This window comes from Patagioenas fasciata, chromosome 1 (genome assembly GCF_037038585.1).
Source record: "Patagioenas fasciata isolate bPatFas1 chromosome 1, bPatFas1.hap1, whole genome shotgun sequence".
Classification (NCBI taxonomy): Eukaryota; Metazoa; Chordata; class Aves; order Columbiformes; family Columbidae; genus Patagioenas; species Patagioenas fasciata.
Genome location: NC_092520.1, coordinates 163,767,866 through 163,828,813, shown reverse-complemented (window position 1 = coordinate 163,828,813; position 60,948 = coordinate 163,767,866). Strand labels below are relative to the sequence as shown.

At 40.4% G+C, this 60,948-nt stretch overlaps 1 protein-coding gene across 2 annotated transcripts; it reads left to right on the top strand.

Moving 5' to 3' along the window:
• The first annotated feature begins 1,214 nt into the window (after nucleotides 1–1,214).
• LIN7A (lin-7 homolog A, crumbs cell polarity complex component) lies at nucleotides 1,215–52,667 on the top strand. 2 transcript variants are annotated; one of them, XM_065845849.2, is made up of 6 exons: nucleotides 1,215–1,639; nucleotides 21,379–21,497; nucleotides 38,311–38,382; nucleotides 40,748–40,957; nucleotides 48,807–49,015; nucleotides 50,546–52,667. In XM_065845849.2, exons 1-6 carry the CDS (start codon nucleotides 1,360–1,362, stop codon nucleotides 50,586–50,588), a joined length of 933 nt encoding a protein of 310 aa, XP_065701921.1. In that variant the 5' UTR covers nucleotides 1,215–1,359; the 3' UTR covers nucleotides 50,589–52,667. The 2 variants fall into 2 exon arrangements, with proteins under 2 accessions (XP_065701921.1, XP_065701930.1); XM_065845858.2 differs by having other exon boundaries at nucleotides 1,223–1,639; nucleotides 48,807–49,019.
• Nucleotides 52,668–60,948: the final 8,281 nt, after the last annotated feature.

Here is a 60,948-nt window from a genome sequence, read left to right as displayed (position 1 = left end):
TCTGCGTAATAAAAATCCTTATGTTAATTTTTGTTTTAAAAACTGACTGCTTGCCAGGAACTGTTTTCTTGAATGGTATTTTAGCCAACTGAAACATTTTCTTGTCAAGATACCCAAATGGCTTACTGTTTATTGTTTATTAATTAGAGAAATTTGTGCTGAAGTCAGTTTACCAGAAATGGGTAGTTCATACATATTATTTAAACTTCCCTAATTTTAAAGGGGCCAAATGTATTTTTAATCTGCTCTGAAAACTTTTAATGGCAAAATTTCCACAGCTTCCCTAATTGTCTGCCCTAGTACTTAAATACCGCTGCAGCTGAAAGCTTTTATTGACATGCAATCTCAAACTGTTGTACTTTCAAGTCCCCTGTGGTTTGTCAGATCCTTCCAGGTAAGGAGAATGCTACTTTCCCCTTCAGAGTGATGCTCCACCCTGTCCCAGCGCTCCTTGAGCAAACACAAGACCACAGGTACCACACAGGGCAACAGTTGAAGTGGACACCATTCCTTGCTCAGCCATTCTTTACATCGTCGTCCCTGGTAGGGAAGGCAGCAGAAACCCCCTGAGACTCTTCCGTGGTGCCAAACCTTTCTCGGATGGCAGCTGACCAGGCTCTTTTTGCTTCATGGGAAGGACAAAAATAAACAACCGGAGTGCTGCTGGCAAACCTCACAGAGCTCTAGTGCCAAACTCTACCTTCACAGTCTCCTGTGAAGGCCTCCAAGCTCACACAAGCTGTAGCTGATCTACACGAGGTGGACACATGTCCACAACCAACCTCTTCCCCTGTAACTTGAGGACTCAACCCCACGCTGCAGGGTGAGCTTTACAAGAGGACGTTGGGTCTCCTGAGGATGCGCGGTTTCTTCGGAAAGAGGTGACGACCGGATTGAAGGCGAGTTTGATCCGTCCAAAAGGGCCACTTCAGGACACGGCCTCTCGGCCGAGGACCTGCCCGGGGCCAGGTGCCCCCTCTCCCGGCTCGGCACGCTGATTTCCATCTCTTGCCGCCAGCCCTCAAAGCTGCGCCTCACCCAGGCTCACCATCCCCCCCTGCCGCAGACCAGACCCCCAGCCCCGGGACGGGGCGGTACGTCCCGCCCCACCGCCCCCGGCCCAAGCGAGGACGGGCCGCCAGATCCGGCCCCCGCGCGTCCTCCCCGCCCCGCGGCGCTGCGGAGCTCCCCGCCTTCAGCCGCTGCGGCACCCCGGGGCGGCGGGACCGGCGGCGAACCGCCCCCCACCCCCGCGCACGGCCCGGGCCGCCTCGTCCCTTGCGGGTCCCGGATCTCCGCTCTGAGGCGAGTGCGGTGAGACGGAGGCCTCCTGCCAGGCCCGGCTCCAGTACCGCAGCGATGCCGGCAGCCCGCTGCGGGCCCCGCCGGGCCGCCCTGCGCCCGCTGCATCGCGGCGCCCCGTCTGCGATGAGCCGCCCTCTCCTGGGCACCTTCTCCGCCCCGCTCGCCTCCTCCTCCCACGGAGCCACCCTCCTCCTCCGCCCCCACTCCCTGCCAGCCTCCTCCCCGCCCTTCCCCGCACTCCACGCCGGTGCCGAAGCCGCGCGTCACTCGGGCTCCAGCCCCGCCGCAGACATGGCGACACTGACGGCGGTCCAGCCGCTCACGCTGGACAGAGGTAAGCGCAGCTCCCGCCCCGCCGCCGCTCCCCGCCCCGTCGCCCCGGCTGCCCCAGCGCCCTGCACCCTGCCTGGGGGCCGCCGCGGCAGAATGCGGGGTCTTCCCCCGCAGCCCCAGCTCGGCGACCGCTGCCGCGGCGGCTCTCCCGGCTCCGCGGTGCGTGGGGCTGGCGCCACCGGCTGTGGCGGACGGCTGTGGGGAGGCGCTTCCCGGCGGGGCTCAGGTGGGAGGGAGGCAGGAGAGGGATGAGAAGGAGGAAATCAAACTTTGTGCGGGCAGCGGGGTTGCGCGGGGGTACAGCCGGCATCTCTCCGGCGGGAGCGCGGCGGTGCCGGGGGCGCGGGATGTGGCTCCGCGGCCAGCGCTGCGCTCCGCCGGGGACGCTCCTCGGTGTTCCCGCCGCCCCCGCCCTGCGAGGCTCCCCCTTGGGCGCCCGTCCCTGTGGCTCGGAGCCGGATCCCCCGCGCCGCCGCCCCCGCAGGTATCTCGGCGGGACTTGCTCCCTAGTGGGGGCAGCGGCTCCGGCGGCGGGTTGGGAGCTCGCACCTCCCGAGGAGACTGTCGTTTGTTGGCAAAATGTAGCGTTTTGTGGGGCTGGCGGCCGGGGGGGTGTGTACGGGAAAGGGCGCAGAGACTGCAATTTGTGTGCTCGCTGACGTTAATGATGTTACCCTACAAAACAGCACGTCTGCGTATTGCTGGAGACAACTACTCGGTCCGGGTGGAGAGAGTGGTTGCTGTTCTACTAGCCTGGAGTCTCTGTCAGTAGCCTTACCGAAGCAGTGTAAGAGGGTGCTGAAATCTTGAAGTTATGTTAAAATTCAGCTTTTGCCTCCACGCTGTAAAAATTGGACCTTTCCCTCACAGTGCATTTGTGTCCGTTATAAGGCTCCACAGAAAAGGTATTATATTTCTGTGACTTATAGAGGAGAATAACTTAACAGTTCTGATTTGTTTTGCTCTTTTGGCTTCACCAGTTAAGAGAGGTCCAGCAGCTCCTGATAGAGCATCCCGAATTGCCAGGGTGTCCTTCTTCCTAATTCACATCCAGAGGCTCCAAGAGGCTCCCAGCACATATAAATTGTGTACTTTTAAAAGCACGATTGAGGCCAGTGCCTTCGTTTTTTAAATGTGTTTGGGTTTGGTTTTTGTTTTTTTGGTTCTTGTGTTCTTTTGGTTTCTGGGGTTTCATTTGTTTGTTTGTTTGTTTGTTTTGTTTCATTTTCCTGAGGATTAAGTAGGGAGCTTCTTGCTGTAAATCCTAGGCAAAAGAAACCTGATGAACAGAGTTTCAAAATGATAAGGCTGATACTTCTTGGTACTTCTACTGGAAGCCACTTGAGAGCTAAACAGCCCACAGAGTACTCGAAATACAGTTTGCTGGATGGCTTAAACTCTGACATTGGTAGAAAAGGAGAATCTAAAGTTATTCTTACAGAAATAGCAAAATGCTGGCATGCACTTTAAATTAAACTGCTCAGAAATCCACTGTGTAATCTACAGTTTCACCCTAATACTGTTTTCAGTAAGCAGGACAAATCTATTTCCTGGCAAAGCGTTGAACAGATGGCAATCCATTAGTAAACCTGGCTTTTCAAAGGAAAGTATTACTATTTCAGAATTACACTTTCCTTTTCATTACTAAAACTATGCTTTAAAAATCCACAATGCGCAAAAATGCAAATTAGTCCCAATTTAAATATAAGCATCTGTTGTCTGGGTCCAGGATATGCCTAACCATTTGGCAGTGATGCCAACATTACAGTCTCCTTGTTTGTTGGCCAGGGCTTCTGCTACTAGTGCGAGGGAGATAAAACATCGCAGAATGGTAGGACGTGACATGCAAAAGCAAAATACAGACAAGAAGAAATAATTTTAAATACTGCACCTGGCCTGCAGAAAGCCTTTTAGTTAGAGGGATACACTTTATCACCTATAACGTGTTGCTGCTACTTGAACTGAAGAGGGTAGGCTGAAGCAACTCCAGAAATAACTAGACCAAGCCCCGTGCTTCCAAATATTTCCCCTGTAGTCTTTCTTTCATAGCCATGGAAGAGGGAAAGCGCTATGTGGTGAGATTTTCCAGATTTCTGTTGCTTTTATTAAAGCAGACACAGCTATGTTGACTGTCGTTGTGCTTTGCACAGCTCTGCTGTGATCTAGGCACAGCCCTGAAAAGTCTTGTACACTCATATCCACTTTGCCATGTCCCACGGAGAGCTCAGCGCAACAAGAAAATAGCAAGTGTTTCAGGAAAGGCAGCATTAATAACATTGCACTGCTGAGGGAATTGCTGCTTGATCTCAGGCCAGGAAGTGTTCTGCATTTCTCCCTGCTAAGGATCACCGAAATGGTAAAACATCGTATAGCTACATACATCAGAAATCTGAATTACACTCTGATGTGGCCTCTTTCTGGACAAAACATATACACTGTATTCTAGTGCAGTGGTGGGAGCTTTCTTAAAGCTTGACATAAATGGACTTCAAAAGCTGTATGGTAAAATGAATTACCATTTAAAGGTGAAGGGCATGTTGTGTGTGAATGATTGAAAGCCAATTACATTCTGGAAGATTACTTCAGTCCAAAGCACAAGAATTAATTTCCTTAATTCCTGTCATCATTTGCCTTTCTACCTGCACAAATGTGTGCAAGTGCCATTAGGGCTCTTTAATATGTAGAACAAGTTCACAAAATAATGGAAATTTTAATCACTTACAATTTAATCTCAAAGATTTTTGTCTGACCTTTGCATGGTTGCTCTGCTGGGAGGGGGTGAGGGAATCAGCAAATGTTTCAGGGAGGAAATGTAAAGCAGTGGAGCTACATGTGGTTACCACTTCAGGAGCATAAGTAGGATGGCCCCAGTGTTTGGGAGCTTCGTGAAGGGCAAGAACCTGCCTGTCAGGCACTTTCCAACAGCCAAGTCTTCTCTGTAGAAAAGTGCACCCTTCCTGTCTTTATTGAGAATTTCCTACATCTTGAATCAATACCACACCGTCAGTAATCCCCAGTGTCCATCAGAACTAACTGGGGAAATTTTCTGGGCAGATTCAAAGCTTAAACCCTGAAGGTGTAGGGAACTATACCTTGTTCTAGGTTGGGATGGAATGTTACAGTGCTGTCTTTCATGAAATGACAAGCAAAAAAAGTAAGGTTGGGCTTTTTTTTCTTTTTTTCATCTTATGTTGAAGGCTAGGAATTTTCAAGCATGTTCCCAGCTTAATTTACCTCTGTTAAAATAAACAAAGCAGTCACTCCAAACCAAAAGGGAAATGTTTCAAAACACTTATCCAATTATTTTTTTTCTTCTTCCATAGGTATGTCTTTAGTAAGAACTTGGTTGAAACTGATATTGATTACAGAGAGCTCTGGTTGCAGTTAGTTGGCATTTTCCAACAGTATTTATTTGGATTGGCATACCACTTGTCATCCTTCTCTACGTGGCGGCGGGCAGGTCTGCCTTCGCCTCTCAATGTCCTTTGTCTTCCACAGAGGCGTTGCCTCAGCCTACCCCGTGACCAGCAGTTGCTGCCTTCCCTTTTATTATCCAGAGCCCAAATCTCCCTTGCGTGCTGTCTTCTGTTGCCTTGCTCTTCTCAAAGCCTTACTGTGGTTGACTCCATCACTCTGTGCATTGCTTGTCACCCTTACCCATTTTTACTGTTCAGCAACCCAGTTTCCTCCTCTAATCCTCAGATCTTGTGCTGTCCCATAACCGTCAGCACCTCACCAGCTTGATGTTGTCTCAAATGCTGCATGCACATCCAGTGGCAACATTCTGTTCTTCTCCAAGCGTCTCTCTGAGCCAGCTGAGCCTCCTCATGGTTCTCCGAGGACCTGCCATGAGTTCCTGTGTGCTGCAGATAAACATCATAAGCAAACAGAAATTAAAGGAAACTGCTTGTGGGTGAAATTGCTTGAAGAGTGTGTTAGCACACTCTGATGGAAGCGTTTTCTGCAAGTACCATTATACTCCCAGAAATATGTTGGGAGGGAATAGATTTCTGTGCTTCCCTTGGCACTCAGTTTAGGAGTGGTCATATGGAGGCTGCAAATTGAAGCAGACATCCTTCTAGCTATGCATAATAGATGTTCCACTCTTATCTGAACTTCTTTATTTTGCCAAGTGTCTGGAAAACTTTTCATAAAGCTTATCTTACTTTGAATTTTACTTGTTCTCTTCCTTCCAAGATGAAAATCTGTTCTGAAAGAAAACTGACCATGCATTGGCTCAGATTGTTGTAAAACCTCAGTCCCTGTTCCTCTCTGCACAGGACCATGAAAGTGGAAGCTTTAAAAGGACACTTTTCAAAAGTTCTTCTTGTTTTTGAAGAAATTATCCAATTAGCCTGTACATCTCATGATTAAGAACAAGGGAATATATTTTCATGTGAAGGGGGGCTTTCAGCTGTCTTTTTTTAATAATCCATGTCCTGTTATGTTTTTCCTTATATAGTTACTATTCATGTCACTGATGGCTTCAGTTATTCATGTGACTGAGGATAAAAGAAGAAATTTGAATAGACTGAATATACAGTGCTGATATTTTAATCCCTGTGAAGTTTCATAACAAGGTCATAGCTATTGGCTATTGACAACCAAATTTCTCTTGCTTTCAAATATATCCTTGGAAACTGGAAAGGCTTCTTGCTGTTTGGCTGTAATGTGTAACTGAGCGCTGCTGTTTTTTATGAATTCAAACAAATATTTTTCCAGTAGAGCGGGTGTCTCAGCACTTCCTGAATATCCTTTATAAAGTACCATGTTCTGTGATGATAAATAAGAGAACGAATGGGCTTGGAGTCACCATCAGCTGTTAGAGGTGGTAAACAAACTTTACCAGATGTGGTACTGGATGGCACCTGACCATTAATATACATTGATACTTCTTAGAGTACTCCTGCTCCTTTCCTCCTCTCTTCCTGTCATTTTTCTTCCCATTGCATCCTCATAGCCTACATATATGGGGATTTTTTTTTCCCCATCTGTGCCCATACATATATGTATATAACAGAAACTGTACTGAACATCAGTTGTGGTAGACTATGTGTATGTCAGTATAATGTATATTATCTTGCAAAAAAAAAAAAAAATATATATATATAATGTACTCATCAGGAAGAGAAAATCAGATTCATACAGTGTGAAATACAGGACTTGACAGAAAGGCAGCATAAGGCCAGGTGTCTCTTGCTGGGGTGAAGCCCTGTGGAGCAGTGCTAAGCGATGTGCCGCTCCTCGCCTGGCTCCCTGTCTGTTATAGGGATGTCTTCTCTTGCTTTTCAGCCTAGTGTGCTAAAATTGAAAATATTTCTGCAAGTGCCACACACTTTAAGTCTAACATTTCTCTGTTTGGTGTGCCAACTAAGGATGTATAACTAATCAAATTTATTCTTCCAAGAAAAAAAAAAAAAAAGACCTGTTGTTTGTAGGAACAGGATAAAAGTGACAATTCTGGTCACAGACGAAATGTTTGGGGTGTTTTTTAAAACCATTGCATCAACACTTACTAGTGTTTGTTTTGGTTTTGTTTATTTGGTTTTGTTTTAAAGTATTTTTATGAAGGGATGGATTAAGGGAAGTGAATCGAGCCACTGGTTTATGGGTAGATGAATGGGGATGTTTTGTGAGGAGCCGTGCGGTTGAAGTGTTGGTTTGGTAAGAGTGCGGTTCAGCCATGCCTCCTGGAGCTCTGGAGCTGGAGTAGGAGCAAGCGCCAACCTACATGACATCTTTGGTTTTCATGAGTGGTGTAAAAATACATGGTCTGAGAAGTTAAATGCCCATGTCCAGCTTAAATGTCTTCAGCGGTAGGGGCCTGACCTGAAGAGGTGCTGGGGCACATTGTCGCACAGGAGCTCTGAATGCCTCTGAAGTGGGACCACGGTAGTATACCCCTTCCCAGAGACGGCCCTGTTCTCCAGCCCAGAGCAGCTCATGGTGGTCTGGAAATCGAGTTTGTCAGGGCACAGTGGGTGGAGATGAATGAAAGTTCATTGTATCATCTTCAGTGTGCAGCAGATACTGCAGGATCCTGGCACTGCTGGTTGTCAGAGAGCTCTGCCTGTGCACAGAGACATGGAAACATCTTCCACAAAACTCGTGACATCTTTTAACATTGTCACCATTGTGGAGGTAAAAGGGGAATATCTTAGATTTCCAGTCATGTTTCCTTCAGAAACATGTAACTGACAGTATAGCGTATCTCTGCAGAAGCTGGATGGGCCAACAGGAAAAGTTTGCGAGACACCTTTGAAAGAGTAACCAGGCTTATGGCCAACAGATAGCTGTGCAGAGACCTTGTCTTCCTCCTGCTCTGTCAGGCTGAAAATATTCCTTAGACATGGTAGCAGTGACGTCTATCTGAATTCATCCTGTGTGGAGCAAAGTGAGCTTGCCTGTGTGTGTCCTGCTGCTGATCCTTCTGAGGAGATGCACTCCTGCAGCTGAGTGAAGTGGATGGAGGCTTTCACAAGCCCCTGTACAGGTGTGGGGTTCACCATTTGCAGCAAGTTGCAAGGGTGTTAATGATCAGAAAGCACAAGGGATGCTATTTTTTATGTAGTAAATGCATACGATCTATCTACAAATAATGTTGAAAAAGAAGGATTTGTTTCATAAATAACATCCCTATGCTGGATCCTACAAACTTCACTTTCACACCGATGTCTGAGAGGCATTTGTGTAATTACAGGAAAAAAGGATTTACCTCTTAATGTAATTGTAAGTAAATAATTTGCTTAGTTCCATCCTATCACTTGAGTTGGACCCCACCAATGATGTTATCAGACAGAAGCTTTTTTTAAAAATGTGACAAAGTACTGAAGTCATCAGCTTTGTGCAGAGGATAATTTGTCCTTCGAGTTCTCTGTTACAGGACACATGCATGCACATCTCTTCTTAACATAGATGACACTCATGCAAGTGCAAAAAGATACAAATACAAGTTTTTGACTGACCTGTGGTATTCAGATACAAAATAATGTTCTTGTAGGTGATGTAATGAAATTAGAAATATGAGTTATGTAAAACTATTGGGTTTAGTTACTTATTAGAAGCACAAAAAATGAGAAGTTGAGGATTTAAGAGGAGACCAAGTAAATACAGATAGGTAGTGTTTTGAGAAGCACATAACTGTAAATTTGTAAGTCTGCCTCCCATCATACGCAGTTAATTTGTTCACACAATCCATTTTTTACATTTAAAAGAATAATACTAATGTGCTGTAAACTGTAGATGTATGTATAAATACAGGCGTTTTCAAAGTTAATCTCAGTCAGCTTAATCTTCTTTGGAGACATTTGCTGGAGACTCAGCCTCTGAACGAGAAACATTCAACTGTTAATTCTCTATTCAGATGAGAAGATTTGATTCAGAAATGCACATTTACATAGTAACAATGTTTTCCTGAGTAGTTAAATCACAGGCTTGAATCTTAGATATGCTAAATACAGAGGGAGATATATGTACATTTTGAGAACTTGTTTCATCAGAGTCCAAAACAGAGTATTTAAATAAACCCCCAATTTTTCAAATGCATCTCAACTGAGTTACCAGGGAATGCGTACAGCTTCTCATAATGTGTGTTTACCCTAGTCCTACTTTACTAACAATCCTAAGAAAAAGAGAGAAAAAAATCTTGATTAGAAAACTGTGTCTTGAGAAGAGATTGTAGGAGGATTGTTCTTTATTATTTAAAAGATGGAACAATGTTCCGTGAATACAGAGACCATCAAATAATTGATTTTAATTGTTTCTGTATAAACATGGATAATTGCATAAGGAAGAGTGTTGCCCAAAATAGCCTCTTAATTTATTTCTTCTGAACCAAAATCACATTTTTACTGGTTCTTTTCAATAAAAACCTATGTTTAATCACTAATCCTTCACATCCACTAACTCTTTAATTTTCTTTTTCAACTATGTTTCCTGAAAAAGAGTAAATCTCCTAGACCTCAAGGTATCAATCCCTCTACAATCAGTTAAACAGAGAAGAATGTACTTGAAATAGATTAAGTGGATGACCACGGCCATGAGCAGCACTCTGAGCCCTCAGAAATTTATTTACCATCATCTCTTCACTTTTCAATAGATTTGGCAGCTCTGATTTTGTCAAATGGTATTTACTGAATCAGCACGGGAACAAAAGGTTAATAAAGCTGTTCTTTGTTATACGGAGCCAGACCAGAGAAACTTGAAGAGGGCATGATGGCTTCGACATCTATGAAGCATTCTATGTAAAAAGAGATGGTTGTATGTTTGATCCCCTCTGTAGCCTGATAGTTTTGTAACCCAATAGTAGTAGCTCTGGAGTTGCTACTCGTTTATACAGCACCTTTTGCGTCCTGAAAGTCCGACCATGTCAAAGTATGCCAGGTGTGTCCCTTATATGTTACATAGATACCTTCAACCCGAGATGAGTTCCAGTTCTGTTCTCGTTCTCAGCATTGTTCAACGCGTAGGACACCAAGCAACAGCACAGCAAAGGTGACAGTGATCTGTCTGTTTCTTACATGGGTTTTCTGTTGCAATGTTTTGTTTGTAACTTGCAGCAGCAATTCGACAAAGTCAGGGATTTCTTCTAAGATAATATTTGTCTCAAAGTTGAAAATTAACAGTGATCACTTGTTGACATCTACCAGCAGCATAACTGTACTGCCTAGTTTTGCAGGGATTTATTAACAAAGGATTTTATTTATATTGCTTTCTTCTTGCTGTTGTAGCTTTTTGCATACACGCTTCTTTCCTTTCCTGAGAAATGATTAGTATATAGCCAGCTACCATTGGGATTCAATCTGCAAAAAGCAATATCCTTAAATCCACTAAAACTGAAGAGAGAATATTAACTCTCTTCTTGTTACCTGAACCTATAGATAAAGTCACGTTAGGTATGTGTATGTAATGACTATGTTGCATCCATCGTACTGCACAAATGCCATCTTTTCATTGTTGTTGCACCAGAGTCTCAAACCACCGGAAGATAAAATTGTGATGCTAGGCTTCAAGTGACAATTTGTTTTTGTCGCTATGTACAATTGCCAGTAGCCCACAGCCATCTTTCTCATCTTCCTGGTAATGACAGGAAAAGATTTAAGACTAAGATTAGCTGGGGAGATAAGAACTGAGGAGAGGCAGCAGGAGATTCTAGTAATGACATATGAGCAGAGAAGAAAGTGAGAGTTACTGCTTTGGCTCAAACATGGTGCCTGTTGTGAAGGAGAATTAGCATCCCTAAGTTAACCTTACCCCCCTTTGTGAGACACCTGTAGGGGCCTTTTTTTCCCTCTTCCTGTCTTCTTCCCTGCCAAGAAAAATCTCTCTGATGCAAACTGAAAACACACGCTGAAAGTATTGGTGTGGGAAAGGCATGAGGTTGCCCATATGGCCAATACTTTTGTTTTGTGGTGTGCACATAGGATGCATAAATACTTGCTTTTGCTTAAACACGGGAGAGAGAGAATGGGTTTCAGCTAAAAGTGTGTTGTTTTTCATCCTGTTTGTTCAGGCAAGCTTATTCCTTGTAATTATTTCTGTTTTCTGCTTCTCTAGCTTAGTCAAAATTTTGATTCCTTCAGTGATTTTAATGTTTTTCTCTATATGCTTGCGGTTTAAAACACAAAAGCAAGTATTTTATTAAGTAGGGCCCTTGGGGTATGTTAAATTACCAGCCCATTTTTCTTTTAATCTAGGATCAGGACCTCTAAAGTGTTCATGTTTGCAATTTCAGCAAATTGTCCAGTGTGCTTTCGTGTAGTGTTTAAAGCAGCTCGTGTTGTGGTTTAACCCCAGTTGGCAACGAAGCACCACACAGCTGCTTGCTCACTTCCCTCGCCCCCAGAAGTGGGCTGGGAGAGAGAATCAAAAGGAGAAAAAAAGCCTCGTGGGCTGAGATAAAGGCAGTTTAATAGGACATCAAAGGAAGAGAAAATAATGATAATAACAGAATATACAAAACAAGTCATGCACAATGCAGTTGCTCACCACCCATGACAACAATAGCCTGTGCGTTCCTGAGTAGCAGGTTTTGTTCCCCGGTCACCTCCAGTTTATATACTGGGTATGACTTCATATGGTGAGGAACTCCTCTTTGGTCAGCTTGAGTCAGCTGTCCTTGCTTTGCTCCTTCCCAGCTTCTAGTGCATCTGGTAGAGCATGGGAAGCTGAAAAGCCCTTGACTACCCGGCAGCAACCAAAATATCAGTGCATTATCAACATTCTTCTCATACAAAACCCCAAATCCAGCACTGTACCAGCTACTAGAAAGAAAATAAACTCTATCCCAACCAAAACCAGGACACCCCACTGCTGCATGGTGAATAGTGTCTGCTGAGGTGGAACTCATCCTACAAGATCAAGTGATGTTGTGATCAGGAGGCAGATGAAGGTGGTGGAGAGTTACCAAGGCATCTCTTCACAAGATATCTGTGGTTACAGGAGGTAGTAGACAGCTATCTTGCTTTCATGTTCAGCTTCTAGGAACTCAATTCATTAAGGCCAGATGTATCCACCATACTGAATTTCTCAGGGGGTTATAGCTTTGCTTCAAAGGACTTTCTTTTTGTCATGTCATAGTTTCAGGAAGTCAGACAGAAGGCCATTTTACATGTCCTGTGTATGCGAAGAACTGCTTTAAACACCTGAGATCTTTCTCTTTAAAAAAAAAATTACAGAAAGACTGAGAAGTAAAATAAATAGCAATAAGTCTGAAACTACAAGACATCCTACTTCCTGCAGGAAACATGGGTTATTTTGTATTTAAGAAATGAATAGATACTTATATATATTATTATATAGTATATATTTATTTGAATACAAAATCAATTTTAAAAAGCTGTTTTATTTTTGTATCATATTTATGGGCAACTCTCCCTAGTCAAAAAAAGGACTAGAATCATGTCTCATGAATTCTATTCAGCAGTGAGTGGCTAACTAGAAATCATAGTTTTGATCACAAAGAACAGATATGATTAAGTAAGATAAAGTCAAAAAGGAAAAAAATGAATTTTACCTTCCATTTTCTCTATAGCTAATGCAGAGGAAAATCATTACATTCTAAGTACTGTGTTAGAAAATACCATAGTATCCAATGGTCTTCTATTCTTTACATTTTCAGCTTTATTTTTTAATATTTTCTCTTAAAGGATAATTCGGTAGCTTGTTTGAATACCAATACTATGTTCAGTGCCTTCTATATAAAAACAATGTTATATCAGTGCTTAAAAATTATTAGGTTTTGAGATTAATTTTAAATACCAATCTGAAAATTCTGAATTGCTTGTCAGGCCTTGAATTAAGCCAGTGAAACTCATTTTATTGAAAGGATCCTGAATTACCCATTAATTTGATCCTTACTGTTTTGCGATTTATTGTTATTCCCTTAAAAAGCAACAATGGAAATGTGACAGTACCAAGCCACTTTCTCACTTCCTGGTGAGCTCTTAATAGTTTTAGGAACTCTATAGATTGATTACATACACACACACACACACACAAAGCAAACAAAACCTGAAAATTGCTGACAAAGATGCTCCTGTGACACTCACGTGAAGGCTTCAAGAGAAAAATTGAGGACTGGCTCTATGTACGGTAATGAATATTATAAGAAGATGGACCAAAGTAAAGCAAATCCAGTTCTCCCAGGTGGCCTTTGTGGTAGGTTATGGCTGTGAAAATCCCTAGCTGAGGAGAAGAACAAAAATCACTAGTTAGAACTCAGGAGAGTGGGAAGGATGGTGAGATTATTTAAGACTCTAGACATTGCGAGGTTCATAGAATACAAAGAGGCATATTTTTTGATTTAAGGGAACTTTTGAGTGTTGCAGTTGAAGAAAGTGAGCAGGGTATTCAGAAGCAGGATACTTGAAACGGCAAGTATTCAAGGCAAAATGCCTGAAGCAGCAGAAGTGACTGAAATTGCTGAAGAGAGGCCTGAAGGGCTTTTCCGGTGTTGAGGATGCTGGATGGAGGGGTCTTCGCACAGTTTGCTCTCTGTATTTGGGTCGCATGTGGCACTGCTTTCCCTGCAAATAAACTATATCCTTCCATTAAGTGCTGTTGCAAAACATCTCAGACCTTTTTCTGTCATATTCAGGTGTTCCTGCCACAGCTGCTGGGAAAACTCGTGGTCTGTAACACTGCCTTGGGGTGTGCAACACCTGGATCACAGGCTCTGTGTCTGAGAAATGGGGTAAAGCAAAGTTCAGATACTTGCAGTGTGCCTGAGAAGCTAGAGCCAAACAGCATGTGGGTGCAGCTCAAACATACGGAAACTTATAGACCAAAACACGGTCTGATGAGTAGCCAAGCAAGCCTGCCCCCGCATTGGGGGGACGTATATAGAAACCCCTTGGGGATATGCTACTAATGTCATTAGGGCAGTCATCTCGCATCAGGCAAAATGAAACAGACAGATATACTCATTTTTCTCATACATTAAGCAGAAAACAATCCATAAAATCATTGCTTAAGGCATTTTTAAAAGCTTTAACTAAATCGTGCATTGCTCTGCTTGCTAACAACAGTGTTCTTGTCAAATATAACTGTTCTGATGTATGGTGTCTCGTGGACCACATGGAGATGAATTTGCATGAGTCATTCACTATATATCTGAGCAGTAAGAGTGGGTTTCATCATAGTGATGTAGTTGTCTACTGCGTAGGATGCCGGCATTTACATATGAGCTAATCTTCAAGTCTCCCTTTGTAGTCCACAAAGGGAACAGGCACTCCCAGAGTATGATTCATCTCATCTAAAATAGGTCAGATGAATTGTAGCCTCAAAGGGTCTGTTTCTCCTCATTGACTCTAAGTCTAGGGTGAGTCGTTGAGCTGTCAATGTCTACATCAGAAGTGTGGCAGCTAGAAATCCTGACCACAAGGTGAATCATGAGAGCTCTGTATGGCTGTTCTTTGTTACATTTATTTGTGCATTCAAGTAAAGTGATGCTGCATTAAATCTATAACTACTACCCATATCATCTGAACTAGAGTATGAAAGCACTGGTAGTAGTATTCTTGCTGTAATTAATTTGAATAGACCTCACAGATACACGCTGTAAAGTGTTGAATAATACTGCTGTTTTTTAACAGCTTAGCTCATTGCTCCCTGCCCATTGTGCCTGATTTACCACGGTGAAGTACACCTTTACAGTTATTGATCAGCATGAAATTTTGGGCAAGACAAACACATCAGTTTAAATGGGGAAGAAAAGGCTGCTCTTTGCCTCAGTTTTTCCTAAGTGTCCAGATTAGATTAAATAAATACATTGAAATAATGGAAGAGATTTTGTATTTCAGGAAAGCACTGTACTCTCACCAAAGAGGTGAACTGAAGTGTGTCAGACAGCCTGGTATTTGACACCAGAGTAAGAATTGCCATGTTGTACAAAGTAGCAACTGACAGCAGAGCCAGTCATACAGAAAATGTTCAAAAAATACACACTGAAAATTTGCCAAAGCTAGTGCTTTAGCCGTTAAGTCGCATAAATAGTTTGATACAATGTACTAGAGCTATTGGCTATGAGTTATGAATGAACTTTGCTAATCACCACGGAATTCAGATTGCACAACCATTGATTACCTGCTGTCATTTGATAGTGTTTGGAGAAGATTGCTAGACATAATAAAGCATCCCATGTAGGCTTTGGGAATTGTGATAAAAACTTGACAGAATAACATTAAGAATTCTGGAATGTATTCGCATGAGCTTAAAGGAATAACTAAACCTGAGGATAAGTATTGCAGGAGTGAAAAACTACTGACAGTTATAAGGACCTGTTATATCATGCAAATTCTTCACCTTCAGCCTGATTAAAGGTCTTCAAGCACGATGGAACAGAGCTTGAAAATTGTGAGGATTATTATTCCTAAATGCCATGGTGAAGCTAGTGAATATTTTAGAGACTTACTAAGTATCCTTGCTGTCAATTTGTAGTGATGTTCCACCTCTTTGAGATACCAAAGGGTGGTGTTTATGCAGCACATTTACTTTTCCAAGTAACCAGCATGCTAATGCAGTGAAGGTCGCCAGAATTAACAGGAGTGAGGCACAGAAAAATCTCAAGAAGATGAGAAGCCTGTTCTCTAATATCTTGTTAATAAACAAGTGATCACCATATTTTGGCTTTGGGAACAACCCAACATGATTCTAGAGTAGTTATCAGAGTAAAGAAATACTGTGTTTCTGAGTAATTACTGTTTGAACCCAAACTAGTATTACACAGCATTTTAGCTACTAATTAAGTGCCTAATAGTCTGAAGTTAGAGGATAACACATTTATTTTAAGGACTGCAGACAAACTCACTGATAGACTAGCACAAGAAAGGAGGGTTAGGCACTGGTAGATACACAGCAGTTTTCACACTTTGCTGTATAAAGCATGCCTGTACATTCTTTATCAAGAGTCACTCTAGTATTAAATGGGAAACATTTAGCATGCTAAAATAATTTGCTATGTTTGTCTTAATAATGTTCAATCTATCTGACTAAACTGAAACAAACATAAACCCCACACAAAATCTACCAGGGTGAAACCCCAGACTGGACAACTTTCACAGAACGCTGGAGCCTGATCTGTCCAATTTCAACAGCAATATGAAAGAGCACCAAGTTCAGATGAGCCAGTTTTGTGGATTCATAATTTGCTTTCGAGTTGTAAAACCTGAATTGCAAAGTATTGGAAATAGCATTTACTTTTCAAAACATCCAGCAAATTAAACAGGTCAGTCTGCTTTGTGCATTGCTAACTATTTGAACAAAATCTGCAAGGGAAAAGAATATATAACAGAATGTGATAACTAAACCAGATGACCTGTTTATCAACTGCACTATGCTATATGGCTATGTATACATGATCCAACTCCATCTAGTATAGCATTAGAATGTTCGACTTCTATCACAGTATGATCATCTTGCTAGTTCTATGTTATAGTGATTCCTCTCTTTCTTTAGGTTTGTATAGGAACCTCCTGCTTGTGTCTTACTAGCAATGCAACTGAAATATCATTCAAATTCAGAAAGAACACTTGAAATGAGATTTTCTTCTGAGAATCATGCTTTTCTTTTGATGAGTGCACTTGATAAAGCGCTTTCCACCCACCCACTGCCTTCTGCCTTTTTTGTTTCACTGATAATGTGACCCACCACACTGCGACAGTATTATTTCCTGAAAGGCTGTAGGCAAGCATGATGATGAGAAGACAAAAAGGGAAGTGAATGTCAAACAGAATGGGAGAGAAGGGAATTGTGCATATGTACAAAGAAATCAGAAAAAAATGGTAGGAGAAAATATGGTAAGAGCTGGATATAATAAGGGGGGGAAATAAGTGCATATTCCTTTTAAAAGTGTATGTATCATAGAATACAGAAGAATAATTCTATCCGCATCATTACTCAAAATTCCCATCAATTTTGGTGGGATATAACTGTGAGAAATGTAGATAAGATTTCAATAACATTAGCATGAGTTTAATGTTAGTATAATGGAGATCATGTTTTGGAAAATGTTTGAGAGTAGGCAAAACAATCCTTTTCAGAAGTTGTGTTTTAAAAAAGTCTCTGCTTAAAGGAAGGACAAGTCAGAAATAAAAAGCAAGGGTATTTTATTTACGTAGCACTTAACTGTTTTTAACATAATTCCATGATTTTTTGCTACATATATGTATATAAATACACAATCTCTTTTCATCAGTTTACGCTTTCCGTGAGGATGTAAGAAAATGGTATTTAAGAACAGTTCCTTGGTGACAATGTTTACAAGCAAAGCTACTTACATTTGTAATCAAAGGAGGACTGGGGACAGTAAAAGTATCCCAGCAGAGGAATACCAGTGCTTCTCAAACATGGCAATACACTTACTGATTCAGCAGGAGTGGATTCCCTGCTATATCCTTTTGTTTTTAACATAACTTTAAAATCTTCCTCATTGTCAGTCACATCACTTCTTTGAGCAAGCACTTACTTTAGTTTTAGCTGGAACTCACCTTGAGCAAAAAGTCTACACATCACTTAACGTCTTATGGACTGATAAATTTCACTTCTAACCTGTCCTAAAGCAATAGTTCATTCAAGTCTCCTTTCAGAGTTATTAATGAAGTACAACCTATTTCATATTATATTTTATACACTCATGCTTATACATTTTTAGTCTGCTCAAAATCTTCTGTTTTGTACCAACTGTTATATTTTGCTCTTGATAGAGCATCAACTGGTAACAAAAAGCTCTGGCCCTGAACACATGCCTCATTTTCATTCTGCATTGTTATACCACGAAGCTCTTTATTATTCTATATTCTCTCTAGTGTGAGCAGTATCCCACAAGTCATTGCCAAACAGAGCAAGCAGTGGGCCTAATTGTGACAAGAGACTGCTTATTGTTAACAGATATGACAGGTGAATAATAAATCAAAGCAAGAACTTGTGCAACAGCATTCATGTATTTTAGCACATTGCATGAATTTGGAGGTGTGGAAAATCAGAATGCTCTTGGGATATTCTGCTTTTTCTTTACCCCTAACCACTTTTTAATCACAAAGTTAAGTAATCTAGTATTGGCAAATAACAATTTAGTCTCCAGTTTTGCCTATGAGACCCCAGACTGATCACCCAAGCTACAATTTTCAACGACAATATGAATGTATCTTTTCTGTTGCAACACTCATCACTTTAGCAGTGTTTAATTATAATCTAAAGTCTGGTTCATGCCCTAGGGAAATGTTTAGACCTGTACTTAATTCTTTTCAATTGATTTACCTAGAGCTATTTATGTTTCCTTCTGGATCAGAACAGATTTCCCAATCAGTACAAATTTTTCATTGAATATAATTTCGTTCAGGACCATAGCAAATGTGGGGTGATTAACAGAATTTTCAGGTGTGGTGGTGAAACTTCTAAGCAACTGCAAAGTAGGAACCAATCTGTCATCTGTGGCTCTGGCCTTCTGCAAGTATGTCGGGTGAGAGGGAAAGACAGTTCAAAACCTACCTGGACTGGCACTGGAAAAGGTCCCAGTCTGATGTAGAATATCTGAACAGCTATCATGTGTCATGTGAATTTCAGAGGCCTTATCTGATCTGTTATGGTAGACTGTCGAAGCTTCTTCAGAGTAAATAATCTAATTGCTTTATGCTATCTGACATACCAGTTTGTACCAACTGGTACTAATAATTGGGGAGTGTGAGCTGAGTGATATTTAGCTAACTGCAAGTCTTGGGTGTCAGATACAGACTTTAAAAGAAAAATTCCAAGGTAAATGATCTGATAGTTTTGTTAGAAAATCATTGTGACATTATTATTACTGAGAACACGTTGTCTCATATTTTATTTAATGCATTGCCATTCTTTTGCACTCTGTTGAAATGGTTCTTGCTAAAGAGTGTACTTACCTCTTCTCAAATCTCAAAACCATCCACTTTCAGGTATTAGCTGCCATTGGTCACATTCTTCTAGAATCTCATTTTTTCTTTGTTTCCGTGGCCTAATCTCCCAGACCTCCTCTTAGCTTTCTGATTGTCACGTCATATCACTAATTGCTTTAGAGGGATCTTTCTTGGTCCACATCATCTCTTCTGTTCTATTTACAAATACAGCTTCAACTGCTGTCTCTGTACATGCAGCTCACAAACCTGTTTCATCGGTCCAGGGCTTCTCTTTCCCATCATACCAAGGTCTCTCTCTGTCCCTCAGATGGTCCCTTTTGAATGATACAGGCTATGTCTCTACCAGCATAATGTGGAGTGGAGAAATGGGAAGATCAGGAAGGTAAGAGGTGGTAGTGAGGACCTCACATCCACGTTTTGGGCATTGTGCAGAAGTTATTTCAGACTAGCTGTGATCCAGCAACATGGACTGGATGCCCACTGGCAGTTAAACCACTCTTGGAGCAAAAGCACAGGTGCAGTCTTTGAACACAGGCTTAGGGTTAGTTTCATCTGAAAATTACTGCTCTGAGATGCAAACTACAGCCCAGTAAGTGGAAACATCCTGAAAGAGACACTGCCTGCTTTCTGCCATGCTTCCTCACATACTTACAGCTGTCTTTTGGCAGATACCTATAAAAAGCTTGAGAATTATTTAGGTATTAATTTATTATGGTACAACCTACCATGCTGACCAGTTGCCTGCCTCTTTTTATTAAATTGTAAATTTTTTGAGGTGTCATCTTCTCTTTTCCTAATGCCAATGCAGCTGGATTTTCTTATAAATGCAAATATGTGATTATGGTTTTATTCCTATTGCAGCTCATCTACTGTCGTCTCTTTTCTCTTGCCAGAGAACTTCTCAAGTCTTTGTTGTATAAGACATCTGGTCAGTATAGCTCAGCTACAAGCCGAGGATTGTAAGAACTGTTTCAATTAGCATAAGCTCCCAGTCACAAACAGTACAATCTCTGTCATTGGAAAGGAGAATTATATAAGGTTGCTTCTAGCTATTGTAGTCATTTTGGAGTTGTGTAGTTGGAGGAGGGGTGTTTATTTCTTTTTTGTGCAGTTAAAGCACAGAATTAAAATGCCTCAAATATTGTTTAATCATTTAGTACTGTGCATTCATTTTAGCACTAGGATACAGACCTGTTTTTAGTGGAGTGGTGTAACTGGCCAATAGTGGCTCTGGCAGCTATGCAAAAGACACTAGAAGATGCAAGAATGACCAGACAGTCAAGAGAACATCATTGCCACGTTCAACTACACCAACAAATTTACAGGAAAAGCTGCAAGGTAACATTAAATGATACAGGAGGAGAAAACTCTGTATTTAAGCTCTATTGTTCTGAAGACAAACTGGGATATGTATCGCTTAGTTCACTCCTGCGTGTAAGTCAGTGTGTCCCTTGCTTGACTAGAGTCGTCTCCATGAGACTGGCCACTATTTATTCTGTGCCTGTGTCCCCAGCCATAAAGGACTGTTGGGCATCTCATGGGCTGGGTTTTTTCTTTTTTGTATGTATCTTAGTAATAACTGTGTATATTAGGAAAAATATTATGAGAGTAAGCATATGAGCACTGTTCAGCTGGACCAGATTGCTGCTCCCCACTCGATATGGCTGCTCACATAAGCCCTCTGGACTCCTCTTCAGAGGCACTTTGGTTTTTCCCTTTATAGATGCTTCAGGCCACCAAAAATATTATTCTGTGTATTTCTGTGGGTCACACGGGTTCTGTGTGGCAGATAAGGTCTTGCGAGACCTAGACAAGAGCCTTACACATTTACTCTTTTCTAGTATGCTTTCTATTCTTCCCTAGCAGACTTTTACTTGCCTTCAGAAGACTTTATTTTATCTGTAGTTGATATTTAGATTTATGAGAAGAAAAGATCAAATATTTTTCCTAGGTGGTGTTATCCTGAGAGTGCTTTCATAAGGACTCAGCTTCATTCTTTCAGACTTTCTGAAACCAGGCACCATCCTGTTCCTGTGCTACTTTCTCTTATGCAGAAAGTAAGAAATATTTTGGGTCTGCTAATACAGTTTAGCTGCTTTGAACTGGTAGCTTTGTTCCAAAGAATGTTTGCAGCAAAGAATGTACCTTATTATGTGTGTCATTTGTACATGTGCATGTGCAGTTTCTCCATATTTTGGGATTTGGATTTCTGGACAGCAGTGCTGGTATAACACAAGATTAATACAGTATGTGTTGGTAAAGCTGATTTTAAATTTAAAATGGCCATCAGTGTACCCCTTTTCATCACTTTTTAGTCACTGTTTATACTGATCCATATTCCATTTCTTTCCCCCCTTAGATGTTGCAAGAGCAATTGAGTTACTGGAGAAACTGCAAGAATCTGGAGAGGTACCAGTACACAAGCTACAGTCCCTGAAGAAGGTGCTGCAGAGTGAGTTTTGTACAGCCATCAGAGAGGTATGGAATTGAGATTTTTAGTTATTTATCAGAATGATATCCCTCTCCTGAAAAGTATATTAGCCTTCCAGTGCTGCAGAAGCAGTAGTGCCTTGTATAAAGGATGATGGATGTGAGATGTGTCTGCCTGCTACCATGCAGAACGCTGAAGTTACTGAAAAGCAGACACAGACCAGTTGCGTCAGCAAGGCATCAAGCCTGAGGCAATTAGCCTTGCTAAGGAGAAAGGGTGATTAATTAGTACTTTAGTATTCTAGTCATGCTGTTTCAAGGTCTGTGCTAACCTGTACAGCAGTGTGCTGGGCTATGGGGACATGCCAAGTTGGGTCAGTGCAAGCTTAAATGCCTCTCCTTTGAGCTCAGGTGTGTGATAGGAATGTGCTGATAAAATCAGATTGCAGTGAGAGACAAACGGTGCAAGCACTGAAGTTAACTGAAGCTGACAGGAATCTTGCTGTTGAAGTCAGTGGTCAGGCTCCAGTGGGCCTTGCTCCACGTGTCAGAAACTCGTGTCAGATTGCTGAGAACTGTGATCATTACCCTGACAGCCATGATCAGGGCCTTCCTAAGCTCTGCTCAGCAGCAAATAAATGAGGATTGTTTTCTTCTAGTCAAGCTAGAGAAGAAGCACCTCCTTTCCTACATGCAGTATATTTAAAGCAGTTAAATTACAAATACCTCTGTTAGAAGTTTCTTAGAGTTAATACAACACTGTGTCAAACTTCATACCTACTAAACTGAGTGCTGTTAGCCTGCCGGGCAGAAGCAGCTCTAAATGGCCTAATGAAGGCAACATCTTTTCAGCAGAAAATCTGTAAGGACTTCTGTTTCAGTTTACCTATCTACTGCCTGGAACTAATCCTCCCTCGCTAAAATCAATGGGTAGCCTAATGTTCCCTTGATGGTAGCAGGATTGAACTCCCGATAACTAGGCAACAGCAGTGCATTGATTGAGTGGACTGCTGGGTGGCTGGAAGGAAGAAAGAGAGGAGCAAACATTAGTTTAATAAGCAAAATGTAACATACTCTTTGTCTTATGGAATATATTCTTCAATGTGAGAAACAGACAGAGGCTTCCACTTAATTAAATGGCAGTTTTCAAGGCTTTTTAAAGGGAATAGTGTTCCATGACAATAAATAATGGCACTATGTACTCTGAAAAGCTGATATTCTGACTAGTCCTTTCATTTAACCAGCTAAATGCTTCTTTAATTGACCAAAGAACATTGAAAAGTAGTGGGGGTTTTGGTTTGGTTTCTTTTTTTTTGGTGTTCTTGTTTGTTTGTTGTTTGCTTTTTGTGTTTGTTTTTGTTTGTTTGTTTGTTTGTTTTTAACAAACAGCAGAGCCTGGTACTCCAATTGCTAAAGGAAATTTTCAGTCTTTGCAGAATCATCAGTGAAATCTTACCAAATTTATATTCGTCTCTGGAAAATAGTCTTAAGCAAAGCAAACACAAACTTCGTTGAAACAGGTACAGAGCCTAGGAAGTAGGAAAATGGCTTAGACAAATGCCCTCTCAGTTCAGTGAACTGAAAGTACATTTTGGCAAAGTCGTCTCAGTGGCATGAAAGGTCTTCATAGTGTGTTGTGTAAAGACAAGCTGCACGTGATAGGCTGCGTAATTAATGTTAGATCCTTACAACCAAATAATAGTCACTTGAAGAAGCCTGGAGCTAGTTGTTACACAAGAAGTGAGAGATGATGAATGAGCAGTTAGATCAACTTGATAAACAAAAACATTTATTTCTTTTCAAATATTTAATATATATATAATATAACTTATGTCTAATATATCACTATCAGAGAACAAAATTTCTACACCCTCAAAAATTAATGCCATTCACCACCCTGTATGTAAATCTTTTCTTAGCAAGAGTGGGAGAACTGACATACACACATTGCTAGTACTTAAGGTTGGTCAACGTGTGGCTCCTCTTTTCAGTTACTTACATTAAGCCCTTGGCAAATATTTAGACTGTAACTCAGCCAGTTGAAGAGCTACTGGAAAATTGCAGAAAATAATTTATTCCATAAAAAACCAAACAAACTAATAAGAAAGACATGGAATATTTTGATCGCATTACACTGTTAGACATCTCCAAGCACTGCAGCAAGGTATTGGAGGATATCTGAGCTGGGTCATGCCATTAATCAGGGATGCCCTTCTTGCACATCCTTTGTGTAGACTGGAGTTTATGAAAGACTGATTGCTACTTTATTGAAAAGCAAAGTTTTTTGGTTTTTTTTCTGAGCGTATTTGAGCTTGAGATAGCTAAGGCTATGCAGAAATCTCCATGCAAATGTTCCCTCCCGTTGTTTATTTTCTCTCATCCCAAGTGCCAGATGCGAGAGTGTGGCACCTACCTTTTAATTCCCTCTGTCAGCACCTACATAGAGTAGAAAAGTTGTTGACCTTACAAGAGAAAGCATGATGGTCAGTTGGAAGTAACAAGAAAAGCAGGAGTGTTTTGGAACACACGATCCTTCCTGGAGAAAGCAGTGAAGCAGAGCTGGGGGGAGCAGTAGGTAGGAGTAATCAAAATGGGATGAGGAGCAGTGACAGGCTTTGTATTAGTATGCAAATTCTGGAAGAGGCTGCTTATTATATGTGTGCAGAGATTCAGATCTGCAGTGTGCTGTTCATTGTATAACATGAGATCTGAGCCTAATTTTCTTTCATCAGAAAATCTAGTAAAGGAGGTGAAGGCTGACTCCTGTAGTCCTATAAACTCCATAATGGAGGACCTTTGGATAATAAACATTTTCTTTTCCAGTCTCAGAAATTATGGACACTTAACTGCCCAGTGAGATTGATTGTTAAAGTGTGTCCCAGAGAAACTCAGTATTGGGCTGAGTGTAGATGAAAGGATCAAAGATAAACTATTTCTTCTCCTAAGTAGCAAGCAGTAGGACAAGAGGAAATGGCGGCAAGTTGTGCCAGGGGAGGTTTAGACTGGATATTAGGAAGAAAATCTTCACAGAAGGCGTTGTCAGTCGTTGGAACAGGCTGCCCAGGGAAGTGCTGGAGTCACCATCCCTGGAAGTGTTTAAAAGGTGTTTAGACAAGGTTCTTAGGGACATGGTTTAGTGTTAGAGTTAGGTAATGATTGGACTCGATGGTGCTGACGATCTCTTCCAACAGAAATGATTCTGTGATTCTCTTCTATGATTCTGGAATCTACATAGTGCTGACTGAATGTGACTTGTCCATACTACAAGCAGGAATTCTTTAGCTACAGAAGCAGGAGGTCATTTTTGCAATCAATTACCCTTTAAAAGTATAAGATACTTTATTAGATAACATATATTCAAATCTAATATGTAGGACTCTTTTAAATAGCTGTAGTGAATTGTATTTATGGGAACTTATTTAGTAAATCAACCCACCAGTTCAAATACCTGCACTAATATTGTGTAGAACTAAAATATTTTTAAAGTGACTGAGTGAATGGAATTTAAATAGAAGTATTTTGGCATTTTTCTAGGATGCTATGTCAGGAAATGGTGATTAGTGGTTCTCACTCAGCTAAATATAAGTAGCATCAACTGAAATATTCTGTCTGGCATTAGGCAGGAATACGTATTAACTCTGAAAATAATGGAAATAATTGAAGCATGCAATGGCCTCAGTATTTCCTTTTCACCTGAAGACCCCTAGACCAGAAAACAAGTTAACTGAAATCTGGTCACATTAAAATTGAATTCTGAAAAAAAAAAAGTGTTTTAAAATAGCTTGTTTCAAAAGCTCCCTAGCTACATGAGGATTAGTTAGCCTTGTATAGCCTTCTCACCTCGCAAAAGATGCATGAATCTTGTGCATTATATCATTAAGTCCTTTACCCTTCTTTGTGCTTTTGCTGTTTACTCAAAGCTGTTGCTATGTTATAGTCTTCTGATTCCTGGGGGGTTACTGGAATAGATGAAGGGCAAAGCTGTGAAAGTGACTGCAGAATTGAACTACTGAGAAGGTATATTCACATACAACATAAAACCCAAATTGATAAGTGACTTTAATTGTTCTAAGTAAAAAGGCAGTTATGAGAACTGTAAGACAAGGGGAACTTCTGTCTGGCAAGAAACCTTGACGAGCTGTAGGTACAGAAGGTATAAAAAAACGTTGGGCAAAACAGAATAATCAACAAGAAAATGTGGCATACTTTCTTAGATTATGGGAATTTCATTTGCTGTTAACATCTGGTAATTGGTACTGAAACGCCAGGAGAGTAACAACATGGCTTGATAAACCCGTGCATCTCCTTATGAGTGGAAGTTTTCTTTCAGGTTGATTCTCAAGTTTCTGTCTCTGTTTTAAATATGTAAAATTCGGGTGTATCTCAGTTTGCTCCTAGGGTTCCTTCACTACTCCTCCTTCCATTTCATGATTACATCTAATGGGTTTCTGTGTGGATATTATTTAAAAGGAAATCTGACGGTAAATACCTCTCATGAAACATTTATCAATACGAGAAGTAAACAGGTCAGAAAGTCTTTTTAAAAATGTGGCATGGCAAACACACACACACAAATAACCATTATTTCACTCTGTTATCTTATGACTCCTGCCAAAGTATCAGGTGATCACAGAAAAGCACTTTAGCAAGACTAGGTGACTGACAATCATTTCTTAAAAGGAGGAGCAGTCAACACAAAATACTCTGTTGTGTGTTTTGTATTAAATTAGTCTGTGGAACAGCATGTTTTCTGTGAAAAAAAAATAAAACAGCATGTTTTCAGTTTCTACTTTGGAAGCTTAAAACCTTTGAACTTAGTATAAAATTATCTTGTGGACAGAGCATCTTGAACATCTAAAGACCGCTAGTGACTTACAGGCAAAAAAACAGTAGTGGCAGAACACTGACCCATTTCTGATGAGTTCTGGATTCCCTCCAGTTACTTTAAGAGATATATTTTATTACATTCTATAATATAAAAAACATAATTTCACTAGATGCTGGGTAGGATAGATCAACAAGGCTAGTTGGTATATTGGAATGATTTCCTTTAATTAATAATTTTCATTTTTGTGCCTTAACAATCTTGAACACCTGGAATCCCAGTGCTGCTGACATCCCATGTGTTTATTATCTGGTCAGTTGTTCCAGCTACCAACCTGTGCATTTTGTTATTAACCCTGATATATGTCTTTTCCAGTATTAGGCAACCAGAAGGAGGCTACTGGGTGGTGAAAGCTGAGTTTGGTGATGCTGATTACTTTGCTGTGATGCAGTGTGTGACAGCAGGAGGCTGGCTGGAACCCTTAGCTGTTTGCTTCAGATATCCCAGTTCAGTGGTTCACTCCATTTTAAAGGGCTGTACTAAATAAAACAATCTGAGTATTAGCTGGACTCAGGCAAAACTTCTCATTAATTCTTTTATTAAAATAATTCATTTAGGATTTTAGTGTAGGAGTCATTTGAAGTCCTGGTTTTGTTGTGTTTCAAGAATCCTCAACATTTGTTTGTTCGGTTTGCATTATAAGGCTGTTTCTCCACCTCCCAGACCCAGCCTCTGAAAGCAGAGTTCTATTGTTTTCTGCCTGATGAATCCCATTCCCTGTAAAAGCAGAGGTTCACCATGACAAAAACTCTTGGTTGGCAGTGAGGGCAGCCCCAGAGTTCAAATCATGCCCTATGTTACTCATTCTTTCGCTGAGAGCTGAATATTTGTTAGAGGAGGAGAAATCCAATTTCAGTCAGTCTCTCATCTCCACAGGGTGAGCCCAGCATTTGAAGTTTTTAAATTGTAAGATACAACTTTGGGAAAAAAAAAAAAACAAACATATATACATATTGACAAAACTTCCTACTATAATTCACAACATGGAACTGTGCTTAAGGCTCAGCAGGAAGCCTGGCATCGAAGTCCCCTGCTGTCACATTTACCCATGCAAATGGACATGTTGGTCAGGATTAAGCAAAGGTGCTGTGCTGGACTTACTAATAAGGCAATTAGTAAACAGAAGGGCAATAGGACAACTCATATGAGTAAGGAGAGCGAGGTCAGCTAGCTCAGATTTGTAACTCAGGTCATAAAAGCAGTATGGTTATATTAGCATGATGCCCCGTTAGACTGGCTGGGAAGCCAAGTTCTCCTTAGGCTCATCTGGTACATTGTTATATCTTGTTCTGTCATTTCAGGTAGCTGATTCAGTATTACTGCACCATTAATTCAGCAGTAGCACTGAAGCAGCAGTGAATATGGAATTGTGCAAATTGACCAAACTTATTCAGATCTTCACATGTGTAGCATTTGCAAGAATCTTCTGCTATACCTTTCCATCCCCTTTCCATTACCAGTGTCCCAGCAATGAAATGCCACATAAAATAATGATGAAAATTTCCACTAAATCAGTACCTCAGTCACTGTTTGGGTGATGGTATGGCAAAGTAATAATGTTTTCATGTTTTACAGAGTTTTGCTTTTCCTCTCCTGGCCACAAGTACTGTATCTATTCATGATGAGTTGAGAGAAGGATTTGTAATGTATGTAAATTAGGGCAGAAAAAAAGTCAAATTTCAAGAAATGGCCTGCCTGCCTTTTGTCTTGGCACCATTCTATATTAGGCATTTAGAAAGTTCAGCAAAAAGCTTAAGTTATCAGTCAACACAGGATATTTTTTTCTATGATTACTCCACTGTGTTCAAATATGTGCTATTTTTTAGAGTGAACGTAACCAGAAATTACATAAATTTTGAAAAACAATGAAGTTTCATTTACCGCTTTACCATAAAAGATGGAAGCATGACTCTGTTGCTTGCAAGCTCTAGATGGCATGAATGCGAACTTTTGGAATTATTACCTTGTCACTCAGCAGATGGCCTTCATTAATGGCAATTATATGAATTTACCAAGCTGGCCAAGCATTATCTGAGAGAAGGCATTATTAAGCCTCTGTGCAATTACTAAGTCCCTAGACTTCCATGACTTCACTGCAGGAGATTTAAAGCAGCTGCTGTCACTTTATTTTTTGCTGCCTAGAGCTGAATTCATTGATTTCACAGATGTAGTACCCCAGAATCTGGGGCCAGACCGTATCGCTGGTCTTTAATCTGTGTGTTGTCCCATTGGTTTTGATTAAAGATCAATTTTCAGTGTAGGCCGATGGCTATATATCTACTCACATTTGTGCTCTGCTTGTGTGATTGTTTTGCCTTTCACAAAAGATAAATATGTTAGTGCTGCAAGAGTCCTGCAAGGTATAGAATCAAAGCAGTGGTGTGTTTTCATATCACAGTTTATCTGGCTTGCTGTACCATATTTATTAGAACCCTCTGGTGAGTGGTGCTAAGGTGATGTTCTTAGTTCTGGATAGGGCTGCAGTTGCCTGTACTGCAGAAGGTAACTCCGGTGGAACACGGATAGCGCATCTCAGCACCTTCTTTGTTTTCCTCACGTGATCATTTTAGTTTATAGTTGCAGTATCATGTTTTGTTACATAAAACTCTTAAGAATAAACAGAATAGCCTCTGCTGCAGTTCACCTCAAGCCTGCTTCTTCCTCTTGAGAGAAATCAGCAGCCAGGTGAACTGCTGAGGAATATTTATACTGACAAGTTGTTGGAAGCCACTGCACCACTGTTTCTGCCTTGATGGAGCCTCAGTATCCCCCTGCTTCTGCTTAGCTGATGTCACTGAAGAGACTCCTGAGAAATGCTGCTCAATCTCTGTTTTTTAATGGTGCCCGCAGAAAAGAAATCGTAAAACTGTGTTAAAACTCCGATTTAGCTACATTTTTGTTTGTATTTAAAACAAGAAACATCAGCAGTTCCCTTCCTTCACCCTGCCTTTTCAGGTTGATACAAACACTTGAGGTGAACTTGCATGATGGGCTCAGGTTATGTTATGTTTCACCCAGGTCCTGATTTTGTCAAGGTTTTACCAAATCTTTTCAAGTTTGGAATGTGGCTATTGCATATGTTGGCCCCAATAGCATATAAAGACTTACTGATAAAGTGGAGAAAATTAGCGTTTATTAATGCTTGGCATATTTTTGAACTCGAAAGTAACTGGCAGTGAGGTCTGAAAGAGAGTTTTAAATTATATGCTGTGAATTCCAAGTGGTCTTATGAGAATTAACTAGTGACACATATTGCTGTTTCTTTTGGGCCCGGTATATTGCAGTAGAAGCAGCAAAAGAGACTTCTAGGACAGTATTTTGCTAAGGTTTGGTGATTGCAAAGCATACAATTCCTGAGACACGTATAACATTGTCTTCAAAGACGCCCAATCATAGTTTGCATTGACTTAGAGCAAAGTATAGAACAGTGTGTAAGGGACATGAAATAAACAAGATGACACAATTTTTTTTGTTGTTGTTACTCATACAAGTAATTTTTATTTGCAAATAAAAGTCAATTTTTCATTATCCTTAAGAGGGTGCCAAGCAACTACCTATTGACTTTACAGTGTCAGAGTGATGTTTCCAGACAGAACCGACACTGGAGGGAATAGGAAGGGGCACACAGGGGTCTTGTGTGTCCTGACAGCAGCACCAGGACTGTTTCAACTGACTCATCCAATCTGTGCAGAGGATGTGACCGCATGCATTTCCTGGTACATCTGCTGTGTTCTTCTGCTCACGCAGAAGGGAGGAAAGAGATTCTGGCCCCAGCTTGTGACCCCTGTTGGGTTGTTTCTTGGACAGGTGCAGCCTCATATGGCAAGAACTCAGGGATCAAAACTTGGTTCAGCTTTCAAACAGCAACACGGATACTGTCAGAACAGATCGAGTAATATCTTAGTATTTCACCTGGAGCCTGCATGAAATGTTCCACCCTGAATTAAAATATTATACCGTTATAGTGATTATACTTCATTTATCTTTAACCATGTTTCAGGCCTGTGATTTTTTTTTTTCCTACTGCCTAAGGAGAGCTTAATAATGCATCAAGATTCAGATTGGTTTTTTCACTTTGGTAAAACTGACCTAGTTTCCTCCATAACCCCACCCTCCCAAAGAAGGAAACTTTTAAATAAAATATCTCCTATGAAAATGTAAAAGACAACATTCATAATATTTCTTCTACATGTTCTGAAATTAAAACTAATTGATCTCCTCAGGTTGTTAAATAAGATTGAGTTTCATTTACAGGTTTGAGCTTTTTCATGGGTTAGCATTCCAACTGCTTGTGGCAACATCCATGCAGTGTTACTTCACAGAAAGAGATTGTTATGACAGTTGTGAAAATGATACAGATGTTTAGTTTTGAAAATACAGACACCAGCAGTTTTCCTGACGCAAACATGGAACTGCTCACAGGCTAATGAAAGCTCATCATGTAAAAATATTCAGAATCCCAGCAACCTTGCATGACCACATTCTGTCAGATATAAATAGCTTATTAATACAGACTAGTCATCACAAAGCAGCTTTTTCTATGAGTTGTCCAAATTCAGTAGCTGCAGGAAATAACTTATGTAATACGGACTTTTTGGTACTTCCAGTAGGCCCTATAATGTATCATATGCCTTCCTCTCAAGGGCACTTTTTAACAATTTCAACCTCGCTGTACTCACAGGTATCCATTGACTTGTCATTTTGACATTGATGAAAGACTTTTTTTGTTAGTTTGCTCTCAGGGGCAGAATGGACACACAATATACAGTATATACTCTGTGACTATGGGTTTGAGACTGCCTAATTCTGCTTCTGTCAGCATTAGTCAAACACATGGCACAGGTCTATAACAAAATGGACCTTTGTGATTTATTTGTTCAATCTTGTTTGAGAAGAATCCAAATTTATTCTAACCTTGAAGCTGTGGTGTGGACACGTGGCATCCATGGTGTTCTTCCACAGCCAGTGGTTTTCTGAGTTTGTCCATGTCCCTTGCGAGGACTGTGATTTAGAATGACAATCTTCTCCAGTTCTCTTCAGTCATTCAGAATAGTCCCTTCCCAAGTTTTTTTTTAATTAACTACTGAAGGTAAAAGTAGCTATTAACATAACGAAAAAACAATGTTAATTTTTTTTTTAAAGTCAGCTTGATAGAAAAGCAAATCAGCCTGCTTTCAACTTCCCTGGGGAACTACTGTCTTCTAGACTATGATGTAAGACCGTGTTTCATACAGTATCTTAGCTAGAAGCTGTAGCTCTGGTGGAAAAAACATGCTTTTATGGTGTAGCCATGCTTTCCTGGGCATGCTTATCACATAAGAATTTGAAAAAACAGAACACAAGCACAAAGCCAGAAATGTCACTTGATATTCAAGAGATACAAAACTAAAGGTAAACACACCATCAATAGAGATTTTCCATTTCCCTTGAGCTATCATGGAGTTGTGGATGAATGGAAGCATTTCATTACATTGGTTTTGAGCTTGAGTCTGGTTACAGAGGTAAAAAGTCATTATGGAAGAACAAGGGAGGTCTGGTAAGCTGCATACCTCCATGCTACTTACACATACTGCTGGTTGTGTTGGACTTGTTTTCCTTCTTTTAATTGCTCATTAGATCGGTTTTGTAGAAAAGCAAATACTGTTTGAAATCTCAACAAACCTGTTATCATAAAGAGCGTAAATGTCCAAAATAAGGCAAAGACCTTCAAATACTTCAGTGGAGAAGAAGGAAAGATTACCAGAAGAGATGAAAAAGACCCAATAACATCCAACAGTTATAACTCAGAATTGGACAAATTTATCTTAGAAGTAATCCATTTTTAATGGAAATGCTGTTAGCCAGTTGACCAATTTCCTAAACAAGCTGGAGTCTTGAAATTCAAGGAACTTTCTAAAGACTCTCTAGTTCAAGCAAAAATTATGATTGGTGCAGGAATTACCAGATGAGGTTCCATGGTTTATGGTGTAAATGAGGTTGAAAGTGATGAGGTTCCCCCCTGATCTTTGTTTCTTGCCCATTGATGTGGTAGAAATATGATCTGAATTGATTACTGAAGTAGAGCTCTGGTGGGTCTGTCCATGCATCCCAACCAATGCATTCCCCTTGATAGAATATATGTATTGGATTAAGAATGAAAAATACCGGCAAGAAGTTGTGGGGAAGGAAAAAATGCCAAAGAGAATGTGAAGAGGTAAAAATTATGAAACCAAAGTAGAGGGGGAAAAAAGACACAACTGGTTTTGCTGCAGGCGGAAGTTTGCTCTCACAAACAAGGCATCCACAGGCACGGTGGTGGAGGTCAGCAGCTCTCCAGAGCACCTTTGCACCGTAGCTTCTCTCTGTCACAAAAGCAGGTGTCCTCCTGCCCCAAGGACCGGCCCATGCACACCAAATGAGATAACATGTGGGTTTCACCTCTTAGATCAGGAGGCTGAAGGTCTGAGAATAGGCTGCAGATTTCGGGAAGAGGGGAGGACAGAGGCCAGCAGCTGTGCTGAATAAAGCCCATACACACGGACGTGAGCTCTTCTTACCGTGGTAAAAGACTGATTGAGATATTCCGTTCCACTTGACATCTTAGAAGGGAGAAATACTTACTTCATCCTTCTGAACATATGAAGGCAATTAGGAAGACAGGGATTCAGCGTAGTTGATGGAAGAAGCATCATACTGAGGTATAAGTAAATAATTTCTCTTTTATAGCTTAGCCTCAGTTCTGCAAAGATGCGCACATGTCTACTGCTCCACTGACACGACTGCGTAAGTGCAAGGAAACCAATTATCTCTTCCTTGCACTGGTTATTTGCACACTAACTCTTCCTTCTGTACTGTGTATCGGGCTCCTGTCTTCCCTTCCTTGAAAGGCTTCTTCCAAAAATAGATATACAATCCTGTTCTACATTGAAGCAATAAAAAATATGGCAGACGAATGAAAGAAACTAAACCCACATGATTCCAATGTATGTGCTAAACACCACTTATCAGTTGCTTTGCAGATTGCTGCTTCATTCAGTCCTTTAACCTGCTTACCTATGGCACTTACTTAGGTTTTGACTTCTGGAAGGAAGAGTTCTTTGTCTTTATATGTATTATCATACCGCAAACACTGTGAAAACACAGCTGCTTACTACTTCTTACATATGTTATCTCATGCTGTGAAATCCCCAACATTTTCAAAAATGTTGCCTCCTCACTTAGAAATCTCAGAAAAGTTTATCTGAGCCTGCTACTTCACAAGTTTAAATTGCAATATACTCTGCCTTGGGTTTTGTTTGTGAGTTTTTTTAACATTTGTTGATTGCTGAAAAATTATTTCTGCCTCACACCTCTTTCGTTTTGATGCTTAGATGGAGTTGCTTTCACATCTGTTGAGCATAATTATCATAGGTACAGTTGCACTTAGAATTATGTAACGTTTCATCAGGGGAGGAAGCATTGAATACCTCTTACAGAAGTTAATGGAACAAAATCTGTTTAATTAAATTGTAACTTGAAGAATTCAGCAGAAAAGATGCTGCATCATTCAGGTTGTAAACAGAATGCTGCTTCTGGCCACTTTCATAAAATAGGCTGCTAAGTGCACTGTTATTCCTGGACCTCCTTCTGAAGCTTTGCATTGCCTTAAATAGGCCAGCACAGTATGTGCTGATTTGTTATGAGTTCATGTGGAGCAATTTTTGTTAAGAAGTTAGCTCATAAAGTACCTGTAAGGTACCCATTCCCGTGCTTCAGTAACGCTAAACCAGCTGCTTTGCCTCCCAGCCAAATGCGTGGGCCTGAGAACCATCATCATAACAGTAATACCTGCTGCATCTGACTCACTGCAGCTCCTGCTGGGAGTACAAGGAAGATTCACTTCCAAGTTCAAATTTTCTAGTTGTAAGTTTCCTTCCTCACTCTTCTTGTGTTTTTTGCATACTGTGGGAGAAGAACTTTAGATTATGGTGTCTGAAGAGACTACTTGCAGAAGCTGGAGAAGTCTGAGGTCTATATTTGTGTCTTCAGGAGTATTTCTTTATAGGAGTGTTGTATTCCCTGTACCACAGGAAAGAGAAAACAAAGCCGAGTGCGTCGGGCTCCAAAGCACAAATGAGAGCTGTGTGAACAAACCCATCTGTAGCACACTTCTACCCCACAAATGTTCACCATACAGACACCAACAATCTTGGTAGAAATTGCTGTGAGGGAAAATTATCTGAAACATTATCATTTACCTTACAGCTGCAGCTTTGTGTCTTGAAACGTTGACGTTTCACCTATAATTTAATCTCTATTATAAATGAATCGTGGAAACTCTTTTCCCTAGGCACTAAACCATCAGATTGTGTATGGACTCTGCCAGCAAATATTACTAAACACCCGTGTAGTCTTTTAGACACTCTAAAAAGAAATAGCTGTGCATATGAAAATAGATAGGCAGCTTTCTTACAAATCGGTAACGTATAGTAACCATATAGATACTGCCCTGGGCGACTGGCTCTAGGTGGCTTGAGCGGAGGGGTTGGACAAGGTGCCCTCCAGAGATCGCTTCCAACCTCAACGAGTCTGTGACTCTGTGATATGTTAATTGTCTTTCTTCAGTATATTCGTATTGCACAATGGTGTCTTTTGAAATTATTCATCTTTCATGGTCAACAGAGGTCACTGCTTTAAAAGACTTCTTTAGTATTAATAGATATCCTAACAGAGCTTTTCAAATACCTATAATTAAATGCTGCACCTTTTTCTTCTGTACTGAATGATATTTTGACCAAATAAAGAAATCTACAGAAGGTCTTATAAGGACATCTTAAGGATGACATTGTTAGATTCAGGAGAATCACTGTATGCTAAAAATGTAATCAGATGTACAGATAACAATAGGTACTGAAAGGAAAGATTTTACAAAAACATTTCAATTACTTGTTATGTACAGTGGATTGAACAAAAATCTGTCTTCCACTCTGGGTGGATTTAAATGCCACTTTATTTAATTTGAGAACAAAGAGCATTTTCAGTTTATCTGTTGGGTACACACAGAAGAGGCAGCAGAATGGATTCGCTGTGCACAAAACATGGATAAAGTGTTACTGGGAACAGCATAGATAAAGAGGCTAGTGTGACTACAGGCAAACAATGATTATTCACGGACTTCGATGTGCTTTTTGTGCATTGCTAGAATGAGCAATGATTTGATCTGAACCTACAAAGAGTTTAAGGGGCTTGGTGGGATGGGTACAATTAATCTGGTTTTGGTTGTTAAACTGACTTAATAAAAAGCAAGTCATGTAGGTGGGTGTTTTATCCTTCTTAAATTACATTGAAGATGATGTTACAGTCCAATAGTATAATGAGATTTATGAATGCCTCAAGCAGGTATTCAAGATTGGTCACATCTGTTGCTTCTAAAGAGTGAGATTTGACATGCAAGACTTATTTTTCTGAGAATTGTGCTACAGATACTCTCATCACTGATCACTGTTTGCAGAACATCATTTTGAATCCATTATCATTGAGAATTTACGAATGAACACAAGGATTATATGACATAATTGATTGTGTTTTTCAGAAGTTTTTGAATTGGTTGATTCTTTTTTGACATACTAGTTTGATCACACACTAGGAAATTTGTTCTTTCACCGCTACACAAATTAGTTACCAGGATACTGGATATTAGTAAGCCTACTAGCTGCATACTGGTAGGATGCAGACAATATGGAGCTACATGACTCAAACCTAGCCAATAATCACATGAATGTATCATTATCAGCTCACCTTTATGATATTCTACCTTAGTAATTTATATTTTAAAGAACTTCTTAGTAACTGTTCTTATATTTGAAATATTGTGACCTGTTTTTGAAACTATTTAATGTCATAATAGTTCAATAATCAAATATATACTTTTAGACGTTATAGGCAGGCACAGCATTTATAGCTGTGCAAGCAAAACCAGTATGTACAATCAGCTTTTATGCTTTAAGAGAAAGGGAGACCTGCAGATATCAAGAAAATACAGCATAATCAGTGGTTCAATGCAGTATGGGTTTTGAAGTAACAAGTATTTAATGATTCATTACTGCAACACACAGTATTCTTATATAATGTAGCAGTTGTTCTTGTAATTATATAAGAATATGTCCTACGACATAACACAATAAAATTGGAACTGATCTGTACAGGATAATGCTGAGCACGTAGACTCAACACATTTTTATGATGGCATAATCCAGTACAAAGACAGAACAAACCAGAGATCCTTTAGAGGCTATAAAAGAGCTTTCTTTTTCCATATTTTAAAAATTAAAGGCAAAATCCTGACCTCTGCTGAAGTCAATGTCAATTTTACCAATGGAAGCAAAATTTCATTTAAAATAGGGAAAGCAGGAAACTTTTTGGTGTGCTCTCCTCATCTCAGTTTTCTTCACTGGCCCAAACTTTTCTGAATTAAGTCCTAGAATGACTTATATGCTGACAATAGTCAAGAAAAATAATAATTTTGCTGTATTTTGAAAGTGTTTAGCATATTTTAGATCTCTAAAATGGATTTCATATGTTATCTCCTTTCGTTTTTCACATTTCCCTTGTGTATGATATCCCTCAAAAAGGTTTGGGGATCAGTCATCCCAAACATTTTACTCCTCGAGAGTGTTTGATTAGCACGACTACGTCATGTCTGCCAAGATCAGAAATGAGCCACACGTCTTAATTCCATGTAGGTGTTTGCAGCAATATATTCATCAGTGTGTAGGTTTTACAACAACAGGCTCAGCGGGGAGAGATAGATCATTATGGTACTGCATAGCGAGTGGTCAGGACAGGGGGATTGGGAAGTTTTACCTATCAATGGGACAGCTAAGTACACCTTCTCTGCCAAAGTAACATTTATATTGCCAGAGAGAGAAGTTTTGGCGCTCCTGCCGAAGTGTCACTGAATCAGTGAAAGGTAAATAGGTTTTGGAAAGTAAGATTGAATCTGCACTCCTCAAGGACTCTAAGAAAGAGATTGCTGTAAAAGCCAACATACTTTACCAGCAAAGGTTCTCTCTGAGGAGTACAACCTCAGACATAAAGCACATGGGAAGACGAAATTCCTGATGATGTCGGTTAAGACAATGCCCATAGCAAATCAGTGGCATATAGGAACATTTTTTTAGGTTTGGTGGTTTTATAAGAAAATTATATAAAATGTCTTTTTTGTTTGCATTCACCTTTATCTTTCAAAAAAAAAATCCGTATGTTATATATAAATATTTTTGTAAGTTTGCTTTCAAAGTAACTGGCTAGTATCAAAGCATTTTTTAATATTTTTCATCTAAGAGTGTGACAAATGTAGAGAACAAAGGGCCAAGAGTGTATACGAGAAAAAAAAACAGCAGGCAGAAAGCTGTAATATTGGCAGTGTTGATTTACTCATTGTCCATGTCTGACCTGCCAGACTGCCAGCCATTTTGCAATTCCTAGCTATGGTTGATGGAAACCAGTACTGTGACCTTTCTTCAAAATTTTATTTTCACCTCCTTTCTTCAGCATCTGCATGCTGAGCAACTTATATTTTTTTTTTTTTTAACATCGGTTTCATAAATTTTTAGTTCATAGGAGAGTTCAAAGAACAAAGAAGCCCTTGTTGGAGCCTAAGACACCACTCAAATCAGTTCAGTTCATCTGCATGCAAATCAGTTGCCTGGAGACACCAGTTTTTGATAACCTAGAACCTAACTGTCCTGTTTTGGGGAAATGATGTACTAGAGGTGGGAATGGAGTCGTGCTGGAAGATGTACAGTTAAGTTGGCAAAGTGTCATGTGAAACACAGATTGGTGGTTTCTGTAAACCTAGGCATGCATAAGTTTAGCAGTCACTTCTCTGTGGTTGCATGAATGCAGCATTAATGAAAGGCAGTCTTAAGAGGGAAAGGGACTGTCCTGTCTGGGCTAATATAAAGTTCTTGTTTTGCTTCTATAATTAATTTCATTTTATTTTCATGAATATTTTAGGTGTATCAATACATGCATGAAACCATAACTGTTAATGGCTGCCCCGAATTCCGAGCCAGGGCCACTGCAAAGGTAGGACACGTGCAACTGTTGAAATATGTGTTACCAAAGTGACCCAGTAATTGACTGTGCGCGTGTGTGTTTCAGGTATTCGTGTGTACACTGTAAGAAAATTTAGACATCAGTGGCAGCCCAGAGTCTAGAACCAGTGCTACTTCCCAGGTAACAATCATAATGGAAAATTTCAACCTTTATGCTGCTTCTGTAGCTTAAGAAAAGAGAATGATTTTATGGAAATTGATGCTTTTTTGAAAAGTTGCTTTGCAAAAGCAAATATACTGGTTCATTCTATAGAAGTCTGCCTGCAAAAACCAATATTTTAATGGACTATTTTCCCATACAGCACATCCAGAGAGGACACAATGATTTGGGAGACAGAAACTAAACAGTCAAAATTCCACTTTTAACTAATGGGAACTGTAGGTACTGAGCAAGTGGTAAGGATGAACAGTGACAAAAATGGCCTGATCAAGAGACTCTGCAGCCAAATGCAAGCCCATTTTTTCTGATGCATTTCCCATTTTAATAAAATATGTTGCCTTTTTGTCCATGTGGATCTACCTTTCTTATATCCTTAGACGGTGACAGCTACATTACTGCTACTACTGAAATGATAGTTTTCTAAGGGAATTCACATAAATGTGAAAGTACCCATTCTGTGTGCCAGTATGAAATGTGATCTGTATTTTTGTAACATGTACAAAGACAGATGCTTCCAAACACAGAGGTCTACCATGGCTTTTTCCCATTTTCATTTTGTGCTCCACGCTATCTTCTAGGTGGTATAGCAGACACTATGCAAAGCAGGTAAACCCGCAAAACCTATAAATCTTTTTTAGACATACTTCGTTATGGTCCCACTGCTGTGAAGTTAGTGACAAAACTCCCCGAAATCTTAATGGAACTAAGACTTTACCATTATGTATTTGTGTTAAGAGATTGTCATTTAAAGCTGTATCAGAAGATGAAGGTTGGGAGTGTGTTACAAAAGTATTTTAGAGAAGCAAGCTCTATAGCAAACAGCGAATAACCCAATATACACTAAATTGCAGTGTATTTTCCTTACAAAACGGAATGTTCTTTTCTGTAGGCTGTTCATCTGATTTTAACCTTCTTCTAATTGAAAGTTAACGGACAATGTAATATTGTAAGGTCTATGCTTCTGTATAGAGAAATGTTTATATGAAATCCTGAGTTGTCTACACTGCAGGTGAACATAAAAACTACTGCTATGTTCTGTAGTAAATGGGGAGAAATCCAATTAGTGTTTGCCATTCTCATTTCTTATTCATATAGAACAGCAGGGTTACAGAGCAATGTTTCGATATCACAATATTTCCTGGTTATTTCTGGGCTGTCTGCATTGCATTCTCCTAGTGCATTCATGTCTGACATAAAATGTATGCATGATGACAAGGTCTGCATGTGCCAAAACATGTAACTGAGAATGATCCATTATGTCACATCATCCACTAGCTTCTATTAAGCATGAGCATTATTAGGATGCTCAAAACATTAGCGTAATGCAGAATTGTTTGAGCAATGTGGACTACAAATACAGGTTGAAAAGGATAAAATATTTTCTTAATGTTTATTTAATGATTTATGAGAATCTGTAAGTAGGAAAATACTTGCAGTGAAAATGAATTTTAAGATGTAATATTTTTCTGGATGCAAGCTTTACAGTTTGTTATGCGGGGTTTTTTTTCCAGAGTAAGATTAACAATCTAGGATTTTTCTAATTGATTTATAAATCCATTATTTTAAGATTTAATTTTTAAATAAAAGTTTGGATCCAATTATATTATAAAACCTCATATTCCAGTTCCAGGAGTTACTTAGTTTGACAAATTTCATAGAGATTATAAATTCGACTTTTAAAAATAAGAATATCCTTTTAGGATTTTTTTCTGTGCCAAAAAAATAAATAATTCCGCACTTCTGGAAGCAGAGCAGAGAGTTAGCAGTTCAGTCCGTCCACTTCATTTCAACTAGGAACACAGTAGAGATCACATTATCTCACCCCAGAGCAACACATTTTCTCCCTGTGAAAAGGCAAAGAAGAAATGCACTGTGCAGTTGGGCTTCCTGGTGCCTCCTTCTGGCTCTGCCGCTAACTTTCTGCCTTATCTTTGACAAGTCACCTAAACTCTCTATTCCTCTGCTTATTCCTTTATTTCAAAAGCATTGGCATGGAATGCATTAAAAAAAAAAAAAACAAACAAACACAAAAAACAATATGCTTTCAGATGATCAGAAAAAGTCAAAGTAAGATACCGTAATGTTTTCACGAGAATGAATTCTTCCTGGAAATGAACAACAGGGTGCATGTCAGTGTTCTCCCCACATAGCCAAATCACTCCTCTTTCTCTTCCAGGCAACAGTGGCTGCTTTTGCTGCAAGCGAAGGCCATTCACACCCGCGAGTGGTGGAGCTGCCAAAGACTGATGAGGGCCTGGGCTTTAATGTCATGGGAGGAAAGGAACAAAATTCACCTATTTATATTTCTCGCATCATCCCTGGAGGAGTGGCGGAAAGGCATGGAGGACTCAAACGGGGGGACCAGCTGCTTTCGGTTAACGGAGTGGTAGGTGGAAATTTGATAGAGCTTCAATTTCATCTGGATTTTCCTTTTTCACAGCTGCTCTAATGCCGTGATTTGAAATGCAGACACATAAAACAAAAAGAAGTAGCTCTGTGAGGGACCTTCAGTATGCATTTGCAGTGCAGCGAGGCAAAGCATCATCAACAATTTTGTGCCACTACAATTTCTGTTGTAATGGAGGGTGCTTGAAGAGCTTCATTTTAAATCCACGCCACATGCTCTATTTCCAAGGAAGCTATGTCTGTCTGAATTGATAATTCTGCAAATTCCTTTTGTAGTGAAAGCATAATAACGGGCTTTGTGGTTCTTGCACTTCATCACCTCTGAGACACTCAGCCCTGCCCAAGCACAGTGGTGCCTCAGTGGCATTTGTGCAGTCTTGTGACCTTCAGAGTGTTTGAACACATAAAATCAAAGGAAATTTGGTAAGAGCATTTGGTGCTGATTTGCAGTAGAGGATACATTCCAGATTTCTGTCAGTGACATTCATCCAGCTGAGGTATCTTTGTCAGAGAAATCAGGTGTACAAACGAACACATACAGGGATCATGTATTTTCAGAAAAAATATACACTTTTTGCATAGTCATTTTTCTTGTAAGTCAATACTTCAGGGTACATATATTTTGTGTTAGTTTCACTGTGAATGTCAGTATGGAAGTAAAAATGAAAAGAGAGGAAAAACAAGGCTCTGACTATATGACTTGGGTCAAATTCTGCCTTTCATTTTGCTTTTTGTTCCCTTTTACAAGGGAATGTAAAGTACTGAAAGGATAAGCATACTCATTCATATAACCCTACACTTCTCTTAATGAAAATGTAATCCTTTTTCATGCAAAACCTCCATCTAAACCTCATATTTAAATACACAAAAGGCACGTAGGAACAATTCTTGAATCCAGTCATAAATATAAGCGTTTCCAACTTAAATTTCCTCTTTGTTACAAGCCCATAAAGAATGAAAAAAATGCAGCTTTCTACATGCTTTCATGTTGTCATCTGTTTCTCTCAACAATAGCTATTCCCTTTCACTTGAAGCAAAATATCAGTGAAATACTTCAGACAGACTTTTTACCACTTTTTCCATCAACCATAATGTTCTCAAAAAGGAAATAATAGGTCTGGAAGCTTGCTTGCCCCAGTACACAATGAGAAAGGAAACAAAAGAAAGCCCACTGAAAAGATCATATAGTCTCGGGGGAAAAAGAAATCAACTGAATATTTAAGAAGTAAATTGCCTGAACTTCACTGTTTGGAAGGAGTTTGAATAATTCTGTTGTTGTTCAGCACTTCTTTCAGCAGGTAAATAAAAAGGCAGATATGAAGAGTTTATATCCGCTATTCGATGTATGATTCTTGAAAAATCCTTTTACTGTCAACAATGTCAAGGCAAATACTGGAGAAGAAAGTGGTGAACCTTCAGATGTCAAGATGCATTGAATTTGGCTCTGTTGTCATCTCTATTCCATGATACTGTTCAAAAATTTTCTTGAATGTGCTCTAGAATATGTTCTTACCTAATGTAGCAAAAAAACCCACAATATCAAATTCCCAATTGGATGTAGGCACACAAGAAAGTTGTTTCAGAGATCTGACAGAAATATTTTCATATTCAGAGTCTAAACAACAGAATTTGAAATTTGAATTGCAGTTGAAATAAGGCCTATGAGCAACTGTTCATAAACCAATCTTGAGCTGAATTAAGCCCATACAATATAATTCATAAAAAGGCAAAAATTATAGCAGTGGTAGTTTGTTTGCAGACAGCTTGAGACAGGAGAAGAAAGGTCTAAATTTAACATTGTTCACTGGGACTGGTTCACTCTGTGCTTCTCTCAGTTTAGCTGGAAAAAAGCAAATAATATACAGTATGTACAATACAACAGACAGCTCAGCAGTGGAATATGAAATGAAAATGAAATATCTGTAACTTGTTTGTGCTCAGAAGTTGGTGGTTATCCAACTTCGTAATTATCAACATAAAATTAGAGCTGTGTGTTCAGAATGCAGATTTGTTATCCCAGCATGACTGGGATGATTGTTCCTTGAGCTGTTTCACTGGACATTAAAAATAGTGTTTTGTCATTATGCTGGGGATTTTGTTACATACTTTTGTCCAACCCCCTCAAAAGTAAAGGAAATTGAAAGCAGTAAGCCCTGCAGATGGCTCAGCAAAGGCACTTGCTGGTGGCTCTTTGTATCTGGCAAAGATCCTGCATTTGTCAGATACCTGTTGTGAGTCAGACACAGGAAGGGATGCAAAATAGGTTTATAACAGCTAATTTCTGAGCCAAGCATTTGCTTACATACATCTAATAGTAATACCTTTATCAGTTTCTCAACTTGTGCGGTAACGATCAGAGACTTGGATTTTTTCTTATATATTTATGGCAAGTCTGTGAGCCTAGATACAGGAATGGTTGGTGTTTTCCCACACCATATCTGCAGTTCAGTCAATGTTTTTTGTCTCTACAGTATTTTGCATCCCATTTTTTGATGCAGCCTTTCAATGCAATAAGGGGAATACAGCCATAAGTATATATAAATATATGTCATCAAAAATTACAGATTAGATGAAGATACACATTCTGAAACAAATTTATTAAATCCCATGTTTGGTGTAGATCCTCCCAATGTCCTCAACCAGTGTAATCCTGTCAGCAAAATCCCTGCAGGCAAGAATGGTACCAGCACAACCTCACAGATTTGCAGAGGTGGAAGAAATCAAACAGCAAAACAACTTCTTGTGCTGGTATAAGCTCTTCTCCCTACTGCAAGGGGCTCTTACATTTAAGTTGTGCAGCTACAGCCTTAGAAATACGAGTGCAAGCAGCAATGAAGACATTAAGAGCAAGTGTAGCAGTCATGTTGATAGCAATTGAAAACTTTGGTTTTTAAAACCTGGGTTAGGTAGGTTTGGAGAGTAGGATTTGTATTTAGCAGCACTATCTTTTACTTTGCTATTTTCCCCTCTCTGGTTATGGTTCACAGCTTTAGGCTGGATTCTGTGTCATTACTATTCAAGTCAATGGGAGTTTTCCATTGACCTGGATAGCAACAAAGTCAAACCCTTCATTTCTAATTAGAAAACACTGTCTGTTAACTGGAAGAACAAGACCGGAGGCAAATGTGAAAGAAAACAGGCAATCATGAATTAAATACAGGTTACTAAGTCATATGAAGTATTAAAGTACACCGCTTTGTTATTCCCTGAAAGAACAATCACAGTTGCTTACTGGCGCCAGTTAGACCCATCCAGCTCTTTGAAAGCAAATGAGTATTTTAGCTACTTCATGTAGCTTGGAAGCTTACAGTTTTTGTTCATAGCCTGTTCTAAGTTCATACCGTTCCACAGCAAGACTGATCACAACAGTGTCTTTTCCTCTGAGAGCCCATACCGTGTCACATTGACCATAATTGACAAGCAGGAAATAAAATACAAAACAATGCCAAGTTTTATACAGTTCCTCTCAAAGTGAGAAGTGTGTTTACAAAAGCCAGTATCACCGTGTCACAAAACAGTGAGTTATAAAAGATAGCTACTTACATTATCTGCTGTATGATCACCTCTTCTAATATTGAGCAGTTATGGGGTAAGTGACATGGGGAATAGATTTTAATTTGTACCTGTGACTTGTTCATTAAAGCAATTTCACAAAACACGCTGTGCCATCTATAGGTTTTTATCTGAAGTCTCTTTGGAGCATTAGGTACATTCACTGTTTCTTATCCAACAACAATTTCCTCTTTTTTTTCTCCAAATTAACTTTGGTAGCAGTGCTTGTTCGGCAGATTTATACCAATCACAATTTCTAGCAAATACGGACATTACACACCATGATTTTTCTTGAAAATCTTTGAATAGGAGATGTACTGGAGGAATTTCATGAACATACAGTTCAAAAAGGTGAAAGCGTTTATTTCTCTTAACAATCAAGCTTATCACAGTATCACAGTATCACAGTATGTTTGGGATTGGAAGGGACCTCAAAAGATCATCTAGTCCAATCCCCCTGCTGGAGCAGGAACGCCTAGGTGAGGTCGCACAGGAATGTGTCCAGGCGGGCTTTGAATGTCTCCAGGGAAGGAGACTCCACAACCTCCCTGGGTAGCCTGTTCCAGTGCTCTGTTACCCTCACTGAGAAGAAGTTCTTTCTCAAATTTAAGTGGAACCTCTTGTGTTCCAGCTTGATCCCATTGCCCCTTGTCCTATCATTGTTTGCCACTGAGAAGAGCCTGACTCCATCCTCATGGCACTCACCCTTTATATATTTATAAACATTAATAAGGTCACCCCTCAGTCTCCTCTTCTCCAAACTAAAGAGCCCCAGCTCCCTCAGCCTTTCTTCATAAGGGAGATGCTCCACTCCCTTAATCATCTTTGTTGCCCTACGCTGGACCCTCTCCAGCAGTTCCCTGTCCTTCTTGAACTGAGGGGCCCAGAACTGAACACAATATTCTAGATGGGGTCTCACCAGGGCGGAGTAGAGGGGAAGGAGGACCTCTCTCGATCTACTGACCACCCCCCTTGTAATACACCCAAGGATGCCATTAGCCTTCCTGGCCACAAGGGCACAGTGCTGGCTCATGATCATCCTGTTGTCCACCAGGATCCCCAGGTCCCTTTCCCCTACACTGCTCTCTAATAGGTCATGCCCCAACCTATACTGGAACTTGGGATTGTTCCTGCCCAGATGCAGGACTCTACACTTTCCCTTGTTAAATTCCATCAGATTATCCCCCGCCCAACTCTCCAGCCTGTCCAGGTCCCGCTGGATGGCGGCACAGCCTTCTGGCGTGTCAGCCACTCCTCCCAGCTTAGTGTCATCAGCAAACTTGCTGATAGTACACTCAATTCCCTCGTCTAAATCATTAATGAATATATTGAATAATATTGGCCCCAGTACTGACCCCTGAGGCACTCCACTAGATACTGGCCTCCAACTGGACTCCGCACCATTGACCACCACTCTCTGGCTTCTCTCTTTAAGCCAGTTTGCAACCCACCTCACTACTCTATTGTCGAGACCACACCTCCTCAATTTAGCTGTGAGGATGCTGTGAGGGACTGTGTCAAAGGCTTTACTGAAGTCAAGGTAGACCACATCCACCGCTCTGCCATCATCCATCCACCTTGTTACATTCTCATAAAAGGCTATGAGGTTGGTCAAGCATGACTTACCCTTGGTAAAGCCATGCTGACTGCCCCTAATGACCCTCTTATCCCTGATGTGCCTTGAGATGGCACCAAGGATAAGCTGTTCCATTACTTTCCCAGGGACAGAGGTGAGGCTGACCGGTCTATAATTACCCGGGTCCTCCTTCTTGCCCTTTTTAAAGACTGGAGTGACATTTGCTTTCCTCCAATCCTCGGGCACCTCTCCCGTTTCCCAAGACTTGGCAAAAATGATGGATAGCGGTCTAGCAATGACTTCAGCCAGCTCCCTCAGCACCCGCGGATGCATCCCATCTGGACCCATGGATTTATGGACGTCCAGACTACTTAATTGTTCCCTAACCCAGTCCTCATCGACTAAAGCAAACTCCTCCATTAACCTGGCTTCATCCGGGGTCTCAGGGGTACAGGGTTCCCCAGGACATCCTCCAGCGGAGTAGACAGAGACAAAGGCGGCATTCAGCAATTCTGCCTTCTCTGTGTCTTCTGCCACCAGGGCACCCACCTCATTCATCAGTGGGCCTACATTGCCTCTGGTATTAGTTTTATCTGCTATGTATTTGAAAAAGTTCTTTAGCTGTCCTTGACCCCTCTCGCCAGCTGTAATTCTAAGGAGGTCTTGGCTACCCTAGCTGCCCTCCTGCATCCTCTAACAGCAGCCTTATATTCCTCCCAAGTGGCCAGTCCCTCCTTCCATGACCTGTAAACTCGCCTCTTCTGCTTGAGCATACCCAACAGATCCCTATTCAACCACGCAGGCCTTCTGGCTCCCTTCCTCGACTTCCTACGTGTGGGGATGCTCTGATCCTGAGCATGGAAGAAGCAATCTCTGAATGCAATCCAGCTCTCTTGGGCCCCTTTTCCTTCAAGCAGTCTTGCCCATGGGGTTTCCCTCAGCAGTTGCTTGAAAAGGCCGAAATTAGCCCTGCCAAAGTCCAGGGTTGCAATTCTACTTGCTATTCTGTTCCTGCCACACGAGATGCTGAACTCCACCATCTCGTGGTCACTGCAACCCAGGCAGCCCTCAACCTTTACTGCTTCGACCAGACCCTCTTTGTTAGTGAGGATTTCAAGTTTGCCTCTTTATCTAGTAATCATTTCAGCACCTGACAGTATATTCATTATTTCTCTAAGCTGGATTAATATTTTTGAAGCATCTTAACATTTCCATAGAAACATAGTCCAGTCAGTTGACCAAGACAGGGAATAATTATTTGGATTAATATGTTAAAGGTTGTTTAACAGGAGACAGGAAGGCGATAAGCTTGAATTGTGTTGTTTGTATTATATATGTAGAAGCGTATTGTGTCTGCTTCTTGAAACCTTTAAATCATTATTTCTAGTTCAAAGTGTGCCACAGCAGAAGTAATTCTTATTCGCTATTCTTGCACAATGCTAATCAGTCAAACAGGAGAGATGAAAATAGAAAGAATTTTCTTCTGACAGTTGCTATAATCATGCTAAGTTATTCTTTTAGCATGAATTGTACTTCAGTTTTTTTGAATGCTGCTGCTTCTCTTTGGACACCTATGGGTATAGTTTCATTTTAAATAGTGTGGTATACATGTGAGTTGTAAAACACAACAGGGAGTAAAACTTTGATTTATTTAATGTGGGAAGAAAATTACTTATTTTTTAAATGGTCTAAAATCCATGTGAAGAGCTCACTTGTGCGGTCTTTTTTTTTTTTTCTGCGCAGAGATACTTTTGTTTGTTGGAATATATCCGGCAACACCCATGGGCAATCATACACCATTAGAAAATTTCACCCTTTCTCTGAAGGTGGGAAACAACCCACATGCCTGAAAAGCACTCCAGTCAGACCACGTAATGGTAGAAATTAAATACTCTTCACAGCTGAGTCACCTCCCCCTTTTGGAGATTTAGTGTTTCAAACAATGTTAGCATAGAAATCAGAGCTTGAGCCCCTTTGGGAACACTTTGATTTCACAGCAGGTATCATCTTACTGCAAACCGTTTTCCAGAAAGGGAGGGTAAATATATATTCCTTCAGCAAGAATTTGCGATGTTTCAGTTGTTAGTGTTTGATTGCTTACAACTAACCAGATAAAGACCAGTTTATTTCCAGTGGAGAAGCCGTATCACATGAAGAGTAAATGTGTGAGCAATGCCATTAGCTCTCTAGGACACAGGTTGTCCTGGAGCTCCTTCGCCTGCAGCTCAGCAACTGCTTAATCGCCAAACGTCGTCCCCTGCAGGATCCAGACAGGGCCAGGGCGTAAGAAAGGAATTGTTGTTTCAAACTTGCAATTTCTTCATTTCTTACCAACATTTAAGTAGGATTTCATTTTTGTACCTTGCAAACAGTTTGTTTGGGCTTTTACTGCGGGGTTTGGGTGTTTTTTTTAACATCATTTTTGTTTGCATAAAGCTTGTTGAGTGTTTCCCCTCCTTTTCACACAGATCAGAAATTAGGTTTGTAATGAAACCTAAAACAGATTTGGGTTATTTAAAATATGAAAACTAGTATATTCCCAGCAGTGCATAAATCTTAACACTTTCCCTTAAAGGTCCCTTGAGAAATGTAAGGTATAGGAACTTCCTAAAACCCCGATAGCCTTTCTGTATGAAAAACAGGGCTGAGCTCTAGATCAAAGCAGCATTTTTGTGATTAAATCTCTTCTCCCTTCTCCCAGAGCGTGGAAGGAGAGCACCATGAGAAGGCAGTAGAGCTGCTGAAGGCAGCCAAGGACAGTGTCAAGCTGGTGGTCCGCTACACACCCAAGGTGCTGGAGGAGATGGAGGCTCGCTTCGAAAAACTGAGAACAGCCCGACGCCGGCAACAGCAGCAACTGCTCATTCAGCAGCAGCAACAGCAGCAAAATACACAGCAAAACCATATGTCGTAGGTGAGAGGATTCAGTGGTCTTCCCTAAAGCCCGCTGGCGGCACCCTGCCTGGGCCAGCAGTGCTGGCCAGGTTCCAGGGGTCCGTCAGGGCAGGGGCTGGTGTCAGGGCCCATCCCAGCCCCAGCTGGGGGAGCCGGGGGGGCACCAGGGCAGCCCCAGCCCCAGGCGTTGGGCACCTCCCTGGGGATGGGGACCAGCTCAGGCCAGGCCAGGATGTAGACCTGGCAGAGTAGGGCTGTGGGGAGTTGGAGACCGGCCCTGCTGCAGCATCGCTGGGGGTGGGGGCTGATGGCCTCAGGGGGCTGATATGGCGTCCTGGGGTCTGAGCAGGTAGGGAAGCCCTTGGGGGCTGAGATGGGATCCTGGCCCAGGAGAACCCAAGGAGTGGTCAGGGACAGTCAGGGCTGGTGGTGCCCTCAGGAACCCAGCAAGCACACACTGCAAGGAAGATGATCAGAACTCATTCCTTGGTATATTTCCACGTGGTCTGTCAAATCACAAATGCATTTTGAAAAACAGAGGAAAGGCCCTAACAAATTCAGGAGCCAATTTCAAACTAATAACCTTGAGATCAATAACCATTGTGCAGCTCTGGCTTTACAAGCAAGACTGCATAAGAAGTCTGTAGTTACTGGGAACATTTTTTTTAATTAAAAACCAGAGCATTTGTAACAAGGAAGAATATGCTACCAGATTTAGACACAGCTTAATGTATTTTCAAATAGTCTGTTACCACTCTGTAACAGAACATTGAAAATTTCTGCTGGTACATGAAGAAAAGCTTTCCTATTCCTATCCCTGCTGCAGGAAACCCAAACTTCACTCTGCAGTTCCTCTGCTGGGAACCCACAAGTGCTTATTTCTCATTTCCAGTTTGGTAGGAAGTATTTAATTCACTCTCAGCTGACCTTCAATATTACAATAGTTTACAAGAGCCTTGCAAGATTCCCAGTGAAGTCAAAACACATGGCATGTGAGGTACAGAGATACTTTATGCAGTTTTTCTGAAATCAGTGAGAGTTTGTGACATGAATGCAGTTATAGATATGTTCCATTGGCCCAAATGGTCAGAAACTGAAACTCCCAGAGATGGTTTCATCATTAATAATGTTGATACTTAGGGGGAAAAGCCCACCTTGTAGACCCCCTGTGTTGTGACCACTGGAATTCCAGCTTTGTTGATGCAAACAAAGGCTCTGAGTGGGATCTGAATCCCACGTCGGGGCCTCAACTCAGGCAAGAAGTATAAACAGAAGTATTTCATTAAGCTAGTTTTGGGTTTCTGTGTAAAATACGGCAGTCACAGGAGACAAACATACAAATGGCACAGTCTTTTTCATTTAAGGTTTCATGTAAGGTTTTCATTTTTTCAGTTACCTAAATGTTTTCATTAGCAAGGGAGGTATTTTTACTGATGCTAATTTTTCCTTTAAACTGAAAGGGAAGAAAGGCAGGCAGAGACAACCAGCAGCTGAATTCCTCATTTCCTTGTGCTTGCTCTGAGAAATGCGTTTCTTTAATTCTAGGTTATTCTCAAGAAAAAAAAAGCCTCGACCAAGAGTTCAGTAATCAAGCAACCAGAGCTGTACTTCAGTATTCCAGCAAAAGGAAACAACTACAGGAACACAAAACAGAATTCATCTGGAGAATGTGCAGTACAAGAATAATGTAGTTAAGACAGCCGTAGGGAGGGTACCTTCATGATAAGGCTTTTCAGCACACGGCAGTCACGGGTACATAGTACTTTTGTGACTCTGTTCCTAATAAGAATAGCATGATAGGTAAACCCTATGAAACAGAGAAGTCCAGGGCTTCCAAATAATTCTGTTTGAGCTAATCTTGCACTCCTTACTCTGACAAATTGGCCAGTTGGCTTTCTCCGGGTAGGGAAAGTTTTGTTTTAAGGAGATCAAGATTGGCTGCTTTTGGGGACGGAATCTTTCTCTACAGGTATCTCCAGAAATGAACGACGACATCGGTTCAAAATTTTGCCACAGACGTCAAACTCATACATCACGCTTCATAGCCACTTTGTACTATATATTGTAGAACTATTTTAACCTAACTTCCTGTTTATAATTTTCAATTTTCCCTCTGGAAATAGCAATTTACTATATTTATAAAGTATTCCATTTGTAGAAGCAATTGGCTTTTTACTCTTGGTGTTTCCATATATTTTATTATGCATCAACAGAGTGAGAAAGTTTTAGGTCAATTTTAATTTTATTAGTAGAAAGTTAGGGAGTCCTAGAACTGTATTTTTAAACGTAGGTATTGCTTGTATCTATTATAGTTACTATTCAGAAATCTATAACTGGATATATTATATATTTATTCCATAAAATATATATTGTCTGAATGTACCTGTTAGAGAAGTAGGGTCTTTGCTTAGCATGTATTGCAAATGTGATAAGCTAATGTTAGCAGAAGACCAAGCTTTGTTTGGCAGATATTACTGTGATAGCATAATCTCAGCTTTTCTGCATTCTTTAATTTATTTTCCAGGCTAATATTAATCTGTTTTAGAGAGGAGGAAGTGTAAGTTATTTCTTTTAAGACTCACACATTATAATTTAAATCAATTTGAAGTTAGAGTTCTGACTTATTTTTAATCAAACCAAACTGGAATGTGCAAACAAAATATATAAATTCTTGAGTTTACATGTCTGCTTTTCCAAAGAAAATAGTCAAAGCTGGAAGGCTGTGTCATCTACTTTCAAGAAAACAAGTTAATAGAACCCGCAAATTTTAAAAAATAATCATTTTCGGCATGCCTTCTAGGCTTCGTTAGAAAAGACGGGGAGAGAAAAGGAGCACAGGGGAGAACCCTACTGTCCTTGCATGGCGGAAACTCCAGCTGATGTCAGTGAAGGTTTGGTAATGTGAGGAATGTCGAAGTGATCTGAACTGGTGTTCTGGTTGTGAAGTTGGAAGAAAGTCAAAAACAACTAATATTTTGAAGGACCTATTCTCAAACAGAGAGAGGCAAAGCAAAACAGGGGAAATCTGCAGTATCATAGCATGTGTTAGAAACCAAATACAGGCTAGCCAACAGTCTCAACAGTGTTTGATTCCTGTAAGTAGCCATTGAAAGGAGATTACTGTATTTTTAAAACCAAACAGTATGAATTCATCCAGAGAAGCCTCATTTTATACAGAGAAGTAATTCTATCCAGTGGTCGTTGGTGACAATATCAATTAAGACAGTGGAGTTTGAGAATTACCAGGATTAAAGAAGAATTATATTGTATTGTGCTCTGCACGGTGTCTTTTTATACTTAATAAAATTGTATGTACCTATTTTAAAACTGTATTCTCAGACAGGCACTGCTATTAATATTGACAATACATAAATTGTTATTATGACTGCATATAAATGTTCTATATCTCATCAGTACACTTTGAATTACACTGATATCTGCATTTTCAGAGACCAAGTATTTAGATTTAGTCAGCCCACTGGACTGCATTTTTCCAAACCTCCTCCCCACCTCCTCCCCTCCTCTTCCTCAAAAAATTTAGGTTTGATGGAGTGGAATGTGCTGATTAGTAAATTTCAATGATAGAATGTCATTCATATAGAGACTCATATAAAATTCATTTGCATATATTATTATTCAATAAATTATTTATACAAGCTAAAATTAACATTCTAGTCTTTGCCAACATTTAATGATAAGATGAAAGAAAAATAAAAGTTAAAATGCAACATTCAGTTAATTTCAAGTGCAGGCAGGAAGAAATAACTTTTTAAGGGTGACTTTTCATGCCCTTTACTGATCAATAAAACGTATAGCCACTTAATCACAGAATAATCTGTATCCCTAAAACAATCATCTGCACTTGGATGTAGACAGTCTTTTCATTCGTGATTGAAATGTCTCTGGTCCTGATGGAATAAGGCACTTCCACACATGCATGGCTGAATTAGGACCTGAAGGACAGGCAGGGAGGGCAACACTTTTTCCACGTGTAAGTCTGCAGGTACTTGTGCATCATATTTTAACTCATCGGTCTCCTGGCATTTGCTGTTTCACTACACTGAACTGATATTCATTCCATCAACTTGGTGAGTTTTATTGCTCACATTTACCTTTGGGGCTCCTTCATGTTTTCCTGCGTTGTCAGCAAACCGCGGCAGGAGATCGAACAAGTCTTTTCTGTCTCTTTCTTCCAGTAACCCAAGGGGTGCCACATCGTTTTTATGAGCTCTTGCATCATGCTCACTTATGCCAAAGATCCAGATGTAAGATCTAATAAGAACAGAGGTTCAGGGTTGGTGTTGTTTACCTACTACCAAGGCTGATGGATCTGCTGCATTAGGTGTAGGTTTTCTGTTTGCGACATCTGATTGGCACTCTATAGGGGATTGAAGCATTTCATTGCCTCTGGTAAAGCAAGAAGCTCACCAGGTTGCATTTTCCATCTTTTCCTTCTACAGGGACAAATCATAGATGAAAGGTCAATGAATGCCCACAAGTGGAAGAAATTACATAAAAATCTACCTGCAGTTCCCTGGTGAATAATACTGCAGACCTCTTAGTCCTATGCATCATATGTTTATATGTATTTATCACAGCCACACTTCCAATCTGACTTAGGAAATGCTGGCAACTTATGCAGAAGGCACAAAATTATATGCCACATTTACAGGAGAAGAAACTACTTATTCGCCTACTAACTTTAGGGATTTTAGAGTTCTAAATGAAGTTAAGATCTTATAACCAAACAAGGGTCCTCAAGTTAAAAAAAGGCTAAACAAGAAGAGTGGTTTCTGCCTGTGTTTGAAATAACACAGGATTTTAAGCATAATTTCAGATTTTAAAATAGTTATTATGCTCATAGAAGATGCATTTTACTACAGGATGAGAGACTGTTTCAGAAAGTAGCAATTCTTTCTGAAGCTTCCTGAAAAAGGGATAATAAAAGAACACTGACCAAACAATCTCCTAATACAGAGCTATGTCTAGAAGAGCAAAGGGGATCCTTCTGTATATAAGCAGAGGATAACCAGCTAGAAGTAGGACTGTCTGTGCATAAGCATTAGTGAGACTGTTTCTGTATCTAGCGTTCAATAAAAAACAAAACAAGTTTCAAACCCAGAGATTATTCTGGGACAATTTGCAAGAATGTGCTGCCTGCTGCGATACATCTGATGAGAAACACAGTCCATTACGCTTCTCCATGAGAAGGTCAGGATAAATTAGGGATGTGTTCAAACAGCCTTGCAAGCAGACCCAAGCTCACCCTGCTTCTCCATGAAGTGAATCCAGTCTTGAGGTCTGACCCGGTGTGATTTTGATATATGTTTGATGAATTCAATGCCTCTACCTTCAGCTGGCTAAAAACAAGCTGCCGAGCTTTTGTTGGTTGTTTCTTTGCTCAACAGAGAGTTAGAGGCATCCCTTGAATGCAATTCATTCCGCCTGCCTCTGACATGTATTTTAAAACAGGATAAGGCATCTCGTAAGTGGATTTATAAGCAGAGCCACTAACTGAACAGCCTAAATCACTAGCTTGGAGTAAGTGATGTCTTTTGGGGTTTTTTGCTGCTTCAGTCATGTGCAGCTTCCTAATAAATACATAAATATCCAGCCCTCAGATTTAGAATTCCCTAGTCTAAAACCTCTGTGCACACAGCTCAGATGACCAATAGATCTTACACAAGATGTTGTTTTTAAGGAGGTTCCTGTTGCCACAGATGTCTGTCCTGAAACATTCTAAGAAATTTAAGGACTCAGAGCAGGTATCGCTGGCAAAGTGCATTGGTCATGGCATAATACATGACCAGACTACAACACGCCTCAGTTTGGGAATGATAACAGCATAAGTCTGCTGCGACCTGTACCACTGGGCTAGTGTGCATGCATTTTACAGTGCCTGCAGCCAAAAAGATAACCAACTGCTTTTGATTTTTGGTTACAGAAGTGCACAACAATGAGAACCATCAAGCTTTCAACATAGGAATCTGTGATGCCGAGAGCCATAGCAAAACTTTACCAGTTCTGAAATCTAGAAGCCTGCAGCTATCTAGGATAAAGTAAATAGATTACGAAAGCAGATGTCTGTGAGGAGCAGCCAAAATCCAAGGGAAGAAAATCCCATAAGGCTCTAATCTCCAATCTGCTTTTAATTTACTTTCTTATAGTTAGTTTCACTCATGAACTCATCTGACCAAAAGGGAAGAATATGATCCAGCAATTGCACTTTTCTCAAAACCATGAAGAGCTGATAGGGTGGATGGATATCTCTTCCTTCCTCCTTCCTTTCTCTCTGAGGCTTGGATGAAGCTGGGGTCTGTCTGCAGAAAGGTGATAGCCAAACATGTCCCAGTGCTACAGATGGTTTCCCTATTAGCCATATTACCGTTCCTTTCAACCAGCAATTCTCAGTGTGTTTTCTCAAAGCGGGAATGTTTTATAGACCCACAAATTTGTGTTTATTTCAATGAAAACTTGGTGTTAAGCCTGAAGCTGTAAATCTGCCCAACCTTTTCATTTTGACATCCCAAACCAGACCAACCACTGCACTTGTAATAATCCAGCTGGGAGCCTGGGATTAGTTTGTAAAGTGGTCCAATTAAAAATTGTATCCCAGGAGTCACTTCTCTAACATTTCTGTTGAAATGAAAGAAATGTAAAAGACAAACACAACGTATAACTTCAGAAGTACAGACAGTAACCAGTACAACGCTATAGAAAGGGAAAATACTTAAGATTTTTCACATGCGTGGAAGCTTCTCCAGGAATATAAAATATTATTTTTCTCTAAACAAGTTACTTTTCTATGTTGGGAGGAAAAGGCACTTATCTAGTCACAGATTTTGGTGAGAATAAGGCAAGTTTCCTGGCTAAAATGAGAAACAGCATGGGAAAAATCCTGTGTATGTTCAAGTAGCCATGAACAATTTGGTGGGTATAAGGGTGGATCCCCCTCAATTGAGAGTAACTCATGCTTCTCGCACTGATCTCTCTGCTATCCCAAGTCAACTCATATTTAATCCCCCCACTTTTTTGCCTCTCTCAAATTGACTAGAGCACAAGCATCACTATAAAGCTATTCAAACACTCCCACTGGAGTATTCCCCTCCCCTTCCTTCTTGGCAGCTTTCTCTTAGTTTAGCAGTGACAATTCTTGACCACATGCAGTCTCCTCAGTGAGCTGTGGCATTTGGGTTTGCCAGGTCTATCTCCTGGGGTGCTTTATAATACTTCCCTTGCACTACATATCCATTAGCTGCCCTCTCCTGGCCACCAGTCAGCTGTCACGCTTCCTCCGCACAAAATACTTCAACTATCCATGAGGAATATGGGGGGAAAAAATACATTGATGGATAGAAAAATGGCAGACAAATCTTGAAAAAAATCATTGTCAGGGAACACCAAGAATGACCCTCTTTCCTGAGTCAGCTCCTTTCCAGCAGGTGATGGTTTTCACCTTCACTTATTTCCCTGCTGACAAAGCACTACATGCAATGGCACTCCTTGTAAGAACAACCATACAGTTTCCTCCAGCTGAAACAAGAGCTCCTTGTCTGGAACTGACAGACACATAGAGCTTCTTGAAGGCACTGCACAGAGAAGTCACACACATGCCGTAGGGCAGAGTCACTGTGCACACACTGTGTGAGCTGTACAGGTGAAGAAGATTCAGCATGTCTGGCACACAGACCCATGTCTGTCTGGGATTTTGGAGATGGAAAGTCAGCAATATCGTACCACAGAGTTGGACCCTTCAGCCATCCAGCCTGGAAATGTTTGTATCATAAAAAGACATCCAGGAACAAATGTTTCATTTGTTTCAAAATTCTATTCCAAAGTAAATTTTCAACAAGAAGCAGTGAGAAAACAATAACATTTCTTGAATTTTTAAGGATCAAACGTGCAGAGGACTATTAATTTCTCTACTAACTTCGTGCTTCAGGTGCAGAACTTAGGCCAGCACCACCTTTCAAGCCTCAGTTTTATGCATGTCTATATTTATCTTGTCTGTAGTGTTGACAGAAAGAAGTTAAACTATTTACCATCGGGCCTTAGTACCCCTAAAGGAAAACATAAACTTGACTGCTTACAGAAAGGAGGCTTAAGCATCGAGTAACTCAAAGTAAAATCTAGGTGCTGATGAGGTCTTTTGTAGCAATATTTTTCTCCACTGTTTTGTATTGCACCAAATACCTGATTTCAATAACTTGTTCCAAAACATGTTAGATTTGTTTCCTCTGTATCCACAGCAAGTTTACAGCTCTGCTGTATGAATACATCCTAGCTGTCCTTACCTAGACTTGTGTCATAGTTTAAGCCTAGCTAGCAATATAACCACTATGGCCACTTGCTCACCACCCCTCATCCCCAAATAAAGGAGAGAATAAAAAGGGAATGGAGAAACTTGGATTGAGATAAAGACAGTTTAATAAAATAACAAAATACTAATACACTACTATTAAATATATGTATAAAACAGAATTAGATTATGAAATAAAAGATATTCAATTCCTCACAAACTCTGTTTGCACCAAGCAGCCATCCCAGGAGGCAGCACCTGGTCCCAAAGAGCTGATCCCAGAAAGAGAAAAAGGCAGAAAGTCCCAGAGGCCTCTGCAAAAGGGCAGGGTGGCAAAAGGCCAAACTGAAGAAACTCCTGAACAGAACTCCTTTGAACTGGTCTTAGTCCCAGCTCCAAAAAAGAAGCTAGCCTGAAGATCCTGACTCTCCTTAAATATGAACCATGACGCTAGTGGGATGGAATATTCTTATTGATCAGGCTGGATGTCAGTCTCAGTCTGCTCCATCTATGCCCTGCTTATTAGCCGCCTCACACCTGTAGGCAGAGTGCTCGGAATGTCCTTGGCTTTCAGACCAGAGCAACTAAAAACATTAACTCTGTCCCGGGCCGTTATCGTCTTATTCTCAAGCTAAATCCAGACAACGGCTGTGCTAACTATGAAAAAGAAAGGTTTCTAACTATGTGAAAAAAATTAACTCGTTTTCAGTCAAACCAGCACAACTCGACCGTGTTCAGCGAGGCAGTGGCACCGTGCAGCTCTCAGCTGAATAAATACGCTGAGGGAGACGCCTAGTGTAAAACGATGTTCATGGCATCTTTAGCTGCCCGTTCCAGTATCATTGCTGCATTAAAAAGGAGATACATGTAGGCAACATCCATTCAGCGTATTTTCACACATTTCACAGTCCACACATTTCACTGTGAATGGACAGTTCAAAAAAGGCTCCATTTAACATGAGTAATAATACCACATGAATTCTCCATGTATTCACAATGGCTAATAGCAACAGGATAGCAGCAATAAAAGCAATATTCTTACTTGGGTAAGAATTCTATGGTTAATGTAAATATTGCTTAATATGATTAGTGGTTCACACGCAGTGAGGATCTGATCACGCTACACCTGCTGTTGCTGTTGCTCAAGATCATACACATGCTGGTGAAAAAATTCCGCAAAGCACCATTTGGCAAGTGTATCTCCTGCACTGAAATAAATGAAATGTGAAGCACGTGTCTTCATGCCTTGCTGACAGGAGCCATGTGAACCAGGTGCAGTAACGATTTGATGCAAATCATGAATCTCACCCTGCAGCAGCTGCTCTGCTTTCAGTGGAGGACTTACCCAAGACAGTCATCAGTTTGGTTTCCCTTGTAGCTGTGATTTTCTCGATGATGCCAACAGTCTGTACCGTTGCCTGGCTCTACCTTCCTCAGAGTGGCCCCCAAAAGCAGTTGCAGATCATTAGATCCAGGTGCACCTATGGAGTAGCTGTAGAGGTATTTTATTTCTCCCCTTCTCTATAATTTTTTCTTCTTTCTCCCCAAACTCTAACCAAGGCTTTGATATTTAGCTTAAGCATGCAAGTATTTGAAAATTTTCCTTTTTCTCAGTAGGGAAAACGAACTAGGAGCTACAGTTTGTACACCATAGCTTATCTTCTCAGGCAGCATCCTCTCTGAAAGACCTGGAAGAAGGCAATACCCAAGAAACACCAGCTTGACAAATACAGAAAGCCTCAGAAAAGTGGCACCAGTGTTTGAAAGATAAAAAGGTATCACCAGAGGAAGGCAGCGAGGATGATAAAACATTCCTGTCATTGGCAAGCTCCAGTAGTAAAGTCCAGGCACCAACAACCTTCACTTTTTTTCCCCTGAAACATAAGGTACAAAAACAGCACCTTAGAGGGAGACAAGGGCCAGATCACCTGTTCAGTCCTTGTGTCCTCAGTATGGGGCCCAGATTCTCCAGTTCTGTCAGAAAGTCACTTACTCTGACAAGGGTTACAATCTTAGACAAAGAGGTGTAAAATGAGACCTATACTCATCCTGGAATTGGCTGGTATCAAAGAACTTAAATGCTAGGTAAAGTCAAAAACATATTTTGATGAAATGTATGTTAATTGCTTGGAAGTTTCAAACAGTAATTTTCCAACATCTGTAAACAAGTCTTCTGCTGAGGCTGGTGCAGCTGAGGCTGGTTTCTTCCCTGTGTCCCCCGCTAAGTCTCGAATGATTAGCTTAAATCTGAATGGAGCAAGGATGTGAGAAATAAATAATTGGCTCAAGTGCAAATGATTTTCATGAGACACTGAAAAGTTTCCAACCGGATTTTTTGCTGAACTAATGAACCCTTGGCAGCTATCCACGTAACAATTAATATACTTCTGGAGCATGATTGAGTAGCAGTCATCTTGCCTTGAGTAAATTATTCAGCTCAGCTACTCAGGACTAATACTGATCTGGCTTACTATAGAGATGAGTGCAATCTTGAAGCAAATTTGCTCTGCAAGCCAACACTCAAAGAATTACAATCTTCAAAGCTGCAGAAAAAAACAGGAGACAAAAAAGAACACTTCCAAATGTCAAATCAGATTAAGATTTGACAGGTTTCTCTGATGGCAAAAGTAGCTGTTGAAGTGGCTGAAGTGACTCAGAAGTCAGTCAGAACACCTGACATTTTTCAGAGGCCCATGTCAGTGAAGTTGGGATTCATTGCAGGTAACATCTCCCTAAAACAGAGGTTTCTGGTCTAAGCCAAACATGAGCATCTGCAGCTAACAGAGGGAACAATTCTCTCCAATGGGCCATTTTTGCCAGCCTTTATTCCCACCCCAGCTTTAACAGGTTTCTGCTTCACGCATTGAAGCAGCATAAGACCTTTCTCTCACCTTCCTCATTGAAAGTATGGTGGTTTCTTGGTTTGTCTGTAGAAACACCCTATTTCCAACTTGTCACTGCAGAAAATACATTGGGTAATTACATCTCTCCCACCTCAGAATACTGTTAAAGGGAAATGTCTTTTCTTCATTCGCTACAGAGTGAACTTAGATGAATAGATCAGATATAAAGCCTAAATTTTAGATGCTACATAATGCAACAATCTAGCTGACAAGCATGAAAACATTTACCACCAGGGCAGTAACTGCCAAAGGTTATTGCAGAGAAACCAGGCAAACTGATTGACTGTATGGAGTGAATAGTTAATAAATGAAACAAAGAATGATGTCCGCACATTGCCTGTAGCACACAGATAATATTGAATCAACAACTGCTAGGATGTAATTCTAGCAAATCGCGTGCTACCTGACTATAAAACCATCTGGTAATGTGTATTTTGTCAGTTTCAAGAGACCAGAATATTAAAAATCAGAGAGATCTGCTGGCTGAAACCAGGGCTGGGAGACTTGCTTTCCAACTCCAGAGAGCAGAAGGTGAAGCGAGCATTGCAGTGAGCTCCTTCCCACAGAACTCTCCTCCAGCAGCTTGGAGCTTCCTCAAAAGCTTCTTGAACCGAAAATGGGTGACATATTTAGTAGCCTTTGAGGCATTTCTCTTACATTAAACAGTCATTCCCTCCCTGCCTTCCCATGCCACTCCTAGGTTTTTATCATGCCCTTGTCTTTTACCTAGGTCTTTTAATATGGAA

Bases quoted from the DNA above. Each gene is read 5' to 3' on its own strand.
- LIN7A (XM_065845849.2), top strand. From the start codon at position 1,360: ATGCCGGCAGCCCGCTGCGGGCCCCGCCGGGCCGCCCTGCGCCCGCTG. The intron at 21,498-38,310 runs GTATGGAATTGA...TGAATATTTTAG, and splicing joins TTTGTACAGCCATCAGAGAG to GTGTATCAATACATGCATGA. The intron at 40,958-48,806 runs GTAGGTGGAAAT...CCCTTCTCCCAG, and splicing joins TGCTTTCGGTTAACGGAGTG to AGCGTGGAAGGAGAGCACCA.